Consider the following 72,089-nt stretch of genomic DNA (forward strand, 5'->3'; position numbering starts at 1 on the left):
GCCCCAAAATACTGTCCTAGGCTGTCCCAAACACACTGCCCCAAAATACAGTCCTAAACTGTCCCAAACACAATGCCCCAAAATACTGTGCTAAACTGTCCCAAACACACTGCCCCAAAATACTGTCCTAAGCTGTCCCAAGCACACTGCCCCAAAATACTGTCCTAGGCTGTCCCAAACACACTGCCCCAAAATACAGTCCTAAACTGTCCCAAGCACAATGCCCCAAAATACTGTGCTAAACTGTCCCAAACACACTGCCCCAAAATACTGTCCTAAGCTGTCCCAAGCACACTGACCCAAAATACTGTCCCAAACACACTGCCCCAAAATACTGTCCTAGGCTGTCCCAAACACACTGTCCCAAAATGCTGTCCTAAGTACACTGCCCCAAAATACTGTCCTAAACTGTCCCAAGCACACTGCCCCAAAACACTGTCCCAAGTACACTGCCCCCAAATACTGTCCTAAGCTGTCCCAAGCACACTGCCCCAAAATACTGTCCTATGCTGTCCCAAACACACTGCCCCAAAATACTGTCCTAAGCACACTGTCCATAATACTGTCCTAAATTGTCCCAAGCATACTTCCCCAAAATACTGTCCTAGGCTGTCCCAAACACACTGTCCCAAAATGCTGTCCTAAGTACACTGCCCCAAAATACTGTCCTAAACTGTCCCAAGCACACTGCCCCAAAACACTGTCCCAAGTACACTGCCCCCAAATACTGTCCTAAGCTGTCCCAAGCACACTGCCCCAAAATACTGTCCTATGCTGTCCCAAACACACTGCCCCAAAATACTGTCCTAAGCACACTGTCCATAATACTGTCCTAAATTGTCCCAAGCATACTTCCCCAAAATACTGTCCTAAGCTGCCCCAAGTACACAGCCCCAAAATATTGTCCTAAACTGTCCCAAGCACACTGCCCCAAAATACTGTCCTAAGCACACTGCCCAAAATACTGTCCTAAACTGTCCCAAGCACACTGCCCCAAAAAACTGTCCCAAACACACTGCCCCAAAATACTGTCCTAAACTGTCCCAAGCACACTGCCCCAAAATACTGTCCTAAGATGGCCCAAGCACACTGCCCCAAAATACTGTCCTAAGCTGTCCCAAGCACGCGGCCCCAAAATCCTGTGCTAAACTGTCCCAAACACACTGCCCCAAAATACTGTCCTAAGCACACTACCCCAAAATACTGTCCTAAGATGGCCCAAGCACACTGCCCCAAAATACTGTCCTAAGCTGTCCCAAGCACACTGCCCCAAAATACTGTCCTAAGCACACAACCCCAAAATACTGTCCTACGATGGCCCAAGCACACTGCCCCAAAATACTGTCCTAAGCTGTCCCAAGCACACGGCCCCAAAATCCTGTGCTAAACTGTCCCAAACACACTGCCCCAAAATACTGTCCTAAGCACACTACCCCAAAATACTGTCCTAAGATGGCCCAAGCACACTGCCCCAAAATACTGTCCTAAACTGTCCCAAGCACACTGCCCCAAAATACTGTCCTAAGCACACTGCCCCAAAATACTGTCCTAAGCACACTGCCCCAAAATACTGTCCTAAGCACACTGCCCCAAAATACTGTCCTAAGATGTCCCAAGCACACTGCCCCAAAATACTGTCCTAAGCTGTCCCAAGCACATTGCCCCAAAATACTGTCCTAGGCACACTGCCCATAATACTGTCCTAAGCACACTGTCCCAAAAATACTGTCCTAAGCACATTGCCCCAAAATACTGTCCTAAACTGTCCCAAGCACACTGCCCCAAAATACTGTCCTAAGCTGTCCCAAGCACACTGCCCCAAAATACTGTCCTAAACTGTCCCAAGCACACTGCCCCAAAATACTGTCCTAAGCACACTGCCCCAAAATACTGTCCTAAGCACACTGCCCCAAGCACACTGCCCCATAATACTGTCCCAAGCACACTGCCCCAAAATACTGTCCCAAGCACACTGCCCCAAAATACTGTCCTAAACTGTCCCAAGCACACTGCCCCAAAATACTGTCCCAAGCACACTGCCCCAAAATACTGTCCCAAGCACACTGCCCTAAAATACTGTCCCAAGCACACTTCCCCAAAATACTGTCCTAAGCTGTCCCAAGCACACTGACTCAAAATACTGTCCTAGTCTGTCCCAAGCACACTGCCCCAAAATACTGTCCTAAGCTGTCCCAAGCACACTGCCCCAAAATACTTTCCCAAGCACATTGCCCCAAAATACTGCCCTAAGCTGTCCCAAGCACACTGCCCCAAAATACTGTCCTAAGCTGTCCCAAGCACACTGCCCCAAAATACTGTCCTAAGCTGTCCCAAGCACACTGCCCCAAAATACTGTCCTAAGCTGTCCCAAGCACATTGCCCCAAAATACTGTCCTAGGCTGTCCCAAGCACACTGCTCCAAAATACTGTCCTAAGCACACTGCCCCAAAATACTGTCATAAGCTGTCCCAAGCACTCTGCCCCAAAATACTGTCCTAAGCTGTCACAAGCACACTGTCCCAAACACACTGCCCCAAAATACTGTCCTAAGCAAACTGCCTCAAAATACTGTCCTAAGCTGTCCCAAGCACACTGCCCCAAAATATTGTCCTAAGCTGTCCCAAGCACACTGCTCCAAAATACTGTCCTAAGCTGTCCCAAGCACACTGCCCCAAAATATTGTCCTAAGCTGTCCCAAGCACACTGCCCCAAAATACTGTCCTAAGCTGTTCCAAGCACACTGCCCCAAAATACTGTCCTAAACTGTCCTGTAATTGTGAAGCGCTTGGAATCTCTACTCTTCAAAACACACTACCCTAGAGACAATGCCCAAAACATACTTCACTAAGCATACTGTACTACCCTAAACATACTTCACTAAGCATACTGGACTGCCCTAAACATACTTCACTAAGCATACTGTACTGCCCTAAACATACTTCACTAAGCATACTGTACTACCCTAAACATACTTCACTAAGCATACTGTACTGCCCTAAAGATACTTCAGTAAGAATACTGTACTGCCCTAAACACACAGCTCTACGAATACTGCACTGCCCTAAACACACCGCTGTAAGCATACTGTACTGCCCTAAACACACAGCTCTACACATACTGTACTGCCCTAAACACACAGCTGTAAGCATACTGTACTGCCCTAAACACACAGCTCTACGAATACTGTACTGCTCTAAACACACCGCTGTAAGCATACTGTACTGCCCTAAACACACAGCTCTACACATACTGTACTGCCCTAAACACACAGCTGTAAGCATAGTGTACTGCCCTAAACACACAGCTCTAAGCATACTGTACTGCCCTAGACACACAGCTCTAAACATACTGTACTGCCCTAAACACACAGCTCTAAGCATACTGTACTGCCCTAAACACACAGCTGTAAGCATACTGTACTGCCCTAAACACACAGCTGTAAGCATACTGTACTGCCCTAGACACACAGCTCTAAACATACTGTACTGCCCTAAACACACAGCTCTAAGCATACTGTACTGTCCTAAACACACAACCCTACGCATACTGTACTGCCCTAAACACACAGCTCTACGCATACTGTACTGCCCTAAACACACAGCTCTAAGCATACTGTACTGTCTTAAACACACAACCCTACGCATACTGTACTGCCCTAAACACACAGCGCTACGCATACAGTACTGCCCTAAACACACAGCTCTAAGCATACTGTACTGCCCTAAACACACAACCCTACGCATACTGTACTGCCCTAAACACGCAGCTCTACGCATACTGTACTGCCCTAAACACACAGCTCTACGCATACTGTACTGCCCTAAACACACAGCTCTACGCATACAGTACTGCCCTAAACACACAGCTCTAAGCATACTGTACTGCCCTAAACACACAGCTCTAAGCATACTGTACTGCCCTAAACACACAGCTCTAAACATACTGTACTGCCCTAAACACACAGCTCTACGCATACTGTACTGCCCTAAACACACAGCGCTACGCATACTGTACTGCCCTAAACACGCAGCTCTACGCATACAGTACTGCCCTAAACACACAGCGCTACGCATACAGTACTGCCCTAAACACGCAGCTCTAAGCATACTGTACTGCCCTAAACACACAGCTCTACGCATACTGTACTGCCCTAAACACACAGCTCTAAGCATACTGTACTGCCCTAAACACACAGCTCTAAGCATACTGTACTGCCCTAAACACACAGCTCTACGCATACAGTACTGCCCTAAACACACAGCTCTAAGCATACTGTACCGTCCTAAACACACAGCTCTACGCATACTGTACCGCCCTAAACACACAGCTCTACGCATACTGTACTGCCCTAAACACACAGCTCTACGCATACTGTACTGCCCTAAACACACAGCTCTAAGCATACTGTACTGCCCTAAACACACAGCTCTAAGCATACTGTACCGTCCTAAACACACAGCTCTACGCATACTGTACTGCCCTAAACACACAGCTCTAAGCATACTGTACTGCCCTAAACACACAGCTCTAAGCATACTGTACTGCCCATAACACACAGCTCTAAGCATACTGTACCGCCCTAAACACACAGCTCTAAGCATACTGTACCGTCCTAAACACACAGCGCTAAGAATACTGTACCGTCCTAAACACACAGCTCTAAGCATACTGTACTGTCCTAAACACACAGCGCTAAGCATACTGTACCGCCCTAAACACACAGCTCTAAGCATACTGTACTGCCCTAAACACACAGCTCTAACCATACTGTACCGTCCAAAACACACAGCGCTAAGCATACTGTACTTCCCTAAACACACAGCGCTTAGCATACTGTACTGCCCTAAACACACAGCTCTAAGCATACTGTACCGTCCTAAACACACAGCTCTAACCAAACTGTACCGTCCAAAACACACAGCGCTAAGCATACTGTACTTCCCTAAACACACAGCGCTTAGCATACTGTACTGCCCTAAACACACAGCTCTAAGCATACTGTATCGTCCTAAACACACAGCTCTAACCATACTGTACCGTCCAAAACACACAGCGCTAAGCATACTGGACTTCCCTAAACACACAGCTCTAAGCATACTGTACTGCCCTAAACACGCAGCTCTAAGCATACTGTACTGCCCTAAACACACAACTCTACGCATACTGTACTGCCCTAAACACACAGCATACTGTACTGCTTTAAACATACTGTACTGCCCTAAACACACAGCTCTAAACATACTGTACTGCCCTAAACACACAGCTCTACGCATACTGTACTGCCCTAAACACACAACTCTACGCATACTGTACTGCCCTAAACACACAGCTCTAAACATACTGTACTGCCCTAAACACACAGCTCTACGCATACTGTACTGCCCTAAACACACAACTCTACGCATACTGTACTGCCCAAAACACACAGATCTAAGCATACTGTACTGCCCTAAACACACAACCCTACGCATACTGTACTGCCCAAAACACACAGCTCTAAACATACTGCCCTAAACACTGCCTAATGTACTGCCCTAAACACACAGCTGTAAGCATACTGTACTGCCCTAGACACACAGCTCTAAACATACTGTACTGCCCTAAACACGCAGCTCTAAGCATAATGTACTTCCCTAAACACACAGCTCTAAGCATACTGTACTGCCCTAAACACACAGCTGTAAGCATACTGTACTGCCCTAAACACACAGCTCTAAACATACTGTACTGCCCTAAACACGCAGCTCTAAGCATAATGTACTTCCCTAAACACACCGCTGTAAGCATACTGTACTGCCCTAAACACACAGCTCTAAACACACTGTACTGCCCTAAACACACAGCTCTAAACATACTGTACTGCCCTAAACACACAGCTCTAAGCATACTGTACTGTCCTAAACACACAACCCTACGCATACTGTACTGCCCTAAACACACAGCTCTACGCATACAGTACTGCCCTAAACACACAGCTCTAAGCATACTGTACTGCCCTAAACACGCAGCTCTAAGCATACTCTACTGCCCTAAACACACAGCTCTAAGCATACTGTACTGCCCTAGACACACAGCTCTAAACATACTGTACTGCCCTAAACACACAGCTCTAAGCATACTGTACTGCCCTAAACACACAACCCTACGCATACTGTACTGCCCTAAACACACAGATCTAAGCATACTGTACTGCCCTAAACACGCAGCTCTACGCATACTGTACTGCCCTAAACACACAGCTCTACGCATACTGTACTGCCCTAAACACACAGATCTAAGCATACTGTACTGCCCTAAACACACAGCTCTACGCATACTGTACTGCCCTAAACACACAACCCTACGCATACTGTACTGCCCTAAACACACAGATCTAAGCATACTGTACTGCCCTAAACACACAGCTCTAAGCATACTGTACTGTCTTAAACACACAGCTCTACGCATACTGTACTGCCCTAAACACACAGCTCTACGCATACTGTACTGCCCTAAACACACAGCTCTATGCATACTGTACTGCCCTAAACACACAGCTCTAAGCATACTGTACTGCCCTAAACACACAGCTCTACGCATACAGTACTGCCCTAAACACACAGCTCTAAGCATACTGTACTGCCCTAAACACACAGATCTAAGCATACTGTACTTCCCTATACACACAGCTCTAAACATACTGTACTGCCCTAAACACACAGATCTAAGCATACTGTACTGCCCTAAACACACAACCCTACGCATACTGTACTGCCCTAAACACGCAGCTCTAAGCATACTGTACTGCCCTAAACACGCAGCTCTAAACATACTGTACTGCCCTAAACACACAGCGCTAAGCATACTGTACTTCCCTAAACACACAGCGCTAAGCATACTGTACTGCCCTAAACACACAGCTCTAAGCATACTGTACTGCCCTAAACACACAGCTCTAAGCATACTGTACTGCCCTAAACACACAGCTCTAAGCATACTGTACTGCCCTAAACACACAGATCTAAGCATACTGTACTGCCCAAAACACACAGCTCTAAGCATACTGTACCGTCCTAAACACACAGCTCTACGCATACTGTACTGCCCTAAACACACAGCTCTAAGCATACTGTACTGCCCTAAACACGCAGCTCTAAGCATACTCTACTGCCCTAAACACACAGCTCTAAGCATACTGTACTGCCCTAGACACACAGCTCTAAACATACTGTACTGCCCTAAACACACAGCTCTAAGCATACTGTACTGCCCTAAACACACAACCCTACGCATACTGTACTGCCCTAAACACACAGATCTAAGCATACTGTACTGCCCTAAACACGCAGCTCTACGCATACTGTACTGCCCTAAACACACAGCTCTACGCATACTGTACTGCCCTAAACACACAGATCTAAGCATACTGTACTGCCCTAAACACACAGCTCTACGCATACTGTACTGCCCTAAACACACAACCCTACGCATACTGTACTGCCCTAAACACACAGATCTAAGCATACTGTACTGCCCTAAACACACAGCTCTAAGCATACTGTACTGCCCTAAACACACAGCTCTACGCATACTGTACTGCCCTAAACACACAGCTCTACGCATACTGTACTGCCCTAAACACACAGCTCTATGCATACTGTACTGCCCTAAACACACAGCTCTAAGCATACTGTACTGCCCTAAACACACAGCTCTACGCATACAGTACTGCCCTAAACACACAGCTCTAAGCATACTGTACTGCCCTAAACACACAGATCTAAGCATACTGTACTTCCCTATACACACAGCTCTAAACATACTGTACTGCCCTAAACACACAGATCTAAGCATACTGTACTGCCCTAAACACACAACCCTACGCATACTGTACTGCCCTAAACACGCAGCTCTAAGCATACTGTACTGCCCTAAACACGCAGCTCTAAACATACTGTACTGCCCTAAACACACAGCGCTAAGCATACTGTACTTCCCTAAACACACAGCGCTAAGCATACTGTACTGCCCTAAACACACAGCTCTAAGCATACTGTACTGCCCTAAACACACAGCTCTAAGCATACTGTACTGCCCTAAACACACAGCTCTAAGCATACTGTACTGCCCTAAACACACAGATCTAAGCATACTGTACTGCCCAAAACACACAGCTCTAAGCATACTGTACCGTCCTAAACACACAGCTCTACGCATACTGTACTGCCCTAAACACACAGCGCTAAGTATACTGTACTGCCCTAAACACACAGCTCTACGCATACTGTACTGCCCTAAACATACTTCACTAAGCATACTGTACTGCCCTAAAGATACTTCAGTAAGAATACTGTACTGCCCTAAACACACCGCTGTAAGCATACTGTACTGCCCTAAACACACAGCTCTACGCATACTGTACTGCCCTAAACACACAGATCTAAGCATACTGTACTGCCCAAAACACACAGATCTAAGCATACTGTACTTCCCTAAACACACAGCTCTAAACATACTGTACCGTCCTAAACACACAGATCTAAGCATACTGTACTGCCCAAAACACACAGATCTAAGCATACTGTACTGCCCTAGACACACAGCTCTAAACATACGGTACTGCCCTAAACACACAGATCTAAGCATACTGTACTGCCCTAAACACACAGATCTAAGCATACTGTACTTCCCTAAACACACAGCTCTACGCATACTGTACTGCCCTAAACACACAGCTCTACGCATACTTGTGACGATGGGGAGGATTTGGCCCGGGGTTAAAGGGGTTACAACCCCATTTGGCCACCCTCTACTCTCATCAGGGAAGCAAGGGGTTAACTGGACTGAGGTCCAGTAATGTGTTTTTACCTCGCTTCAATATCCAAATGCTTATTCCCCTGTGTAACTGTATTGTGTTATCCTGGTGTTGGCACGCACACATACACTAAGGGTTGATGCGGGAGGGAAGGGGTTAATGTTATTTAGTGATTATAGCCCTTTTTTCCCTTTTCCCGCCTTTTCAGGCTCCATTTTTCAGCCGTCTAACTGGTTATTCCCCTGTAAAAATGTTTCTGGGCCAGTGTCTGCACCACACACACTGGGGCTTAAGGGGTTAATGAGCTACAGTTTAGGAAAATACATTAGGATGCGTGGTATCTTTTCAGAAATATCTGGGCTTCAAAGGGCTTGATTGAAGTTGGGTGTGAAAAAGTACAGATGGGGGTTTTGGTGCACAGTATGTTAATACCTAATTTGCAGGCCAAGGGAATATTGCTGGGAGACAGCTTGGCCAGGAGGTCTGTGGCATTGGGTGTGAAACATAGCACCAGTGACCAAAAGGTAACTGCCCTAATTGTTTATGTTGGAGGCAGGACCCAAGAAACTGAATGTTTTTTAAGTGTGATACTTCACACTTAAATGGAAGCCAAAATCTGCTTCAAAGAGATTTATTGATGGGGGCCAGGGGTGCGGTTACCCAAGGAGAGATCAGAATGAGTGACCTTATTAAATATAAGAATATTATGAGATGTCCCCGGCTGAACATGCTAAAAGTTACATATGTGTAACCGGGGGACTGAGACGCAAATAATGAATACAGACACATGACGTTTAGCCAGTACTAAGAGCCAGATATTAATATCTCTCTTAATTTTAGTATTACACAGTAATATTTAGTCTCATTGGGAGCGTCATGCATGCCGGAATGTATTAATATGTCTCGCGTGCCAGTAAGTAATACTGAACTGAAGTTATGAAGTTATTTAGATAGGAAAAGCAGTTTGTAAACGTCCTTGGGTGGGAGGAGTTTTACTCTGAGGAAAACTGTCAACTTCACCACTGATTTATGAGAGGGGCTGGGTTTAGGTTGTGTTCAATGGGAAATAATGGTATAAGAACCAGGTCAACCTATGGCTATTGTCTTTCATGTCTTTCGTGTCTTGATGATTATGAAGATTGCTGTATGAACTGCCAGTCCAGATATGACTGCTTCATCATTTCCATCTTAAGTAAGTGTCCATATTTTGCCTGTTATTTGTATATCTTGTGTGTTCACCTTTATCAAGGAATAAATTATATTTTATCATATCTAAGTCTCGTCCCAGTTCAACCCAGTTATATATATATTTTTGGTGTGTATTATTAATAGCCTGTCACAAAGCTCCCGTCACAATACTGCCCCACTCGTACTGCTCTAAATATACTGCCCCAATCACACTGCTCTAAATATACTGCCCCAATCACACTGCTCTAAATATCCTGCCCCAATCACACTGCTCTAAATATACTGCCCCAATCACACTGCTCTAAATATACTGCCCCACTCGTACTGCTCTAAATATACTGCCCCAATCACACTGCTCTAAATATACTGCCCCAATCACACTGCTCTAAATATACTGCCCCAATCGCACTGCTCTAAATATACTACCCCAATCACACTGCTCTAAATATACTGCCCCAATCGCACTGCTCTAAATATACTGCCCCAATCGCACTGCTCTAAATATACTGCCCCAATCACACTGCTCTAAATATACTGCTCCAATCGCACTGCTCTAAATATACTACCCCACTCGTACTGCTCTAAATATACTGCCCCTATCACACTGCTCTAAATATACTGCCCCAATCGCACTGTTCTACATATACTGCCCCAATCGTACTGCTCTAAATATACTTCCCCAATCACACTGCTCTAAATATACTGCCCCAATCGCACTGCTCTAAATATACTGCCCCAATCGCACTGCTCTAAATATACTGCCTAAACATACCATGACAGCTGGTTTTCTCTATAATAACGTTACCGGAATTACTCTGTTCTTCATTATTTCGGATGGGTTTCCGGGACACCGGGACGTCATTACCGTGACTTGGGGTCTGCTTATTCCTTGGGCTGCTGAGAAATTAACAGAGAGAGAGAGAGATGTGACTATGGAGTCTTTGTAAAAGGGATGTAGCCTTGAAAGCACAGAAAGCTGTCATTGAGGACCGTTCTACCATCACACCATGTGCATTCTACAGTCACACCATGACCGTTCTACCATCACACCATGTCCATTCTACAGTCCTGCAAAGGTATGTGGGTATGTAGCACACCAAAACAGTGCAAATTAATGCAAAAAACGCGATACTTGCGCACAATGCCGGACGGAGCTCCTGGTTCAAGGATGGCCTATCTGCAGCAATCCAAGTATACATCACACCACATCCATTCTTCAGTCACACCATGACCGTTCTACCATCACACCATGACCCTTCTACCATCACACCATGTCCATTCTACAGTCACACCATGACCGTTCTACCATCACACCATGTCCATTCTACAGTCACACCATGACCCTTCTACCATCACACCATGACCCTTCTACCATCACACCATGTCCATTCTACAGTCACACCATGACCGTTCTACCATCACACCATGTCCATTCTACAGTCACACCATGACCGTGCAACCATCACACCATGTCCATTCTTCACCAACTGGAGACATATGAGAATAGGGTTACCAGCTTTCAAACAAGGGAGAGGGGGAGGTAGGGTCTCTTTGCTTCTACAATCATCATTTTAAAACCTCTTTATGGGGATCCAACAGTGACCCAAGGCAGGGCAAGTATTTTGTAAGCACTGATTTTAAACCCTTTCTGTTCCGGCAGCGAAGTGGTTAATAGTGCCCTCTGTCCTTATGGCTGCTAACGCCAAATGCCTGCATCTCTTTAATCCCACTTCACAAATGCAAGAACAGACACGGATACACAGGCACGCTCATACATTAACACACCCTATGCACACAGGCACACAAAGGCATTGAAACTGTAGCTACAGTAGGTACAATGATATACACAGATTTGCAAATACACATGTACAAATATACACACAGACCCACATATACGCATATACTGTCCTTTTATTTTTTTATTATATGAGTGCTTTGTCCTTCCTCTCTGTCTGTCTCCCTTTCTCTGTCCTACATCTGTTCATCTCCAGTCCACACCAGACGTTCACTAAAACTGAGGCAAATACCCAGAAAGATAAGCAGCCTTCACACTGGGGACCTTCCCAACTTGTTGGGGAAGGTCCCCAGTGTGAAGGCTGTCCTTCTATATTATGGCCAGCTTGAAGCTCTACTTAAAAACAAAGTACATCTACTATCTAGGGCAGAATAGCACTTTAGCTTTTTGCAGAAAGATCAGCCAAAAATACCGTCTCACTGGGGGGTCCCGGTACTCCAAGGTAGATCCAGGCGGAGACAATTCATTGCAGATTTCTTTTCCCAATGCAAGCAACCTTCGATCAAGTTGAGGCATTTTGGGAGTAAATGAGTCAAAGGGACACAAGGGTCATATATCACCTCCCCACGTTTTGGGAAGCATTATGACATCACCTCTCCCCAATAATACTTGAAAACTCATCTCTTGGGTCTCTAAGTTGGGGATATGTGCAGTGCCGGGCTAACTTGCCAGGCATCCCCTCTCATAGTAGCTAGATAGCTGAGGTCAGAGATGATGTCATATTGGTAGATCTGAAGGGTAGGGCCTAGTCTCACTGAGAGCTCCCAGTGAATATGTAACTCTATCCACCTCACACAAGAGAGCATAGAGAGCAAAGTCTCCATCTTTGCAGGTGACACTAAATTGTGTAAGTTAATAGAATCAGAGCAAGATGTAATTTCTCTCCAGAAGAACTTGGAGAAATGGAAACATGGGCAGGTATTTGGCAGATGAGGTTTAATACAGATAAATGTAAGGTTATGCATTTGGGAAGCAAGAATAAACAGACGACTTACAAATTAAATGTGGATAAATTGGGGGAATCCTTGATGGACAAGGATTTAGGAGTGCTTGTAGACAGCAGGCTTAGCAATAGTGCCCAACGTCAAGCAGTAGCTGCAAAGGCAAACAACATCTTATCTTGCATTAAACGGGCAATGGATGGAAGGGAAATAAACATAATTATGCCCCTTTACAAAGCATTAGTAAGACCACACCTTGAATATGGAGTACAATTTTGGGCACCACTCCTTAGAAAAGACATTATGGAACTAGAGAGAGTGCAGAGAAGAGCCACCAAATTAATAAAGGGGATGGACAATCTAATTTATGAGGAGAAGCTAGCTAAATTAGATTTGTTTACATTAGAAAAGAGGCGTCTAAGAGGGGATATGATAACTATATGCAAATATATTCGGGGACAGTACAAGGCGCTTTCAAAAGAACTATTCATCCCAAGGGCAGTACAAAGGACTCGGGGTCATCCCTTAAGGTTGGAGGAAAGGAGCTTTCACCAGAAACAATGGAAAGGTTTCTTTACAGTAAGGGCCGTTACAATGTGGAATTCATTACCCATGGAGACTGTGATGGCAGATACAATAGATTTGTTCAAAAACAGGTTGGACATCTTTTTAGAAAGGAAAGGTATACAGGGATATACCAAATAAGTAAACATTGGATGATATGTCACTGGAGTTTGTGTTTGCCTTCCTCTGGATCAATATACTGTAAGTTGCGGATATAGGATAAAGTATCTGTTGTCTAAATGTAGCATCAGTTGAACTTGATTGGACGCGTCTTTTTTCATCCTCATCTACTATGTAACACAACATCCTATGCATCTCTTCGCATGTATCTCTGGCCTGAGTTACTGAAACAAGTCAACCTCACTGATTTCTGATTAAATCTCCCTGGTTATTAACATCAGCAGTCTTATAGACGTCAGTAGATGTCAGCTAGTAGCATTTTTGGCCAAGAAGAGGGGTAGCCAACTCCAGTCCTCAAGGGCCACCACCGGGTCTGTTTTTCAGGATATCCCTGCTGCAGCACAGGTGGCTGTCATTGCTGAGCCACTGACTAAGCCACCTGTGCGGAAGCAGGAATATCCTTAACCTGACCTGTTGGTGGCCCTTGAGGACTGGAGTTTGCCGCCCTTGGCCTAGAACAACCACATCTCACTGATTCCAGTTCTTGGAGGTTGACTAAGTTTTTTTTCTCAAACTTTCAATAAAAACACAAACGCTTTGTGATTTAGACCCTCCAACTTTAGGTAAATTAACATAGATACATGTTAGCTCCTCTGTCAATTTGAGATACAGAAGTTTACTATCAAATTAGCAGCTCCATAACACGTGCAATATATTAAATATCAAAATCATTTTACCAATAAAGCAATTGTCTTTGTATATACTAATAGATACATAAAATAGAAGTGGTATTAACATCCCTATAACACGCTGATCATTTAGACAACCAGTTATGGATCTTCAACTGCTGTTATTAGCTGGAGGTTCTCGGCTTCAGGAGAGAGTGTCAGTGGGGGGCTGCATGGCTCTCTCACATCTGGTTTGTCCTGGTACAGAAGTGGTCTTTGTAGAAAAGTATCAAAAGGATTTGTTGATGGCAGATCGACGTTTCACTCGGCTCTTGCGGGCTTTCCTCAAGCGGATCTACCATCAATAAATCTTTCTGATACTTTTCTACAAAGACCATTTGAGTGACAACTTTATTCTCTTGGACGGTCGGTGGGATCAACTTTGCGGGAACACGTTTGCTGACCACCGGTGGCAATTATCATGTTTACGTGAGTGCACCACGCTACTGAATTGTCCTGGTACAGGCCATGAATAAGTGGACCTGCTAAACAGGTAGCGTTGGACGGTGGGCCATAGATATTTTCTCATGTGGTGAAGGCAGGATACGCCATTTTCGAAAATGTTGCCCCAAAATGTGTAATACTGTATATGGAAACTGTACACAATAATATATCCGTATTTTCTCATTAAGGGTTGAGGCGCACCCGTCTTCGATTTGTGACGTAAGGCACAAGTGCATTGAGGTGTATTAATAATCACACTGATCAACAATATCCCTGCATATTTACCACAAAGTCTTAGCACGAGAAAAGAGATTAGGTGAAGATGGTAAAAACACACCCAACGCTTTTGGTTACCACGGAGACAATACGCGTTTAAAAATATCATTTACAAATTCTCATCTTACAAATTGGAGTACGGAAATCTTGTTTGAAATTGCGCTGGTGGTTAAATGAAATACCAACCTGCCCTTTCTCCACCTGCGCCAAAAAAATAGTTTGCAATTTTTTTTTTTTACACACAGGTGTGACTGGCATTTACTATTAGACACTTCGATTGTAAGCTCTACGGGTCAGCAACGCTTTTTCCTAGTGTTACTTTCATATCCGAAGCGCTTATTCCCACAGTGATATATTATTATGTCCCGTGTGTTACTGTGAAGCGTAGAGTTGCCAGGTGTCCAGGATTGAACCGGACTGTATTTGGACATTGTCAAGTAACAAATTAGAGGTAATACTGAACATGTATGTGTATACTGTCCGGTATTACCTCTCTGGACATGTATGTGTAATACCGGTGTTATGTCTCTGGGCCTGTATGTGTTTACCGGTATTGCCTCTCTGGGCGTGCATGCGTATACAGATATTACCTCTCTGGGCGTATATGTGTATACCGGTATTACCTCTCTGGACATGTACATGTATACCGACCGATATTACCTCTCTGGGCGTGTATGTGTATACCGACCGATATTACCTCTCTGGGCGTGTATGTGTATACCGGTATTACCTCTCTGGGCGTGTATGTGTATACCGGTATTACCTCTCTGGGCATGTATGTGTATACCGGTATTACCTCTCTGGGGGTGTATGTGTATACCGGTATTACCTCTCTGGGCGTGTATGTGTATACCGGTATTACCTCTCTGGACGTGTATGTGTATACCGGTATTACCTCTCTGGGCGTGTATGTGTATACCGGTGTTACCTCTCTGGGCGTGTATGTGTATACCGGTGTTACCTCTCTGGGCGTGTATGTGTATACCGGTGTTACCTCTCTGGGCGTGTATGTGTATAACGGTGTTACCTCTCTGGGCGTGTATGTGTATACCGGTATTACCTCTCTGGGCGTGTATGTGTATAGTGGTATTACCTCTCTGGGCGTGTATGTGTATACCGGTGTTACCTCCCTGGGCGTGTATGTGTATACCGGTATTACCTCTTTGGGCGTGTATGTGTATACCGGTATTACCTCTCTGGGCGTGTATGTGTATATCGGTATTACCACTCTGGGCGTGTGTGTGTGTATACTGGTATTACCTCTTTGGGCGTGTATGTGTATTACCGGTATTACCTCTCTGGGCGTGTATGTGTATACCGGTATTACCTCTCTGGGTGTGTATGTGTATACCGATATTACCCCTCTGGGCGTGTATGTGTATACCGGTATTACCTCTCTGGGCGTGTATGTGTATAGCGGTATTACCTCTCTGGGCGTGTATGTGTATACTGATATTACCTCTCTGGGTTTGTATTGTATACCGGTATTACCTCTCTGGGCGTGTATGTGTATACCGGTATTACCTCTCTGGGCGTGTATGTGTATATCGGTATTACCACTCTGGGTGTGTATGTGTATACCGATATTACCTCTCTGGGCGTGTATGTGTATACCGGTATTACCTCTCTGGGCGTGTATGTGTATACCGGTATTACCTCTCTGGGCGGGTATGTGTATACCGGTATTACCTCTCTGGGCGTGTATGTGTATACCGGTGTTACCTCTCTGGGCGTGTATGTGTATACCGGTGTTACCTCTCTGGGCGTGTATGTGTATAGCGGTATTACCTCTCTGGGCGTGTATGTGTATACCGGTATTACCTCTCTGGACGTGTATGTGTATACCGGTATTACCTCTCTGGGCGTGTATGCGTATACCGGTATTACCTCTCTGGACATAGTGACCTGACCGGCTTGGGTGGCCACAGGATTTCCCCGAGCAGGGCTGTTGCTAGGGAGCTGTGCAGCTTCCTCCATCCTGATTGGAGACTGCTGGGTAATGCATCCAATGTGGGGCCAAAGAGAGGAGGAAACAGCACGGAGCGAGAGCATGCATGCTCCTTGAACTCGTCGCTCCTTTCACCATTTGTGTCCGGTATCTTTGGAGAAGCCACCCGGAGACCCTAGTGAAGCGCTATGTGCCTTGATGACGCTATATAACGGAAGATGTACATACACACACTGCTTTGTCTCTAACTGCGCAAAGTAAACACCCCACGCAGGATGAGCGGCATTTAGTAGTTCTTGGCCATAAAAAAAATGACGTAAATCGACTTTTTTTTTTTGCGACTTCAAAGTGTTAAACTCCATTGAATTGTATGGGGGAATTTCTATGGGAACGCATGAAACCCAATTCCTCTCAGTACGAGTGAGAGGGCTGTGCAGGCGGCACTGTGTGAAGCGGTGCTGCTGTTATTTCATGTCATTAGTTACTGAATGAAGGTTCAATAGGAATCACACTGGACTCCAACGCCCGCCCTGCCAGGGAGGGTTTGTAATGTTCGTGTTTATCAATAAAGCTTTGAAGAAGCGCGCACACAAGAACTACATCTCCCTGCATGCCTTGCGACAGAGCGCGCTGCACTTCCGAGCTCTGTGCTTGCGCCTCAGCGGCTGCCAACAGCAACGGGCTCTCCCGGGACTACACTTCCCGTCCTGCCTTTCGCGTGACGTCACTGAAGCGAGGCATCCTTCCAACATGGCGGCGCTTATGGAGGAGCATGATGATGATGTCGCAGTGGAGGAGCATGGGGATGATGCTGCAGTGGAGGAGCATGGTGGTGATGATGCTGCAGTAGTGGAGGAGGACGAGGTGAAGAAAACCTTCCGTGACCTGGTGAGGATCGGTAACGGGTGAGGGGAGGATCGGGGCCGTGGGACCGGCTTGCAGAGGTAGGCCCTGCAGGTGGAGCAGCAGTGTAGTTACTCTCCGTGTAACCAGCTCGTGTGCTGTACACAGTGTGCTGTACACTCTGCTCATCACCTAGTTATCCATTGTGTATTTGTCAAGTGCGGCCTCTAGTATTGGTCACTGGTAATACACCCTCGTTTTTGCCCCACAGTGTTTTTGCTTCATACATATACACACTATTTTGTACGTGTATGGCCAGGTGCCCATCTCGCTGTCTGCGTCATGTGCACCACTAGGTGCCCATCTCGCTGTCTGCACGCCACACGCGTGCGCTACTATGACCATCTCGCTGTCTGTGCACCACACGCCACTAGGTGCACATCTCGCTGTCTGCGCGTCACAAGCGTGCCCCACTAGATGCCCATCTCACTGTCTGCGCACCACACGCGGACGCCACTAGGTGCACATCTCGCTGTCTGCACGTCACAAGCGTGCCCCACTAGATGCCCATCTCGCTGTCGGCATCACGGGGCCACCCCTTGGGGTACATCACACGGGCACGTCATGGTGACTGCGTTACATGTGTGCCGGCACCCCTAGGGGTACATCATGCCACCTGCATCACGTGGGTACCACTAGGGGTACATTGCTCTGTTTGTTATGCCAGGGACCGTTATGATGCACCAGGTACGTGCTGAAAACGTAATCATTCCTTAGGGTCAGATCGGTCCGACTGTTTCAATTCCATTTCTGCCGCCACAATCGTGATCACTCCTGGGTGAATTCCTCTACAGGAAGTGACAGCAGTTTAAGAGTTGGAGGATTTTTTGCAAAGCGGATGGAGCAGCTTATTTGCTTGACCTCAGGAAGAGAGAACTCTTGAAAGCTCGTCTTATAATATTGATGGTTGGTCAAAAAAAAAAAGGTTTCACCTAATGCTGACTCATTAACTCTGCTTTTTACACATTCTCTCTGGCTGAAACATCCCCAGATCTTGTGCTCCTCAGTCAGTGACATTACAAAGTAGTTCTACGATGCCTAAATAAGGCAGCAGAGCCATTTCGAGATCTTTATTCTGACGCTCACCTTGGGACCAGTAAAACCCTTTGTTTTTGTATATCCCCAGTGTAGATCCCAAATTATAATGTATGTATGTTACCGCCTCATGGTGCCACAGTGTTGCCTGTTTTTAATTAATAATTGTTCTTGTATAGAACTGCTAGTTTTACTTTGCGCTTTATAGAGACATTTTTGCAGACACAGTCCCTGCCCCATAGAGCTTACAATCTGTTTTTGTTGCCTGAGGCACAGGGAGATAAAGTGACTTCCCCAAGGAGCTGACCCTGCTTCAGACTCAGTGCCAGTCAGTGTCTTTACTCACTGAGGCGCTCCTTCTCTGTACCACTATTGAGCAATAAATATATCCTATAGCTAACCATGCCGCATTCTATGCCTGCCTTCACCAGGTTTGGTGATGACAATTGCGAATACTGTACGGGATATATGTGCTTTGATGTTACGGTTGGGGTCAGAGGAGTCAGACAGCTAGCGGTGGGTACTCGTAATAAATGCTGTATAACCACTAAAATGTCTATGGGTAGTATAGATAAATGTGGGTAGTCTGCCTTAGTGAGTCCCATAATGCATGTCTTATAAGTGGTGGACCCTTGTGTGTGTGACTGGCACAGCAAGCTGTGTATTGTGAGAATCGTGCTGGAGTGTACGCTGCCATGTTAGACTTATAAGAGAAGATATAAGTAAGAACGTGTGTTATACACAGGGAGGTAACTGCCATATGCCCAGCCGGTATATGATGGGAGTATAGCAGTACTAAGCGTTACCAACAAGTCTGTGCAAGTATTATTCGAAAAGTAGAGTCCTGTGCCAGGATGTAACAGTAATGTTACTTACTACCAGTATGTCCATTGAGATTTGTTTTTTTAATTATATATATAATTAGTTATTCAAGTGTATCCATGACCTGTTTACAGGATGGTAGAGAGGGGTCTATTTTTATTTTAAAGGGAAATGCTTCTTTAAAAGTAGATGTAAGAAGCTGTCCAAATTAGATGTGTAATCGGCTTCCTACTTTAAAGCAACAATCCTGCCTTTCTTTCTTTCTTTTTACATAGGCATGAAGCAGGGGGTCTCCATAACTGAACCGCAGTCATTTCAGCTCCGGGGATGCCCTGCTTCCCGAGATACTGACCTCCGGAGGGTGTGCCGGTAACCGCTTCGGCCACGCTGTGTGTGGGCAACATACCGGCTTAAATGCCCCATGTCACACGGGCCAATAGGAAGCCGTGACGTCACCCCCTGCGACTTCCTATGGGACCGTGTGACCAGGACCCTTTAAACCAGCGGATCTGCTACCGGCACCCCCTATGGAGGTCTGTATCTCGGGGGAACGGACCCCCCCCCCCCCCCCGGGCTGAAATGAACGAGGCTCAGCCCCCCCTCCCCCCCCGGGCTGAAATGAACGAGGGTCCGTTCCCCGAGATACAGACCTCCATAGGGGGTGCCGGTAGCAGATCCGCTGGTTTAAAGGGTCCTGGTCACACGGTCCCATAGGAAGTCGCAGGGGATGACGTCACGGCTTCCTATTGGCCCGTGTGACATGGGGCATTTAAGCCGGTATGTTGCCCACACACAGCGTGGCCGAAGCGGTTACCGGCACACCCTCCGGAGGTCAGTATCTCGGGAAGCAGGGCATCCCCGGAGCTGAAATGACCGCGGTTCAGTTATGGAGACCCCCTGCTTCATGCCTATGTAAAAAGAAAGAAAGGCAGGATTGCTGCTTTAAAGTAGGAAGCCGATTACACAGCTAATTTGGACAGCTTCTTACATCTACTTTTAAAGAAGCATTTCCCTTTAAAATAAAAATAGACCCCTCTCTACCATCCTGTAAACACCTGTTTCCCCCTTCTTCCCACCTATTAAACCAACATGTTCTGCTCCTTTTAATCATCCGTAAAGGAACTGTCTCACTTATTTGTATGTTGTGAAATGAATTTGAGCAGGTCCACCGCTTCAGTTTATCGGTCTGACACTGATGGTGGTACCGGAACGACTTTGCACACAGTGAAGGCTTGCTGTGCTTGGCAAACCGTTCTCACCAAAAGCATTAGATAAAGTTTGAGGGTGTTTACAAACTTTATTTACTAGCAGAGTTAACACTACACAGCACTTGTAGTTGTACAATGAAATATTTATTTATTTTAAATTAATCTGCTTAATTTAACCACTGAACCACCTTAATCCTTTGCATGTCGCAGTCCTGTGTTTGGGTTGTTACTGGTGATGTGATGTGAAGACTCATTCCATGTAAATCGCGCTGAGCATGTTCTCCCATAGCAAACAGGCAAGATTCCTGTAACGTAGCTAGTGCATCATTGGGTCCCTGACGTGCCAGACCTCATGACTTGGAAGCTACATCATGGCACACCCAAAGGGTTAAACCTGTCACTGTCCTTGGTTCACTTCCGTCCTTGGCAGAACTTCCCCTTTAATGGGACATCATAATTTTAAAGGACCAGCGTGGGTGGCAAGCAGGGGGTCTCCGGAGCTGAACCGTGTTAATTTCAGCTACCCAGGAACCCTTGGTTCACGAGCTACTTACCAGTGAAAGTGTCACTGATAGCTCCCCCTTCGAGGGAAACAAAATGGCTTCTAAATATCCGGCGTTACGGAGGCCAATAGGAAGCTGCCGTGGCTTCCTATTGGTCCATGTGATGTAGAGGATTTAAATACCAGGAAGTAACCGGCGGCAGCTTCCCCTGTAAGTATCTCAGAGCCAGGAGGTCCCCGGTGATATTTAATTTATGGGGTTCAGCTCTGGAGACCCCCTGCTTCCCACCTATGTAAAAAAAGGGGGAGCGGGCAAGGTGAATTGCTTTAACCACCACTATCGCCTCATGTCTGATCTGTATACTCCTCTTAGGCGGTGACAGATGTATTGTGCGAGGCCTGTGAGCAGCTAGGATGGAAATATCCAACCAAGATCCAGATTGAGGCCATCCCAATGGCCCTACAAGGTGAGACCCTCTGCTGCTGCGATATCATACCCAAAGTCATGCTTCCTGTTTGATAGTGAAGCCCGGTGGGTAAGCCAACTCGAGAAGGGGCTACGTGCCATTAGTCGGGATACAACCCGTTAAGAAAAACGTTAATCTTTGTTCTCATTTCAGGTAATAACCTTGTGTGTTTCATGTAGTCTATTAAAGGTCTGAATATGAACGCAATAATGAAGTTAAAGCCGTACTACAGGTTGCATTTCTTTATTTTTTGTTATGTTCTAGCATTGAAGCAGGGGGTCTCCGGAGCTGAATCCCATTCATTTCAGCCCCGGGGCCCGGTGATACTTGCCCTCCGTAGGGCATGCCAGTATCTTGGTGGAGTTTAAAGCCCCAGATCACGCGGGCCAATAGGAAGCCACAAGTGATGTCACAGCTTCCTATTGACCTGCAAGACGCGGGACATTTAAAGCCGCCATTTCGTTAGGCCCGCAGTTCCTTGGCTGCAGAGAGATAACGACACCGGTATCTCAGGAAGCAGGGGGTCCCTAGAGCTGCAATGAACACGCTACGGAGACCCCCTACTATAATCCGATAACAAAACAAACAAAGCAGGCAATGCAACCTGTAGTGCTGCTTTGTCACCTCATGTGACGGGCGTCGGGGTTTCCGCTCTGTGTGCCGCCATGTTCAGTGTCCTGCGTGTCTCTGCCATCCAACGGTCACCTCCTGTGTGGTCATTTCTGGCTCTGCCTGTGACAGGGACCCTCTGGTGACAGGGACCCTCTGGTGACAGGGACCCTCTGGTGACAGGGACCCTCTGGTGACAGGGACCCTCTGGTGACAGCAGGGGCGTTTGAAAGAGTAAGATTTGAATATGAAGTTCTCACAGAGTTTCTTGAGCAGTGCCGTGTCCCCAGTGTCTGCTGCTAGATAATGTAGTAACATTGTATATTTCGGTCTATACTTCGTTAAAAAAAATAATTTAACAAGAAAAGTGCTTAAAGGCGCTTTTCATGCTAAATTGTATTCTCTCTCCCTCGCCCCAGCAGGGGGTTTCCGGAGTTGAACCGCGTTAATCTGATCTCCGGGGACCCTTCTCTACGGGGTACTTGCTTCTGAAGGTGCTGCTGGTACTTCCTGGCTCTTAAATCCCCCGGATGACGTTGCGTCTTCCTATTGGTTCCCATGCTGCGGGAGAGTGAAGTCTCCGTATCGTTTATCCCGCCAGGAATGTTAACGGGGGGGCACCTACAGAGGCGCCCCATCTCGAGGTGTGGGTCTCCGGAGCTGAAATTACCAGGGTTCAGCTCCCGAGACCCCCTGCTTTATTCCCAGAAGGGTGGGAGAGCACCTAGTCCTAACCCGCCCTTATAGATTTTTCAGGTTGGGCTAAAGTCGTGAGTGGAGTACCTCAGGGATCGGTACTGGGACCCCTGCTTTTTAACTTCTTTATTAATGACATTGAGGTTGGCATCGAGAGCAAAGAATCCATCTTTGCTGATGATACTAAATTGTGTAAGGTAGTAGAATCAGAGCAGGATGTAATTTCTCTTCAGAAGGACTTGGAGAGACTGGAAACGTGGCCAGGTAAATGGCAGATGAGGTTTAATACAGATAAATTAAGGTTATGCATTTGGGAAACAAGAATAAAAAGGCAATTTACAAATTAAATGGGGATAAATTGGGGGACTCCTTGATGGAGAAGGATTTAGGAGTGCTTGTAGACAGCAGGCTTAGCAATAGTGCCCAGTGTCAAGCAGTAGCTGCAAAGGCAAACAAGATCTTATCTTGCATTAAATGGGCAATGGAGGGAAGGGGAGTAAACATAATTATGCCCCTTTAAAAAGCATTTGTAAGACCACACCTTGAATATGGAGTACAGTTTTGGGCACAACTCCTTAGAAAAGACATTATTGAACTAGAGAGAGTGCAGAGAAGAGCCACAAAATTAATAAAGGGGATGGACAATCTAATTTGAGGAGAAGCTAGTGAAATTAGTTTTATTTACATTAGAAAAGAGGCGTCTAAGAAGGGATATGATAACTATATACAAATATATTCAGGGACAGTACAAGGAGCTTTCAAAAGAACTATTCATCCCAAGGGCAGTACAAAGGACTCTGGGGCCATCCCTTAAGGTTGGAGGAAAGGAAATTTCACCAGCAACAAAGGAAAGGGTTCTTTACAGTAAGGGCAGTTAAAATGTGGAATTCATTACCCATGGAGACTGTGATGGCAGATACAATAGATTTGTTCAAAAACAGGTTGTACATCTTTTTAGAAAGGAAAGGTATACAGGGATATACCAAATAAGTATACATGGGAAGGATGTTGATCTAGGGATTAATCCGATTGCCAATTCTTGGAGTCAGGAAGGAATTATTTTTCCCCTTATGAGATATCATTGGATGATATGACTCTGGGGGTTTGTGTTTGCCTTCCTCTGGATTAATAAAGTAAGTATAGATAAAGGATAAAGTATCTGTTGTCTAAATTCAGCATAGGTTGAACTTGATGGACGTACGTCTTTTTTCAACCTCCTCTACTAAGTAACTATGTAACTATGTAACTAAGTAACTATGTAAGCTTTGACCAACCGCCCCAAAACCGATTGTGCCATGTTTACTAAGCAGTGCTAAGTCATGTCAAGCCTGTTCATGTCTTCTATCTTGTATGTGAATATGCGAGTGTGTGGGTTCTATCCATTGCTGTGCCACCTGCACTCATAAATCGCTCCATTCATTCCCCGTTCATCCTTTAAAGGGAAATGTACCCGTCCTAGAAAGTTCTCTTTATAAAAGAAAGATCTAATACTTGAAAGAGCAGAATAACATTCCTGTGTATCACTGCAACAGATCCACAGGTATATGAAGCGTAGACATTCATATATCTATTTGTTTTACTATGATATATTTTGTGTTGAAGGTTGCGCAGTTACTTTACATTAGAGTTCTTTTTAATTCAGTTTTGAGAATCACTGTATTTTACAAATGTGTGTGTGTGTAATCTACCCCAAAACCTGCTCTATTCTCCCCCCTCCCTCCCCAACCTGCTTTGTACTCTCCACCCCCTTGAATGGGCCCTAAGGTGCCTTATGGCTTAGTACCACTTAATAAATCTAGACCTGTGTGTGCTGTACCCCAAGACCTGTGTGTGCTGTACCCCAAGACCTGTGTGTGCTGTACCCCAAGACCTGTGTGTGCTGTACCCCAAGACCTGTGTGTGCTGTACCCCAAGACCTGTGTGTGCTGTACCCCAAGACCTGTGTGTGCTGTACCCCAAGACCTGTGTGTGCTGTACCCCAAGACCTGTGTGTGCTGTACCCCAAGACCTGTGCGTGCTGTACCCCAAGACCTGTGCGTGCTGTACCCCAAGACCTGTGCGTGCTGTACCCCAAGACCTGTGCGTGCAGTGCCTTCACATCTCCTCTTTCCACCCTTGAAGGTCGAGACATCATCGGTTTGGCCGAGACTGGCTCGGGGAAGACGGCTGCCTTCGCTCTGCCGATCCTGCAGACGCTGCTGGAAAACCCCCAGCGGCTTTACGCTCTGGTCCTCACCCCGACCCGAGAACTGGCCTTCCAAATCGCTGAGCAGTTCGAGGCTCTTGGCTCTTCCATCGGAGTCAAGAGCGGTGAGTTTGGGGAATTTGCGGTCGAGGTCACTGCAGCCAATTTCACAATGCAGAATGGGTGGCCACGGTCAAACCGCACCCAAAGAGGTCTCCTCGTTCTGGAGTTCAGTGTGCAAGCTGCACCAAGCAAAAGCTGTATGGAGACATCCCCACCTAATGGTGCAATCCCATGTAGCTAGCCATAATCCGGTTTACATTTTTTTTAATTTTTTGTAAAAAATTTAAATCTAACAAATCTAACCGTGCTAATAGCAAAGATTTAGATACTCTTATTTGGGGGGGAATTATTTTTTTTTTTAGAGCCTCTGATTATGGGAGTGTTTGTCAATTAAGTGTTTCCATTACCTTTATCCCACCCCAATCCTTATCAGAGAGCCAGTAAGGGGGGGGGGGGGGGGGGCTGGGGGCTCTGCCTGTGCAAACTCTTGTAGAACGCACAGTGACGTCTGACAGAAGGGAGCAGCCGGAGATCAAACCCCCTCCCAAGTCTCATCTCCCCGTGTTTACATAATAGTTACATATGTGTAGGTGTCAGATTTGGTATAAAAAGGCATCGCTCCCTTTAAACATGTCACTGTCATTAGTGCACTTTGGCACTGGGAGGGGTTGTCTTGTTAAGATGGATAGGAATTTACAAGGGGAGACTTTCTGTGCGCTCTCAATGTCATTACCCAGAATCCTTGTCTGCAGTTTAGCCATGATGTCATGTGACAACAGTGCGTATACAGCAGGTTTGGGGTCCCTTGTAGATGCAGATTTGTGTAATAAGGTTTCAAAACCTGAATATTCAAGGATTTGGGGTAGAAAAAGAACTGATATCTGCTACATCATCAAACCTTAACCTGATGATGTAAATAACATGTAGTATACGCAGTGCTGTACATGGCATTCTGCACAGGGAGTCCCTGCCCCGTAGAGCTGAGACACCATGAGATAGGGACTTGCGCGGGGTCACAGACAGCTAACACTGGGATTGCAACCCAGGCTCATCCACTCCTGGGGGTTAAATCCCGAGCGTGGCCACTCGCACTCCTGGGGGTTAAATCCCGAGCGTGGCCACTCGCACTCCTGGGAGTTAAATCCCGAGCGTGGCCACTCACACTACTTCCATACCTTGATGTTTGCATCACTAACCATTTCTGGCCCCTATTCAACCAGTCCCAGTTTCTTCCGCTGTTCTGAAGGTTTGAATCCCATTCGTTTGAATGGAGCTAATCTCTTCTCCAGCTCCGGGAAGCCACCTCGCAGCATATTGAGTAAGGGCCTCTCTGTAGGTTGTAATGTGAAGAGCTCCGTGTCCTCAGCATGAATACTAATGGTGCATCCTCTCATGTCCCCTCTTGTCGCTCAGCTGTGATCGTGGGTGGCATAGACATGATGTCACAGGCCTTGGCGCTGGCAAAGAAGCCCCACGTGGTGATTGGTAAGGACGCCAATGGAGATCATGTTCTGAACAACGCGCTTCTGTATATTGTATCGCTAGGCGCTCCCATTCCTCTGCATCAGGGGCGGCCAGCTCCAGTCTTCAAGGGTCACCAGGAGCTCAGGTTTTAAGGATATCCCCGCTTCAGCACAGGTGGCTGTCGAATGATTGAGCCACCTGTGCTGAAGCAGGGATAGCCTTAAACCCTGACCTGTTGGTGGCCCTTGACGACAGGAGTTGGCCGCCCCTGCATATTGTGAGCGGAGTATCCTGGGCTTTGTTCAGTGTAATTGAATCTTTATTCCGGGTAACTCGGCATATGCTTAACTAGCATGTTCTGACGGTCCAATCCCACATAGCTGGCCAACAAATTACCTTTTGTAAAGACAGACACTATAATTGGCCTCCATAAATCTTCGAGTGCCAAAGGGGTACTCCGATCGCCTCCCTCCCGTCCGCCATCTGTTCAGCTTGCGTCCTGCGCACCAGATGAGCATCTTTTTGGGAGGGGGGTGGGAGGGCGCGTATCTACTACGTCATGTGGGCACCCATTGTGCCAGAACATTGGCAAATTTCACACCTCCATTGCATGCTGATCAGCCAACGTTTATACCGGGATGGGTCTTCTGTGGGGGCCTTCGCTTTGACCCTGAGGAAGACTCGCACAGGTCAGCACATTGGCTCATTTTCATACAATAAACATGTGAACTTTGCTGCAACTCTAATTCTGCCGCCTCCCGTAGGATTGTTCTACTCCTTGTAGCACGGAGCGTAACCCTTTGTCTCCCGCTAGCCACGCCCGGGCGCCTTATTGACCACCTGGAGAACACCAAAGGCTTCAACCTGCGAGCGCTGAAGTACCTGGTGATGGACGAAGCTGATCGCATCCTCAACATGGACTTTGAGACGGAGGTAAGTAAGGTGGTTGGGAGGAGAGATGATATTGGGTGTCCCTGGCTGCAGTCTGCCTCATACAAAGGATATACATCGCAGATTGTGGCTGAATAAATCCAATCCCAATGGGCCATGTGTCCTGTAACAATGCTGGTCTTGCCATGGAATGGGGCTGTGATGGGCATTAACTGGAAGGTTGCATGTCGCCTGTAAATCCCTCCGATCCAAGCATCTGTAAGTAGTCCTGCCCGGGGGATTAGGCTAGACATCTGATTCCAGGAGTTCCTCCTGATCCAGATATCCAGCCTACCTGATTTGGATTGTCGGGGCTCATTTAAACACAGGTGAGCTCAATGCTGCCAGGTAGGACACAGAACTATATACAGTGTGTGTGTGTGTGTGTTCAGATCAGGACCCTGTGCCTTGCTGGGGGAGAGAGCTGCGCGCTGGTGTTAATTCTCCCTACCTGTGCATGGAACGTCTCGCTACACCGCTCTCCTGCCGAGAGAACCGTACTGCCGGCAGCTATACCCGCTGGCCGGCCCGGAACCTAGAACCTGCTGGCAGATGAGAACCGTATGTCCATGATGTGGAAGCCAAACCGATGTGGTCCTTGGCTTTCATATTTAGGATACCCTTATTTCTGTCCAAGGCACTTTGCAAGTCTCTTACTGTCATCATCCTTAATTTTTTTTTTTTAAAGTAAATACACGCCTCTGCTTAAAGCAATTTGATATAGACTGTGGGATGCTTAAAAGAACCCTAAACAGACAAAATATCACTTAATGATTTAAGAGCATGGTACTTTTTAATTATAGGCTAAAGCTGTAAAATTCCAGGCATTATTGAAATCCCTGCTCTCTGATTGGTTAAAATTCTGGGCATTATTCTTTCAGTAATGGCCGAAATTTTTGGCAGCTTGCCAAGTTTTTATTTCTAGCCAATCGGCTTTTCCTTTGTCAGAACAGCTCTGAGACAGGACAGGGGATTGGTCAGGAGGCAGCAGCCAGGCAGTGACTCCTCCGCCCTCCCTCCCTGATCAGAGCTCCATGGTGAGAGGAGGGAGAGAGTGTTTGTAGCTGTAAAGTAAGTGTCTGTCTGCAGAGTTTGCAGCAGCAGTGTGTCAGCAGCAGCAGTGTTTGTGGGTGTAGCTGCAAAGTTTGTGTGTGTGTGTTTAGAGCTGCAGTATCTGTGGTGCTGTTGTATGTGTGTGTAACAGCAGTGTGTGTGTGTGTGTGTGTGTGTGTGTGTGTGTGTGTGTACACACAGAGGGGGCGGCAGTGTGTGGATATAGATAGCTGCAGTGTAAGTGTATATAGAGGTGCTACAAACAAACAGACAGAGCCCAGTGCTACATTCAATGGCAAAAATAGACAGTGAAATACCTATATATCTCTTGAATAAAGGGTCATTTAGTTTAACACTTTGACCAAAGCATTGTAAGCCTGTGAGCCCCTTCAAGGCATGACCATAATTCACAGGTCCTAACACGGATTACAATTCTTAATAACCTGTACATACTAGGAAGAATGGTCATAATTGATCTGTCATAATCGGCTGCATGGTTCTAAATCTGATTGAAATTCTTCAATCCCAGGACAATAGCAGGAAGAATACTCTGTATTAGACCTGTCGCTATCAGCTGCACGCAGACCTGTGCATATGAAAGTGGGATGGGACGAGCTTTAAACCTGGGAGGGGCCAACCTCCAAATCAGCTGTGACCAGCTGGACAAAGTTAACAAACACACAGATACCCTGTAGCACTGGGCTCTGTGTTTGTTTATAGTTCATATTGCCCTGCCCAGGAGCACTCCTTTTTGACATGTATGTATGTAACTTTTGGGTCTTAAATGAGCTTACTGGGTATCTGTGAGTTTGTATATAGAGATGGTTTAATGTGATTACCATTTTATTTAAATAAAAAAAATCTATATAAATATACAAAAGTGTCTTATTTATGAAAAAAGCCTACATTTAGCCTATAATGGTAATAATCCCCTCAGAACAGGCCATTACTGGCCAGTAACTCTCACCTGCAAAAGTGGAGACTTAAACATAATCCTGTGTCCAGAAAATAAATGGTGTGTGTAAATGAAAGGGTTAAAACCCTTATATAAGCTGATTGAAGAAAATCGATTGTGTGTTCACTAAATGGCTCTCAGTGCAGCAGAAGAGGACCGAAGATGCAAAGTTCTTTGGGGAAGATCATGTGACCAGGCAGTCACTAGATACAATTGGTGCACTGCTAGAGAGGGCGGGGCTCAAAAAGGGGTGTGCCAGAGCCTGTTTCAGAAAAGGATGGGGATGTGACTTTGTAAATGCTTGTTACATTATAATACATTAAAAATGTCATTCATAATTGTTTAAAAAAAAACAAAAAAACAACTACATTAAAAGTATTTTCTCGTAGTACAGAACTGATTCATTAAAAAAAACACATGTAGGATATTGCTTGGTCTGCAGCGTTAAAGGGGCAGTGCAATACTTAACAGTCCGTTGGAGAACTACAATTCAAATACAGTTATCTTTGTTACACAAGAGGCAGACAGGAAAAGTTATACAGTAGTAATGAATCGTTGCATTAAACACAGGTTACACATTCAGTTTACAGATAATTAATGGTGAATGTAAATACTCTCTAATACCGATAATTCATGGACAGTTAGAGATATGATTATGGGCATAAGTAACATTTACAGGGAAGATTAAAATTGTGTTAGGGGAGGTAGGATAGGCCTGCAATGTGCTGTTAGGAGAGGTAGGATAGGCCTGCAATGTGCTGTTAGGGGATGTAGGATAGGCCTGCAATGTGCTTTTAGGAGAGGTAGGATAGGCCTGCAATGTGTTAGGGGAGGTGGGATAGGCCTGCAATGTGTTAGGGGAGGTGGGATAGGCCTGCAATGTTTTAGGGGAGGTGGGAAAGGCCTGCAATGTGTTAGGGGAGGTGGGATAGGCCAGCAATGTGTTAGGGGAGGTTGGATAGGCCTGCAATGTGTTAGGGGAGGTGGGATAGGCCAGCAATGTGTTAGGGGAGGTTGGATAGGCCTGCAATGTGTTAGGGGAGGTGGGATAGGCCTGCAATGTGTTAGGGGAGGTGGGATAGGCCAGCAATGTGTTAGGGGAGGTTGGATAGGCCTGCAATGTGTTAGGGGAGGTGGGATAGGCCAGCAATGTGTTAGAAGAGGTCCTGCCACAAGAAGCTTACAATCTATAGGCAGGGTAAGTTGACATTGGAAATGGGATGAGGGTTGGTGAGTATCTGAAGCAATAGTGCAGCTGTAACATTACCAAACATCAGCGAACAGCTCTACCACCTCAGCTGGGAGGCCATTCCACAAATCCACCACTCTTTCTGTTAAATAGTACTTCCTTACACTTCCCCTGACCCTCTCACCCTGTAGCTCGTCTTTTCCCCCAAGCTTTCTTCCCCTCTGCACCTTGGTGAAACCCTTTCTGTATTTGGATGGTCGATCCTACCCCACCTCTCCTGCAAGTTGTACACATGGAGGAACTGCCGTCTCCCAGGCGGTTACAGACTGCTGTATATAGTGACCTGGCGGTTACAGACTGCTGTATATAGTGATAAAGGATAGAGAGAAAAAACCCAATGTTGCACTCAAGTTCACCCTTTGGTGATTAGTGAATGAATTAAAACATAAACTTTATTAAGAGCAATTGTTAAAATAATGGGTATTAAAACGACGTACTGTAGGTAGGTGGATCAGTAATACTGACAGCCGTATAGGCTCAGGATCAAAAATGGTGGTGTGTGTTTAGGATATCCAGATCACACACACCTGACGAAACAAACACAGAAATCCTAATATGGACCTGTGTAAAAGGAATACTATAGGGTGTGTTCAGGTAGTTACTTGAACTCCTAGTCACCTATGGCAGGGTCTGCATAAACCAAGGTAGAGATGGGTAATATGACTAGTAGTGACCAATATATATATAAAAAAACAAATAAACTCTATATACCAGTAAAGTATGTGATCAGCTGAAACTCCTTGAATAAATGATAGTGTACCTAGCACGGTGTCAAAGTGACCTAAGGTAACCTATTCTGCAAGAGTGTTGAGTCCTCTATACACACATATAGCGCCAGTCAGAGGATGGTAAATCAGATACTTAATTGCAGAAATGGTAAGTAAGCCTTATGCAGAGGATACTGACACCTAGGAACATATAGGCGTGGTATACTTCAGAGGAGTTAATATTGCTGTGTTGTGCACAGAGAAAGTGTAACCGTGGGGCTGCTGTTCAAAACAGTTTATACACGAGTGCAGCCCCCAGGAACTGTGCTGAATACTACTACTCGTTCAGAGCACTATCCCCATAGAGATCCTAAACACACACCACCATTTTTGATCCTGAGCCTATACGGCTGTCAGTATTACTGATCCACCTACCTGCAGTACGTCGTTTTAATACCCATTATTTTAACAATTGCTCTTAATAAAGTTTGTTTTAATTCATTCACTAATCACCAAAGGGTGAACTTGAGTGCAACATTGGTCTCTCTCTCTATCCTTTATTACTGTATATACACCCAGTGCACCGTTCACAGCCTTAATTCATTGTGGCCGCAGCAGGGGCTCCCCTATTGTCCCTGCTGTATATAGTGACCAGGCGGTTACAGACTGCTGTATATAGTGACCAGGCGGTTACAGACTGCTGTATATAGTGACCAGGCGGTTACAGACTGCTGTATATAGTGACCAGGCGGTTACAGACTGCTGTATATAGTGACCTGGCGGTTACAGACTGCTGTATATAGTGACCTTGCGGATACAGACTGCTGTATATAGTGACCTGGCGGATACAGACTGCTGTATATAGTGACCTGGCGGATACAGACTGCTGTATATAGTGACCTGCCTGTTACAGACTGCTGTATATAGTGACCTGGCGGTTACAGACTGCTGTATATAGTGACCTTGCGGATACAGACTGCTGTATATAGTGACCTGGCGGTTACAGACTGCTGTATATAGTCACCTGGCGGTTACAGACTGCTGTATGTAGTAACCTGCCTGTTAGAGACTGCTGTATATAGTGACCTGGCGGTTACAGACTGCTGTATATAGTCACCTGGCGGTTACAGACTGCTGTATATAGTGACCTGGCGGTTACAGACTGCTGTATATAGTGACCTGGCGGATACAGACTGCTGTATATAGTGACCTGGCGGATACAGACTGCTGTATATAGTGACCTGGCGGATACAGACTGCTGTATATAGTGACCTGCCTGTTACAGACTGCTGTATATAGTGACCTGGTGGTTACAGACTGCTGTATATAGTGACCTGGCGGATACAGACTGCTGTATATAGTGTGCTGTATATAGTGACCTGCCTGTTACAGACTGCTGTATATAGTGACCTGCCTGTTACAGACTGCTGTATATAGTGACCTGGCGGATACAGACTGCTGTATATAGTGACCAGGCGGATTCAGACTGCTGTATATAGTGACCTGGCGGATACAGACTGCTGTATATAGTGACCTGGCGGATACAGACTGCTGTATATAGTGACCTGCCTGTTACAGACTGCTGTATATAGTGACCTGGCGGATACAGACTGCTGTATATAGTGACCTGGCGGATACAGACTGCTGTATATAGTGACCAGGCGGATACAGACTGCTGTATATAGTGACCTGGCGGTTACAGACTGCTGTATATAGTGACCTGGCGGTTACAGACTGCTGTATATAGTGACCTGGCGGTTACAGACTGCTGTATATAGTGACCTGGCAGTTACAGACTGCTGTATATAGTGACCTGCCTGTTACAGACTGCTGTATATAGTGACCTGGCGGTTACAGACTGCTGTATATAGTGACCTGGCGGATTCAGACTGCTGTATATAGTGACCTGCCTGTTACAGACTGCTGTATATAGTGACCTGGCGGATACAGACTGCTGTATATAGTGACCAGGCGGATACAGACTGCTGTATATAGTGACCTGGCGGATACAGACTGCTGTATATAGTGACCTGGCGGATACAGACTGCTGTATATAGTGACCTGGCGGTCGGGGTCCTCCACTGTCCCTTATGTGTGTTCCGTTTGCTCTTGTGCTCCGGTAAAGGCAATAAACCCCTTTTGGTTCTTCCGTTCAGTCCTGGTGCCCAGCCTCTCCCTTCCCCGGTATCATGGCAGGCGTCGGGGTCTGTGGCTCCGTATCGGGGTATCGGTGTATCGGGGTATCCGTGCATGGCCACCGGTTGCCATCCAGCTTTTTGTGAAGTGGTTTTATAGAACGGTATCTGCGATTGGGGCAGTTACTTGGGGGAAAAAATGATAATGGAACTATTCAAAATGCGTCGCCACCATCAGCCTGTCCGGCTAACAAACCGTCTGGATATCTCCGGGAACCCGATGAACATGTTTCTCACATTTGCCAAGGCAGCTGCGAGGAAATCCCATATACAAATGATGGGAAGCTAAAAGTTACTCACCTATTAGGTGCTCATTTGCATCTCACTTCCCAGAATCCTTGGCTGCAGCGTAACCACTGTGACGTGGTGATGGGGCGGTTCGGTGACTAGTGGAACGCTACACATGGGTTTTCTGTTTTTGGTGCACTTTGTAAGGTGGAGACGTTTAATCCCGTGTTTTACCCACCGTAGCCTAATTGTGTCTGGTTTACATTGGCCAGAAAGCCCCTTATTCTGTAGGGTGCGATGCCCCCGATCCGGTGTCACTGTAAGGGAAGCCCCATTGACTTCATTAGAGGGCTTAAGGCCGCACTTAACGCCGGCTCTGTCAGCGATGTGTAATACAATCTGCCTGCTCTGTGATGGAAGATCGCTTCATGGCTTTCTGTCTCCATAGGTGGACAAGATTCTGAAGGTGATCCCTCGTGACCGCAAGACGTTTCTGTTCTCCGCCACCATGACTAAGAAGGTAAGAGGACACAGTGGCAGAGGGAACATCTTTTACACGGACAGTGCCACAAGTACCATTTTATTTGTTTTACACCATTTCCATGGTAAATGCTCTGGAAGGTTTTACCATCTTTATGGTGAGGCCGTTTGCTCGTCATCAACATTGTTAGGTCGGCTTTGTTGTTTTTATTATGGTGGGGGAAATCCCAGTTCACATTGCCTCCCTTATAACCCCGCGATCTCCAGGGCAGGAAAAAGGAGCGCTGTCAGGTTACAGAAATATATAGTATACGCCTAAATAAAAAATACCCACACTTACAATTCATATACAGTATATACACATACCAACCATCGCCTGATTACAGGCGTGGTGCCCGTCTCGCTGTGCCCGTCTCGCTGTGCTCGGCTCGCTGTGCCCGGCTCGCTGTGCCCGGCTCGCTGTGCCCGGCTCGCTGTGCCCGCGTTATATTATATAAATTGTAAGTGTGGCGATCTCTCTTTTTAGCAATAAAATATCATATATTTTCTAACTGGACTGGGCCCCCTTTCTGCTATTTTTGCGTGTATGAAAGTATGTTTATCTTATATTTACGCCATCCGTGCACACGATGCGTCGCCGCAGTAATACACACAACACAAAGGGAATAAGCGCTTCATATTTAAAGTAGACATTGGGAAAAGGAGCCCCTGACCTGAAGAGCTTGCAATCTAAGTGGTAAGTGAGGAGAACTTAAGACAGTAGGAGGGGGTTCTGGTAAGTGCGTCTGCAAGGGGCCAAGGTCGATGTATGAGGTGTATAGTATCAGTCACGGAGCTGATCATATGCTGCATTACAGAGGTGGATTTTAAGATGAGTCTTAAAGGTGGATAGAGAGGGGAACATTCCAGAGGTGTGGGGCAGTCAGTGAGAGGTTTAAGGCGGGAGAGGGCTTTAGATACAAAAGGGGTAGAGAGAAGTAATCCTTGAGCAGAACGCAAGTCAGTCGGGAATATAGTGAGATATTAGGGTGAGATGTAAGGAGGGCAGAGGAGTGTATAGTGAGATATTAGGGTGAGATGTAAGGAGGGGCAGAGGAGGGTATAGTGAGATATTAGGGTGAGATGTAAGGAGGGGCAGAGGAGGGTATAGTGAGATATTAGGGTGAGATGTAAGGAGGGGCAGAGGAGTGTATAGTGAGATATTAGGGAGAGATGTAAGGAGGGGCAGAGGAGGGTATAGTGAGAGATTAGGTTTAAGATGTGAGGAGGGTATAGCGAGAGATTAGGGTGGGATGTAAGGAGGGGCAGAAGAGTGTAAAGCTTTAAAAGTGGGGAGGAGAATTGAGTGTGAGATGCGGGATTTGATCGGAAGCCAGGAGAGGGATTTCATGAGGGGAGACGCTGAGACAGATTTAGGAAAGAGTAGAGTGATTCTGGCAGCAGCGTTTAGGATAGATTGTAGGTGAGAGGCGGAAAGGCCGGACAGCAGGAGGTTACAATAGTTGATACAGGAGAGAATGAGGGCCTGGGTTGGTTTTAGCAGTAGAGCGACAGAGGAAGGTAATTATAAAGCCGTTATTAATGTAACCGATGAACATACACTGACGTGCTTGAATCCAGTGGTGTTCTGCCTTTTAAAGGGTATTACCCGGGGCATGGCCCAGTTTCTGCCCCTTCGGCAGTGATTGCAACGCGTATATTACGTGTTATTTCATTATTGGTCTCTGACCCCTTTATTATTTTTCTCCCCAGGTTCAAAAGCTGCAGCGTGCGGCTCTGAAAGACCCAGTAAAATGCTCCGTCTCGTCCAAGTACCAGACAGTAGAAAAACTTCAGCAGTTTTACATCTTCATCCCGTCCAAATTCAAGGTACTCAGCACTTTAGCACCGGTTGCAGACATTCGCATCACCAATAATTAATTCATGTTCCCAGCCTCCGCTTATTCTGTCCCACCTATATAAAACACAATATTCCTGGTCCCACCTATATAAAACACAATATTTCCCGGTCCCACCTATATAAAACACAATATTCCCGGTCCCACCTATATAAAACACAATATTTCCCGGTCCCACCTATATAAAACACAATATTCCTGGTCCCACCTATATAAAACACAATATTTCCCGGTCCCACCTATATAAAACACAATATTTCCCGGTCCCACCTATATAAAACACAACATTCCCTGTCCCACCTATATAAAACACAATATTCCCGGTCCCACCTATATAAAACACAATATTTCCCGGTCCCACCTATATAAAACACAATATTTCCCGGTCCCACCTATATAAAACACAACATTCCCTGTCCCACCTATATAAAACACAATATTTCCCGGTCCCACCTATATAAAACACAATATTTCCCGGTCCCACCTATATAAAACACAACATTCCCTGTCCCACCTATATAAAACACAATATTCCTGGTCCCACCTATATAAAACACAATATTTCCCGGTCCCACCTATATAAAACACAATATTCCCGGTCCCACCTATATAAAACACAATATTTCCCGGTCCCACCTATATAAAACACAATATTTCCCGGTCCCACCTATATAAAACACAATATTTCCCGGTCCCACCTATATAAAACACAACATTCCCTGTCCCACCTATATAAAACACAATATTCCCGGTCCCACCTATATAAAACACAATATTCCCGGTCCCACCTATCTAAAACACAATATTTCCCGGTCCCACCTATATAAAACACAATATTTCCCGGTCCCACCTATATAAAACACAATATTTCCCGGTCCCACCTATATAAAACACAACATTCCCTGTCCCACCTATATAAAACACAACATTCCCTGTCCCACCTATATAAAACACAATATTCCCGGTCCCACCTATATAAAACACAATATTCCCGGTCCCACCTATATAAAGCACAACATTCCCTGTCCCACCTATATAAAGCACAAACTTCCCTGTCCCACCTATATAAAACACAATATTCCCGGTCCCACCTATTTAAAGCACAAACTTCCCTGTCCCACCTATATAAAGCACAATATTCCCTGTCCCACCTATATAAAGCACAAACTTCCCTGTCCCACCTATATAAAGCACAATATTCCCTGTCCCACCTATATAAAGCACAATATTCCCGGTCCCACCTATATAAAGCACAAACTTCCCTGCCCCACCTATATAAAGCACAACATTCCCGGTCCCACCTATATAAAAGCACAACATTCCCTGTCCCACCTATATAAAAGCACAACATTCCCTGTCCCACCTATATAAAAGCACAATATTCCCTGTCCCACCTATATAAAAGCACAACATTCCCTGTCCCACCTATATAAAAGCACAACATTCCCTGTCCCACCTATATAAAGCACAATATTCCCGGTCCCACCTATATAAAAGCACAACATTCCCTGTCCCACCTATATAAAAGCTCAATATTCCCTGTCCCACCTATATAAAGCACAAACTTCCCTGTCCCACCTATATAAAGCACAAACTTCCCTGTCCCACCTATATAAAGCACAATATTCCCGGTCCCACCTATATAAAAGCACAACATTCCCTGTCCCACCTATATAAAACACAACATTCCCGGTCCCACCTATATAAAAGCTCAATATTCCCTGTCCCACCTATATAAAGCACAAACTTCCCTGTCCCACCTATATAAAGCACAAACTTCCCTGTCCCACCTATATAAAGCACAATATTCCCTGTCCCACCTATATAAAGCACAATATTCCCGGTCCCACCTATATAAAAGCACAACATTCCCTGTCCCACCTATATAAAGCACAATATTCCCGGTCCCACCTATATAAAAGCACAACATTCCCTGTCCCACCTATATAAAGCACAAACTTCCCTGTCCCACCTATATAAAGCACAATATTCCCTGTCCCACCTATATAAAAGCACAATCTTCCCTGTCCCACCTATATAAAGCACAATATTCCCTGTCCCACCTATATAAAGCACAATATTCCCGGTCCCACCTATATAAAAGCACAATATTCCCTGTCCCACCTATATAAAAGCACAACATTCCCTGTCCCACCTATATAAAAGCACAACATTCCCTGTCCCACCTATATAAAAGCACAATATTCCCTGTCCCACCTATATAAAAGCACAACATTCCCTGTCCCACCTATATAAAAGCTCAATATTCCCTGTCCCACCTATATAAAGCACAATATTCCCTGTCCCACCTATATAAAAGCACAACATTCCCTGTCCCACCTATATAAAGCACAAACTTCCCTGTCCCACCTATATAAAGCACAATATTCCCTGTCCCACCTATATAAAGCACAAACTTCCCTGTCCCACCTATATAAAGCACAATATTCCCTGTCCCACCTATATAAAAGCACAACATTCCCTGTCCCACCTATATAAAAGCACAACATTCCCTGTCCCACCTATATAAAAGCTCAATATTCCCTGTCCCACCTATATAAAACACAATATTCCCTGTCCCACCTATATAAAACACAATATTCCCTGTCCCACCTATATAAAAGCACAATATTCCCTGTCCCACCTATATAAAAGCACAATATTCCCTGTCCCACCTATATAAAAGCACAATATTCCCTGTCCCACCTATATAAAAGCACAATATTCCCTGTCCCACCTATATAAAAGCACAACATTCCCTTTCCCACCTATATAAAAGCACAATATTCCTTGTCCCACCTATATAAAAGCACAACATTCCCTGTCCCACCTATATAAAAGCACAATATTCCCTGTCCCACCTATATAAAAGCACAACATTCCCGGTCCCACCTATATAAAAACACAATATTCCCGGTCCCACCTATATAAAAACACAATATTCCCGGTCCCACCTATATAAAAACACAATATTCCCGGTCCCACCTATATAAAAACACAATATTCCCGGTCCCACCTATATAAAAACACAATATTCCCGGTCCCACCTATATAAAAACACAATATTCCCGGTCCCACCTATATAAAAGCTCAACATTCCCGGTCCCACCTATATAAAAGCACAACATTCCCAGTCCCACCTATATAAAAGCACAATATTCCCGGTCCCACCTATATAAAAACACAATATTCCCGGTCCCACCTATATAAAAACACAATATTCCCGGTCCCACCTATATAAAAGCACAACATTCCCGGTCCCACCTATATAAAAGCACAACATTCCCGGTCCCACCTATATAAAGCACAATATTCCCGGTCCCACCTATATAAATCACAATATTCCCGGTCCCACCTATATAAAAACACAATATTCCCGGTCCCACCTATATAAAAACACAATATTCCCGGTCCCACCTATATAAAGCACAATATTCCCGGTCCCACCTATATAAAGCACAATATTCCCGGTCCCACCTATATAAAAACACAATATTCCCGGTCCCACCTATATAAAAACACAATATTCCCGGTCCCACCTATATAAAAGCACAACATTCCTTGTCCCACCTATATAAAGCACAATATTCCCGGTCCCACCTATATAAAACACAACATTCCCGGTCCCACCTATATAAAGCACAATATTCCCGGTCCCACCTATATAAAGCACAATATTCCCGGTCCCACCTATATAAAAACACAATATTCCCGGTCCCACCTATATAAAAGCACAATATTCCCTGTCCCACCTATATAAAAGCACAATATTCCCGGTCCCACCTATATAAAAACACAATATTCCCGGTCCCACCTATATAAAGCACAACATTCCCGGTCCCACCTATATAAAGCACAACATTCCCGGTCCCACCTATATAAAAGCACAACATTCCCGGTCCCACCTATATAAAGCACAATATTCCCGGTCCCACCTATATAAAAGCACAACATTCCCGGTCCCACCAATGTTACAGGGGTCTCCCGGTACCTAACGAGACACAGACCCAATGCGACCAATGATATAGTTAAATACTTAGCAGTTTTCCTTCTCTCCGTATCTATGTAGCTGTTTTATATTTGCATCCACTATTCCCTTAGTTGGTTTAATGATGGTAGTTTAGCGTGAATATCGTGTTTCCTGTCATCATTCCCTCTGTCCTCCGAATTCACTCAGCAACAAGAGATCTAGAAATGTCCAGTGTTGCCACGTGTGCGCCAAAGGCTCCGAACAGCCACTCTGAGTGTCGTATAGAGCCGAGGTGGCCAGCTCCAGTCCTCAAGGGCCACCAGCCCAGTCACGTTTTGAGACTATCCCTGCTTAACACAGGTGACTGTTGAAGACTGAGCCTCTGAGCAACCTGTGCTGAAGCTGGGATGTTCTGAAAACGTGACTTAGAGGGACTTTTGAAGACTGGAGTTGGCCACCCCTAGTATAGATTAAAGTCCTTGGATGGGAAAGAGATGAACACTTGGTGGCATTGAGGGTTAATGGATACTTCAAAGATAGAATACCCAGGAGTGTATCTACATGTCTTGTACAGGTCCCCAAACCGGCTTAATTCACCTCAATGCCTACAGATGTTAAGCTGCAAAGGAGGCTTCTGGGTAATGATGTGCAAATGGACCATTGGTTTGCTATCCACTTTGAGTGGATTCCCTCGAGCTTTAGCCAGCTGCCTTACACCAATTATACAGCTACGCCTGGGGCCTGGAAGGGCAGACTCGGAAACCGAGCTGCTGCGTCCTTCTGGACTCATGAGTTGGAGCTTGGTCACTTGTCCTGCATTGTAAACTTGCTAGTGGTTTCAAACCAGTCCGGCTTAATCCGATTCCGGCTGGTGAAAAGTGACAGACCCTCCAGCATGCAAAGTATTTTTACCAATAATTCAAGTTGGAAATGATTCATAATCTCCATTATTGGTGGGAATACGACCCAGTGTTCATGTTTTTAAATCATTTTAAGGCACTGATGTGTTAGACAAAGATCACACATCCGATTCCATTGATGTACATGGCAATGAATCCAGAAGCACAGGATTGAACAATTTCTAACATGGGAAGATTAGGTTGAACTAATTGGGTGAGATACTCCCCTATATTTATACTTTTTGTGGATCCAGAAGAAGATAACCACCAAACTCCAGTCGTCAAGGGCAACCAACAGGTCAGGTTTTAAAGAGAACCCAACTTCAGCACAGCTGGCTCAGTTGTTAACTGCGAAGAAGTGCAGATAAAGAATGAGGCACACGGTCTTAATCACAAACGAAAAAAGGTTTAATGTGCCAAGGAATCCAACGTTTTGGCAGTAATACTGCCTTTCTCAAGGTGTAGGCTACCAAATACAAGTGAACAGCAGATATTTATACACACGTGTACAACCCCCTCTGATACTCGCCCCTCCCTGCTCAGTAGCACGACGTCGACGCCCACGTGGTGACGTCAGCCTTCGTGACACGTATCCCTGGTAGCACAACATGGAGCTGCATAGGGGGGAAAAAACACTGCCACACCACACACCAGTAAGCCACGCCCCCTATAGTGATGTCAGGGCGACGCCCCATTATGACATCACACGTTGGGGGGGGGGGTGGAGTTGGATAGGGGGGGCAGCTCTTCATCAGTGCAGTACTCACATGTGCTGTGGATGTAATCTGTAACCAGCGTACGTTCTGAGGTCTTAGTGCATCACCCTGTGAGTGCTGAAAGATATCCATAAGTAAAACAGATCAGGTATATGTGACATGTAAAAATACATGATATACCTATGTAGTAAATATGTAATAAAACCAATGGATTATAAGCTGCATAAGACTGTATAAATTTATACTACACAGCCCCAAGTATAATAAATATACCTATATAATTCATATGAGTAGTACATCATAATATTGCAAAGTGTATAATGCATATGTCCAGGGGAGAGGGGTGGTGGGGGAAGGAGCTCCCCGGAACCAGCGCACCGGCAGTTAAGTACCCCACCATCACCTATATGTTTGAGTGCGTGCACTACCTCCTTTCCAGTTCAGTTGTTAACTGCACCACCTGTGCTGAAGCAGGGATATCCTTAAAACCTGACCAGTTGGTGGCCCTTGAAGGCTAAAGTTGCCCACCCCTGCCCCCAATGAGATATTCCCAAATTCATGCCTTTTTTAGGCTACACTGATGGTGCCGGCGACGTCAGGCTGCGGTTATAGTGCCGGCGACGTCAGGCTGCGGTTATAGTGCCGGCGACGTCAGGCTGCGGTTATAGTGCCGGCGACGTCAGGCTGCGGTTATAGTGCCGGCGACGTCAGGCTGCGGTTATAGTGCCGGCGACGTCAGGCTGCGGTTATAGTGCCGGCGACGTCAGGCTGCGGTTATAGTGCCGGCGACGTCAGGCTGCGGTTATAGTGCCGGCGACGTCAGGCTGCAGTCGCTGGAAAAATCAAATTGAGATGACTTCCAGTGATCGCCGCGTCGCGCAGACTATAAGCGCACGCGACGGCGGCAATGCATTTGTTTTGACGCGACGTTGCTGCCGCCGGCACTATAAGCGCAGCCTTAAGGGGGAAAATGCCTTCCTGGCTCCAGTGATGGATCAACAGCCTTCCTATATTTACCTTATTCGGCACCCTCCGGTATGAGACGTGTAGCATTTTCTGAACAATATATACAGTATCTGCCGCCACACATGGTTGGTAAATTCCACGTTGTCACCGCGCTTATTATACAGCACTCTTACCTTTGCTGCTGGTGATATCTCCTATCCTCTAAACCTTCTCCAAATTACCTCTGCATCACCACCAATGTCTCTTATCACTCCATGTTGGGAAGCCGTCCTGTTTCCAGCACCCCTTCACTGTATAACATGCTGGGTTATGTTCTTGCAGGGTGATGTTATTAGAGGGAGTTGGGAAGAGTTGGCTATGGATCTTTTCCCCCCCGGCCCCTGCAATGCTGCAGTCCCACTGCTCACTTTCTCACCTGTTTACGCTTTCTCTCAATTCCAGGACAGTTACCTCGTCTACATCCTGAACGAGCTGGCCGGCAATTCCTTCATGATCTTCTGCAGCACGTGCAACAACACACAGCGAGTGGCCCTGATGCTGCGTAACCTGGGTTTCACCGCCATCCCCCTGCATGGGCAAATGAGCCAGGTATGGGGATCTGTTACTGTGTGATGTGGCTGTGCGTGACACGCTGTGTGCCGGTGGTGTGAAACGCGGTGTGCGACACTGTGTCGTGATGCGGAGGAGGGATATATGTGATCTGAAGGTGCGTTATTCTGTTGGCTGGGGCTGATTCTATATGTGCCAATGTGGCCGGTTGGGGAATTTCGTCTGTAAACGACCCAATTGGCCACTTCTCCACATATAGAACCACCTCAGGCCAGGTTCCGTTCTTATCCCGGCTGGGGCACCTCGACCCAGGCTCCGTTCTTATCCCGGCTGGGACACAGCTCGGGCCAGGCCCCGTTCTTATCCCGGCTCGGGCCAGGCTCCGTTCTTATCCCGGCTGGGGCACCTCGGGCCAGGCTCCGTTCTTATCCCGGCTGGGGCACCTCGGGCCAGGCTCCGTTCTTATCCCGGCTGGGGCACACCTCAGGCCAGGCTCCGTTCTTATCCCGGCTCGGACACAGCTCGGGCCAGGCTCCGTTCTTATCCCGGCTGGGGCACAGCTCGGGCCAGGCTCCGTTCTTATCCCGGCTCGGACACACAGCTCGGGCCAGGCTCCGTTCTTATCCCGGCTGGGGCACCTCGGGCCAGGCTCTGTTCTTATCCCGGCTGGGGCACCTCGGGCCAGGCTCCGTTCTTATCCCGGCTGAGGCACCTCGGGCCAGGCTCTGTTCTTATCCCGGCTGGGGCACCTCGGGCCAGGCTCCGTTCTTATCCCAGCTCGGGCCAGGCTCCGTTCTTATCCCGGCTGGGGCACACCTCAGGCCAGGCTCCGTTCTTATCCCGGCTCGGACACAGCTCGGGCCAGGCTCCGTTCTTATCCCGGCTGGGGCACAGCTCGGGCCAGGCTCCGTTCTTATCCCGGCTCGGACACACAGCTCGGGCCAGGCTCCGTTCTTATCCCGGCTGGGGCACCTCGGGCCAGGCTCTGTTCTTATCCCGGCTGGGGCACCTCGGGCCAGGCTCCGTTCTTATCCCGGCTGAGGCACCTCGGGCCAGGCTCTGTTCTTATCCCGGCTGGGGCACCTCGGGCCAGGCTCCGTTCTTATCCCAGCTCGGGCCAGGCTCCGTTCTTATCCCGGCTGGGGCACCTCGGGCCAGGCTCCGTTCTTATCCCGGCTGGGGCACCTCGGGCCAGGCTCCGTTCTTATCCCGGCTGGGACACAGCTCGGGCCAGGCTCCGTTCTTATCCCGGCTGGGGCACCTCGGGCCAGGCTCCGTTCTTATCCCGGCTGGGGCACCTCGGGCCAGGCTCCGTTCTTATCCCGGCTGGGGCACCTCGGGCCAGGCTCCGTTCTTATCCCGGCTGAGGCACCTCGGGCCAGGCTCCGTTCTTATCCCGGCTGGGACACAGCTCGGGCCAGGCTCCGTTCTTATCCCGGCTCGGACACAGCTCGGGCCAGGCTCCGTTCTTATCCCGGCTGGGGCACCTCGGGCCAGGCTCCGTTCTTATCCCGGCTGGGGCACCTCGGGCCAGGCTCCGTTCTTATCCCGGCTGGGACACAGCTCGGGCCAGGCTCCGTTCTTATCCCGGCTCGGACACAGCTCGGGCCAGGCTCCGTTCTTATCCCGGCTCGGGCACACCTCAGGCCAGGCTCCGTTCTTATCCCGGCTCGGACACAGCTCAGGCCAGGCTCCGTTCTTATCCCGGCTGGGGCACAGCTCAGGCCAGCTCCATTCTTATCCCGGCTCGGACACAGCTCGGGCCAGGCTCCGTTCTTATCCCGGCTCGGACACAGCTCGGGCCAGGCTCCGTTCTTATCCCGGCTGAGGCACCTCGGGCCAGGCTCCGTTCTTATCCCGGCTGAGGCACCTCGGGCCAGGCTCCGTTCTTATCCCGGCTGAGGCACCTCGGGCCAGGCTCCGTTCTTATCCCGGCTGAGGCACCTCGGGCCAGGCTCCGTTCTTATCCCGGCTGGGACACAGCTCGGCCAGGCTCCGTTCTTATCCCGGCTCGGACACAGCTCGGCCAGGCTCCGTTCTTATCCCGGCTGGGGCACAGCTCAGGCCGTAGACGATCCTGTATTTAGGATTTCGCCTTCTGTCTCGAGCATTTCTTACGGTTTGTAGCTTCTCACCTTTTACTGGAGGATATTTTAAGAATCCACAACCCTCTATGTAAAGAAGTCCGTCTTTTCCCCCCCGCCTTCCGCCCCCAGCTGCAGAGAACGACCTCTTGTTCTAACACTTCTTTCTCGGAGATGTGCTTCCCTCCTGTACTTTGGTGATACCCCAGATATATTTGCGTTTGCCATATGTCTCTCCTGTCCGGAAGCTGTATGTATTGATGTCCTTTTGTCTTTCCTAATAAATCTAATGCTGCAGACCACAGGTGCTCAACTAAAGTCCTCAAGACCCCTCCCAACAAGTCAGGTCTTAAGGATATTCCAGCTTCAGCACAGGTGGCTCAGTCAAAAACTGAGCCACTGATTGAGCCACCTGTGCTGAAGCAGGGATATCCTTAAAACCTGACCTCTTGAGAGGTCTTGAGGACTGGAGTTGAGCCCCCCTGCTTTAGACCATGTACCATTTTAGTAGCCCATCTTTGCACACTGAAATGTGTCCAGGGGTATGGTCTCTAGGGGAGGAAAGTGGCCTGTTTCTGTGCGCGTCTCTCTGCTTGTGTGTCTGAGCGTTACACTCTCTGCATGTCTCCAGCCCCCTGTAGGTTACGAAGACGCTACCTCTCTGCTAATGACCTTTCTTTTCTCTGCAGAACAAGCGGCTGGGCTCTCTGAACAAGTTCAAGGCCAAATCTCGCTCCATCCTCCTGGCCACAGACGTTGCGAGCCGCGGTCTTGATATCCCACATGTGGATGTTGTGATGAACTTCGACATTCCTACCCACTCTAAGGTGAGCAGATCTATATTATGCCCCTCTCCCTCTTCTCCTCATCCTACATCATCCCTTGTTGAACACGAGGCCTTCTGGATACTGAGGTTGCATCGTCTCTTCCCCACCTCACTCCAACAAATGTTCTGATTTCATCCTCCTCTTACTTTTGGTCATCGCCTTGGTCTTTTATTTCTTCTTTGAATCCAGTTTAGTTCCATCTTTGTCTAACAATGGTCATTTCTTCTTGCGATATGTCTGGCCCACCGCCATTTTCATTTCTTCACCCTTGTGATGTCACAGGTTTTTGTTTGGTTTTGAACCCATTCATTCTTTCTCCCCCCCCTCTACCTTTGGGTAATACCCAGCATGCATTGCATTTGTGCGTGCTCGTCTGTAGTCCGCTTTTGACGCATTCGCGTGCGGTTACAAAGACTTTAAATAGCGAGCAGCATCCCGTGGCATTTTCTCAAACTCAGCAACAAAAGTCAAATAGACATTTTTCAAGTATTTTTAACGATGCAGACTTATTGTACAACGTTTTGGGGAATACCCTTCATGCTGTTCCCTATTTGAAGTCTACGGAGATATTTCTGCTGCAATTCTCACTTCCCAGCCACCATTTTGAAAGGAGTGGAGTGCGCCCCCGCCATCTTTGGATTTTTTGAGGGTTACAAGGAAACACTGAGCAAATGTACAGGCGTAATCCATGTGTAACAAAACACCAATTAAGAAACAACTCCAATCGCAGGGAATGTCAGTAAATCTACAAAATGTGGACACAAAACGGGTAAATCCAAGTAGATCATACAAACCGTGCATTTATTATCAGAAAAAGAGAAATCGTGAAGAAAAAGTTTAAAATCCAAGTAAAAACAATCTCTATCCAGGACGAGACCTGAAAATCGTGATGCAAGAACCGGTACTTGAATGTCAGTCCAGCTCAAATGTAGGTTGCAAACAAAGTTTCCCACCATTACCAGAATCCGTACCGGGTCCACAATCTATCTAAACCATGAATAGTTAGAGGAAGCGGAGCAATATAGAACTAAGCACCTCATCTTTCAATAGGTAGAACAATAATAGTAAGGTTCAAAATACACGGAAAAACTCGCTCATAAATCACTGAAACTGGAGATAGGGCTCAGCCAGAGCGCGGATAAAGGAGAGAGGTGCATCGATATAGGGACCTGGACATCCAACCCCGAGGCAAAAAGTATAACCAGTTACGTAACTCGTATGTGTAAGTTCAGATGCCAGATCTTAGAACCGCTTATCGTAACCTCTACACGTCAGCTGCGTAGATGCTAGGACAGGGAGCCTCGCCGCCGGAAGTGACGCCCGACGTGCGTTTCGCACCTCTATTTGAAATCTTGTTCGCCTAGTAGGACGCTGCTGTCATTTTACATTTGGAGGCGCAAGCTGGCTTGCCATTATTGGCACGACATATGTTGCTAAACATCCTTATTTGAACGTTGTAAATAGAAATGGTTCATGACATTGGATTGCAGGCTCTGCTGCATGTCGGGTAGAATTAGGAGAGATACAATGGTTATTATATTTGGATTATGCAGCATTATGTGGGTCTAAAAAATAGATGGTATTTTTGCATATTGGGTCACACAAAGGATCACGTTTGATATCACCATTTGAACTTCTGGAACTGAATTCTCACGGAGTGTTTTTTGGAATTAAATCTTTAGTGTTGCAATTTAAGGGAAATTAATGTTCGCCCCCCTCGTCCCCCTGTTATACAGAGAATATTGCATTTAGGTTTGCAGTAGTACTACACCATGCATTTTAATGACCGTTAAAGACCATTTTGACAAATTGAGAACATTTCAAAGTATTGCAACTGAAGTTGTGAAACTTGTTTTTACTTCATTTAAAGCCTCTGCGTCGCGTGGGCCAATAGGAAGCCGCCACAGATAATAATTATAATAACTTTATATAGCGCTTTTTTCCCTATGTGACTCTGATCACTTCAGTTACAAAAAGGAAAAGGGAAGAAAACCTCAATGTTTTATAAACAAGACCAAACACAAGGAAAGATACAACACAGGATGGGACGGAGCTGCTGGTATTAAACGCCGGACGGTTGTGGCTCATTAATTAAATGCCTGGGTAAGCAGGTAGTTCCTGAGCCTGTAATAGATTCCCAGAGAGAGGCCTCTGGAACTGTACGAGGCAGAATGTTCCAGAGCGTGGGAGCAGCGCGGCTAAGAGCTCGGGCGCCAGAGGAAGTCACAGAGATTCCGGGAACTGTTAGGAGTCCCTCACCCGCAGGGGGAAGCGAGCGAATGGGGGTGTGGGGAACTAGAAGCTCTCAGATAGCTGGGAATGTCGGGCTTTGTATGTCAACAGGCCAATCTGGAAATAAATTCTACAGGTGACGTTGCTGCTTCCTATTGGCCCACGTAACTTGTGAGATTTAAACTGCCATTTTGTTGTCCCAGAAGGGATTGAAACGCACTTTTACCAGGAAGTATCTTGAGAACCAGGATGTCACTGGAGCTGAAATGAACACGGCGGCCCCACTGACCCTCTGATTCCCACCTTGGTAAAAAAAAAAAAGAAACGGGAGGAACTGATCCATTACATGTTTCTGACCCACTAAACTTCCTGTATTCTCAAATCCTATAAAATGTACTATACAGGTGTGGGGGAAACAACAACAATCTAGTTAATGCTAAGCAAAGTATTCTATATAATAACCTTGTTATTACTGGGAAATGTTCAAAATGGCAGATGGAAAATTTGAGCTCTTGTTTGTAAAGACAAAATCTGTTGACCGTTTTATTTGTTGCAATAAAATAGTTTAGTATAAATGAGCCCCGCAGCGTGAATCTGTAGTCTTAACGCCGAGTATCTCTCCGGCAGGATTACATTCACCGGGTCGGCCGGACCGCTCGAGCTGGGAGGTCGGGGAGATCCATCACGTTTGTAACACAGTAAGTTTTATTTATACAAATGTTTTACCTGGCAGTAATACTCTGAGAGTTTCCTCTCGTTTTCACGTATGTCCTGGGAACAGTGTTATAGCAATACATGGTTATATCAATGTGCAGAGGTTATACAGTCAATACACAGACATTTCATTCACAGATAGAGTTGGAGAATTGGGTACAGGGGATAAAGGGCTGGTGAGTTTCAGATTGAAATAGAGAAGCTTTAACATCAGCAAACGGTTCGCATCCTTTGGTTGTGCCAAAGGCTGTCCGCCTTTGGGCTGACGCAGATGTACACTGAAGGAGTTCAGGTTGAATGCAGCTGCGAATACAAAGTTCTTTGTGTCCTCTTGGCTCAGTTACCTTCCAGTGGGTGGGGCTGACGTTCCACAAAGTAAGTTGATTTTACATCAGGGTCGTGGTTAGATGGCGTCTCTGCCAGTGCCCTGCAACAGGTCGTGCGTAGAACTCTTGCCACTGAGGTCGGAAATCCGTGGTGCGACCTCTTGGCTGCCTTGTAGACTTGGCTTCTCCGTCATGGGGTCTGCACTCCAGGGACCCAATGATGCAGTCGCCACGTCGTTTTTCGAGGGGAGATAGAAGCGCAGAACGCTCGGAGGAAGTGGAACCGAAGGAGGACGGAGTGCGTGCTGGAGGGGCCGTGGCAGTCTAGTGCAGCGGCTCATCTGCCACTCAAAGGTGCAATCCCTTCTATTCGTTTATATATATATATATTCAAGAGCACCCAATTACATTCATAGACAACAGGCCTAAACTTCCTTGTACCTTTCTAAATTGAAGAAATGTCCCCTTAAATTCCTTCCTGTCTGGGATAGAACGGCATGGCAGACAGGGACGGATGACGCTTTCATTCAAATCTATGTTGCTGCCCTCACTTGGAGGGAGAGCCAATAAACAGTGAGGATAAGAGCAGCAGAGGATTCTGGGAGAGGGAATGGCCTGATACCGGACACATTGCCAAACCATACAACTAAAGTAATTCATAAATCGCTAGCTCAGCAGGGGCCAGCTCCAGTCCTCAAGGGCCACCAGCAGGTCAGCTTTTCAGGATATCCCTGCTTCAGTTGACTGAGCCACCTGTGCTGAAGCAGGGGTATCCTTAACACCTGACCTGTTGATGGCCCTGGAGGACCGGAGTGGGGAGAGGAATTGGAACAAGATCTACAAAGTATTTTTAACTTGAGCAAATCGTAAAGTCCTATCTTTCTGTATAAGGCCCGTCAGTACTGGGGTGAGCTCTCCCACTTCATAGAACAGCACCTAAGGAGGTGCCGTTCCAAAAGTACCATTTTATCCTTCAATTATCCCTTTCTTTTCATATTTTTTTTGTGTGAAAATATTTCCGCTATGAGGAATATTTACGTAAAATGTAAATGATTAAAACGGCCTAAATGGCGTTTATTTTCTAGTATAATGTGAGGGACGGCCTCTTCGTCCTAATTGTACAGTGGAGCTGTAACCGCGGCCTCTCATGTCCTGTGCGCAGGTACGACGTGGAGCTGTTTCAGCGAATCGAACACCTGATCGGTAAGAAGCTCCCGGCATTCCCTACACAGGAGGAGGAAGTGATGATGCTGAACGAGAGGGTTTCCGAGGCCCAGAGATTCGCTCGGATTGTACGTGCCACGTGCTGCTTCAATAGTGTCTCTTACCTCACCACGACTCCCCCCTGTCCGTATGGACTTGTCCATCTGTCTGCCTGCTTTACTGTTCCAAATCTGAAGCTCTGCATTATCGCCGGGACCGGGTCCTCGATTATAAAAAAAAAACGGGTACCCGGCCAAAATTAAAGGTTCTACCCGGTCTTTTACCCGCTTTGACACTTACCTGCAGGGTGGCGGCGACATCTAGGACCAGCCGCAGCCGTCCTGTGGCGGTGGCAGCTTCGGAGGTGTCTTCAGCCGGCGGGGGAGCTGCAGGAATCCCACAGCACCGGAGCAGGTAAACAGTGTGTGTGTGTGTGAGCCGCCGGGGAACCACATGACCGGAGACGGAGCGTTCCTATTGGACAGCCGGCTGTCCAATAGGAACGCTCTGTCTCCTGCTCCAGTCACGTGGTTACACACACACACACACACACCTACTTACCTTACCTGCTCCGGTACGGTGGAAGTGATTCCTGCAGCTCCCCCGCCGGCTGAAGACACCTCAGATACTGCCACCGACACAGGACCGCTGCTGCTGGTCCTAGATGTCTTCGTAAAGGTAAGTATTAAGATTATTTTCAGCTATTCTGACATTACCTGACGCCGAGCCCACTTCTCAGTTGCCGGGTCCGGGTAATGTCCGGGTAGCTGGAAATGTGCCGGGTAATTCCGGGTCCTCGGTACACCACTAGCCAGGATGCAAGGATTTAGATTAGGGGTGGCCAGTTCTCAAGGGTCACTGAGCCACCTGTGCGGAAACTGGGATGCACACACCTTCTCCCCCCGCCTCTGCCTGCCGCCTTCTCTCCCGCCTCTGCCTGCCGCCTTCTCTCCCGCCTCTGCCTGCCGCCTTCTCCCCTGCCTCTGCCTGCCGCCTTCTCTCCCGCCTCTGCCTGCCGCCTTCTCTCCCGCCTCTGCCTGGCCTCCCATAATTTCTTATGATCAGCTGGTGGAGAAACTCTCTAAGGTCACTGCTTTTGAAGCAGGTGACGTTTGGACCCTTAACCCCCAAAAAGTGGGTGGGGAACTCAATAGACAGGCAATAGGATCACTTAATAAGGCACGGCACCACTACTTTTGAATGGCACACCTGTGGTAGTTGAGCGAAGCTGATGAGTAACACACAAATGAACCTGAAGAGTGTGTGTAACAGTGGTGTAGATGAACCTGAAGGAGGAGTGTGTGTAACGGTGGTGTAAATGAACCTGAAGGAGGTGTGTGTGTGTAACAGTGGTGTAAATGAACCTGAAGGAGGTGTGTGTGTGACAGTGGTGTAAATGAACCTGAAGGAGGTGTGTGTGTGACAGTGGTGTAGATGAACCTGAAGGAGGAGTGTGTGTAACAGTGGTGTAGATGAACCTGACACTAATCCCTCGCTGGTATTACGTAAATTTGTGTATCTCCCTGTGGCCCAGACACCAAAATTAGATTGTAAGCCCTGTAGGGCACGAACGTGTGCATGCAAAAGTCTATGTACAGCTCCACGCATCATTGCTACAGAAGAACCTTAATTTTGTTCTTCGTCTCTAGCACTCTACTCTTTGGTCTGTATTTTCCCTAATCTGTCATCCCATCTTTCCAGGAATTAAGAGAACATGGAGATAAGAGAAAGCGTCCACGGGAGCAGCCAGCAGAGGACACGGAGGGCTCTTCACACATGAGAAAAAAAGTGAAGGGGGGCAAATTCAAAAAGAAGATGATCCATTAAACATACATTTAAAGGACTCTGAAACGGAGAACTTGGCCTCCTGAAGTTTCCAAGAGAACAGAAGTTATTGAGACGTCTATGGAAGCCTCGTCAAAAAGGAAAACTCTATACTCGACATACATCTATAGGCTTTATTCGTGAATCTCCAGGACACGAGCGGGACCTCACCGTACATCTAAATAATGGTTTAGAACCTGGCTGGAGCCTCCCCAGAAACCCTTATAATGTACACACTGAACAGGTTGGCCTGGAACCTGCACCCAACCATGGATGATTCAACTTGGATGGCTCAACTTTCTTCTCAACTAAGGACATTGAAACTTCCTACTATTGTTCTATTCAATTTTATAATGTGCAGTGCCATCGTCCTAATGTTTAGGCACTTAGACATACGGGTTTCCATATTTTTCAACAGGGTCTCTGGCCACCAACATATTTCCTACAATAAATAAAATGAACTCTTTCTTAGCTCTCTGTCGCAGACATGTTTGGCGTCCGCTTCAGCTAGTTTAGAAGCTACATGCTCGTATGGGTAGCTTCCTAAAAATCCAGTGTGTCTGCTCCTTATTGTTACAATAGCTGGTGATATGGTACTTTTCAGTGGATCAGCACAAGTTCTTAATAGATTAATTGTTTTAACTACTTTAGAAACCTCACAGGTTGTTTATAGTTGAAGACACGGGAGACTTGACACCGTACGTTTTGATTCCATCACGGAGCTCTATGGTGTTGGTTCCCTCAGAGGTTTCACAACCTGCACTCCTACAGACTTGGTACAGGGGATCCATACCCACTGCATAAATCAAGATATAGAAGTGTTGCGTACCCGTGGCATCCTGCTTTAGGCTTTGGTCCCGCTGCGTCCGGCAGCGCGCGCCACCAGCCTCTTAGGCCTGGGGCATAGTAAGTTTAAGCGTCGCTGAGGTGGGCTGAGCCGCGCTGAGCAGATGCACAAAGCCCCTGCATCTGTCATCAGCGCGGCTATAGTTTCCCCCTCCGCATGCGCGCTGATGCGTGCGGAGGCTGAGAAACTTGGAATAGGCAGGTTTGAAATTTGCCGCTCGGGGAAGCGGAGGAGTGGTCACGTGACCGCTCCCATCCAATGGGAGCCGCTCCCATCCAATGGGAGCCGCTCCCATCCAATGGGAGCCGCTCCCATCCAATGGGAGCCGCTCCCATCCAATGGGAGCCGCTCCCATCCAATGGGAGCCGCTCCCATCCAATGGGAGCCGCTCCCATCCAATGGGAGCCGCTCCCATCCAATGGGAGCCGCTCCCATCCAATGGGAGCGGGGGACTAGCCACGCCTCCACCCCGCCCCCTGAGCGCGCTCACTGCCTCCCCTGCAAGGACAGAAAAAAAGCCCCATTTTCTGCAGGCGAGGCAGAGCAGGAGCGCGCCTCAGCGAGCTTCAATGTACTATGTCCCAGGCCTTACCTGCAATCTGTTGGTCCCCGCTGCCTCCTCCCTCTGTGGCTCACTACGTGCTGTGATGCGTCAGCCGGCAACTGCTATCAGAAGGTGGTGTTCTGAAGCGTTGACGCGTCATGTGGTGCGCGTGTGAGCCAATGAGGAGGGAGGGAAGGAGGGAGGCGGCCTGTTGAGCTGTGTGTGTCATGGCTTGTTTTTTTTTTTTTTTTACTTTTGGCCGGCTCCGTTTCATGAGGGAGTGAGGAGTGAATGCTGAGCGCTGAGCGCTGAATGCTGAACTCCATGTGTTGTGTTTTTTATTTTGATCCGGCCAATCAGAGGGGCACTTCACTGAGCAGGAACTAGTCTGCGTGCGTGTGTTGCTTCACTCTCCCCTCTGCAGACTCACTGCCTTTGCAAACACCCTGTGTTAATGCCTGAATTGTTTGGGAAGGAAAGTGTTTGTGCAAAGATTTCTGGTATGAGGCTCAGGGGGGGAAACAAACATATACTAGTTTGTCCGGTGTCTGTCGTGGCCCCGCTCCCTCATAATGGCTGCGCCCCCTCGGCCCGTTTTGGCCACGCCCCCCGCACGCAAAAATGCTCCCTGTGGACCGGAGATAGCATGAAGTGCCTCTCAAAGTGCCGCCTGTATGCAGTGCGGGCGCGCTGTCTGAGGCAGTGGGGCCTTAGCCTTAGGCCTGGGACATAGTGGTGTGAGCAAGGCTGAGCCGTGCTGAGCTGCGCTCACACTCGGCACTGAGCCCCTGCAGCCGCAATGAGAGCGGCTTTAGCAGGGGCTCGCACACGCGTCCGCACGCTTGGGGAAGCGTGTGTCTCACCAAGTTTTCAAATTTGGCGCTCGCCGGAGCGCAGGGCCGGTCACGTGAGCTGTTCGCCCAATGAGGTCGAACCAGCTCCGTGACGTCACTGGCCCGCCCCCGACACACCCATGGACGGCGCGCTGTGTAAGGCCAGGGAAAGCACCGCTTTCCCTGAGCCTCAGCGCGCCTCCGCACTGATTAAATCACTATATCCCAGGCCTTAGAGTCAATGTTCAAGCTGGATATTTGCCCAACTTCTCACTGTATTGACAAGGAACACACCGTAAGAATGTAGCTTCTGTAATTTCAGTGAATTGCCTTATTACGGCTCAATAAGGGGCTTGTGTCTTTGTCTTTAGATGGTTAACATTTGCAGTGCATTTCGAGAATAAATTTGGGCACACCTCCAAAATGCGATCTTCCCAAGTATGACTTCATGCCTTTCTAAAAATAAATGTGACCTGACATGAGTGATGTTTACACACAGAAACGGGTGCTCCCACGTTATTTCCGTTCAATCTAAAGTTCGTCACAACATACCGGAGTCTCATTCTCGAGCACATTCCATGAACGCAATACAGACCAATGGTTGACATTTCCTTTAGAAGTGAGCAGGAGGTTGTTTGATTTGTATAATCATTAAATCACAATCTGTTCATTGCCTTTCTGAAACTCACTGATTCCTATTGTGTACTTATTGTTTTATCTATTTATAGAATGTGTTGCCATTAACATTGCGTTACCTCTCGTTTTCACACATGTCCTGGTTCTGATGACAAATACATGATTTCATTAAGGGAACAGGATTATTTATACATTATGTATAAAGACATTGCATGCACAGTTGAACATATTTTATACACCATACACCCTGTAATATGTAAATAGTATTGGCCGGCCGCTTATCTAACAGTAGCTGAGTTGGTTAATGGCACTAAACTAGGAACATCTATAAAGTATGAGAGCACACACAATATGTATGTGATGATGTCGTGCCCTTTGTCTTAGTCGTTACACAAACTGTTAAAAGGACTTTCCCGCCTAATACCAAAGTGTACTAATGGCAGTGACCTATTTTTAAAGCTGCAATACGGGTTAACTTTTAAAAATATGTATTTTCTATTACAGGTTTGAAGCAGGGGGTCTCCGGAGCTGTGTTAATTTCAGCACCGGGGACCCCCTGCTTCCATAGATACTTACCTATAGGGGGTGCAGGTATCTGCAGAGTTTAAAAGGTCCAGGTCACATGAGCCAATAGGAAGCCGCACTGGATGACATCCCGGCTTCCTATTGGCCTGCGTGACTAGTGGCGGTTTTATCATTTTGCGCCCATAGGCTTTTGGGTTATTGCAGCCCCTTGGGTACTTACCGCCCGGGCGATTCCCTGAGTGTCTCTCCTGCAGCAGCGTCATGTCGCAGCGGCATAATTTGATGGGTCGCCATTACAACGTAATGCTGCAGGAGGATGGACGCTCCCGACAAGGGAAGTCCCACAAGCCTATTCAGCCTTGAGAGAAAAAAAGGTTGGACATCTCTTTAGAAAGGAAAGGTATACAGGGATATACCAAATAAGTAAACATGGGAAGGATGTTGATCCAGGGATTAATCCGATTGCTAATTCTTGGAGTCAGGAAGGAATTAATTTTTCCCCTTATGAGATATCATTGGATGATATGACACTGGGGTTTTTTGTTTGCGTTCCTCTGGATCAATACGCAAGTATAGATATAGAATAATGTATCTATTGTCTACATTTAGCATAGGTTGAACTTGATGGACCTACGTCTTTTTTCAACCCCATCTACTATGTAACTATGTAATATCCGCCTCTGCGTGTGATGCGGGACATTTAAACCGCCATTATGTTAGGCACACCGTTTCTCTTCCTGCAGCAATACTAACCTCCCTCGTTGGTGCCAGTATCTCTGGAAGCAGGGGGTCACCAGAGCTGAAATTAACGAGGTTCTGCTTCGGAGCCCCCTCTCCCCCCCCCCCTCAGCCCCCTTTCCCCTCCAAACCCCACCCCGCCTTCAGTCCTGTAAGACAAAAATAAAATGTAAAAAAGAAAGTTGAGCCGTATTGCTACTTTATGGTGTCACGTTTTGGTGATTGCATTGTTTAAAAATACTTGTCAGACTTTGGTCATTTTGTTTTAGTTTGTAAACATGGGGAGCTGAGATTTGGGAGGGGGTTTGATTTCCGGCTTCTGTCTGACGTCACTGTACGTTCTACAAGAGTTTGCACAGGCAGAGCCCCCACTCTCCCCCTCCCCTTATCTTTATTACACCTCTGAGGATTGGGTGGGATAAGGGGAAAAATAAATCTTGGTTGACCACTCCATTCAAAGGCCCCTTAGAAATGCAACGAATGAATTTCCAGGGGAAGGAAAGAAGCCGAATGCCCGCCTTTACCACCTGAAATGTTACAGGAATTGAAGTTGATTGTGAATGGTTTTAGAGGTGGCTTTTTTTGGCCAGCGATGTGGGATTTACCAGTTAAACGCAGATAAACTTTACCCTCATTGCATGAATCTAACTATGCACGTAACTGGTCCCTTTATACACATACAATCTTCCACATCGCGACCGTGAGATCCCCCCCCCCCCCCAACGACCTAAGGGGAGGCGGTGGCCAACGGACGCCATGGCGACTGGAGTGTGGGTGGGGGGAGGTGCTACGTGTAAGTGATTTTGTATGTACAGAACCCCAACCCAATAACTAGTTCCTGCCCTCCTGGGCGGACCGCATTGATTATAGCGTTAGTAACTATAGCAGTGGCAGGCAACATGATTTACATGCGAACTCACACACACTCTCACACTCACACACACACTCTCACACACACACTCACACACACACTCACACACACACTCTCACACATACTCTCACACACACTCTCACACTCTCACAGTCACACATACTCTCACACTCTCACACACACTCTCACACACTCACACACACACACACACACACACACACTGTACCCCGTGTAACTATAGCAGTGGCAGGCAACATGATTTACATGCGATCATTGAGCCATCAGAAGGGCCGCACTACACACACACACTCACACTCACACACTCTCTCACTCACACACACACTCAAACACTCTCTGTACCCGGTGTAACATACGCCAATCTAGCAGATCTTCAAGGTTATTAATTAAATATTCACGCTTTTATTTTTTAACTTAGATTTTTTTTTCAATCAAAGATTTCTCTGAAGACACAATTGTCCATTTCTGGGACTCTCCCGACAACACGAAGTGAACCAAACGATCCGACTTGCTAGAGCCACATATAACATCCCAGGGCTAGAAACCGGCTTCGGTAACTGTAGGTAACGGCATATTTAATCGTTTGGCCCTGTGACTGCTTGTCATGGAAAAGCCAATGGCCTGGGAAACTGTGTCTGCAACTAAACAGTAAATGTGTGTGCGCCGGAATGAGTGGGATTCTGGGAATAAGGAGCGGGGCTGAGTTTGCTGCACCGATCACTTTTGCTTTGATTGTGTGTTTGTATTCGAGTAACAACAAGTTGTGTAACCATTACAGAGCCCTCTCAATGGGGCCTGGTTTGTAAGCATCAGAACGGCTCCTACTATAACTCAGTTACATAATGACATACTTACATAATTACACAGTTACATAGTAGATGAGGTTGAAAAAGACGTCCAGTTCAACCTGTGCTAAATATAGACAGGAGGTTTTCTGGTCGGAAAAAGACTGTGTAAGATTTCTTCCGGGAACACAAGTTAATCAGCAGCAGCATCACTCACAATAGTATCCACACTTTGCTGTGGCGTGCACGATGAGGAGAATATAATAGTATTCAGTATTATTAAGTATTACAAGTATATAGCCAATTGTCGCGCCCCACAGTTTGCGCAGTTATGCTCTATGAGTCAAGATGTCAGTCTTCGCTGAATAGTTTGTGTCTTACAAATGAGCGTTGCCTTCTGTATGAGGAGTGTTGTTACTGTTGTAGAATGTGGCGCATTGAAATGACGAGACATTTCTTAATCCAGAGACCCGGGCTCAAGAGGCAAATGTAACGCCATAAATCAGCCAACTAGTCGCAGACACGCGAGAGAAGATGAACCCTTTGTGTGCCACAGGGGCACGCCACACCAAAGTGCCACACGACCCCTCCGGCACTCGTGATCGCGCCGTCGGTGATGGCGCCGTCCTCTTCTTCCTGCCGGATCGTCGTGAGCGCGATTCTCCCCAACAGAACCAAGCGCGTCAATTATGACGTAGCTATAGCGTCTTGACGCCCATAGAGGGGCCAGACCCTGGTGATGTAGTGGCTAAGTCCTTGGGCACCCAAAGGGTTAGTATGTAGATGATGGGGCAGGGATGTTGCAGCGCACGTTGAGACAAAGGGAAAGGGCAGTGGGAACAGCGCTAAAGCTAGAAATGCAAAAATTAGTGTATAATAACAACTAATAATATATAAACTCCTAAAATATTAGGTAAAGGCTGCCAGGCACAATAGGTGACACAAACCAAACAATGACAATAGATAAAGATAAACCGGCGCCAAAAAGAAGGAAAATCTGACCAAATATAGTCCAATTCAAAGGGTTGGGATGAGTTCCATGGAAGTGTCCTCAATGCAATCTTTAAGGTGGGTCTTAAAGGTGGATAGAGAGGGTGCTGGTCGGGTATTGAGGGGAAGGACATTCCAGAGGTGTGGGGCAGTCAGTGAAAAAGGTGGGAGAGAGCTTTAGATACCAAAGGGGTAGAGAGAAGACATCCTTGAGAAGAACGCAAGAGTTGGGCAGGTGTACAGCGAGAAATTAGGGTGAGATGTAAGGAGGGGCAGGGGGGTGTATAGTGAGAAATTAGGGTGAGATGTAAGGAGGGGCAGAGGGGTGTATAGCGAGAAATTAGGGTGAAATGTAAGGAGGGGCAGAGGGGTTTATAGTGAGATATTAGGGTGAGATGTAAGGAGGTGCAGAGGAGGGTATAGTGAGATATTAGGGTGAGATGTAAGGAGGAGCAGAGGAGGGTATAGTGAGATATTAGGGTGAGATGTAAGGAGGAGCAGAGGAGGGTATAGTGAGATATTAGGGTGAGATGTAAGGAGGGGCAGAGGAGTGTATAGTGAGATATTAGGGTGAGATGTAAGGAGAGGCAGAGGAGTGTATAGTGAGATATTAGGGTGAGATGTAAGGAGGGGCAGAGGAGGGTATAGTGAGATATTAGGGTGAGATGTAAGGAGGGGCAGAGGAGTGTATAGTGAGATATTAGGGTGAGATGTAAGGAGGGGCAGAGGAGGGTATAGGGAGATATTAGGGTGAGATGTAAGGAGGGGCAGACGATGGAATAGTGAGATATTAGGGCTGAGATGTAAGGAGGGGCAGAGGAGGGTATAGTGAGATATTAGGGTGAGATGTAAGGAGGGGCAGAGGAGGGTATAGTGAGATTAGGGTGAGATGTAAGGAGGGACAGAGGAGTGTATAGTGATATATTAGGGTGAGATGTAAGGAGGGGCACAGGAGGGTATAGTGAGATATTAGGGTGAGATGTAAGCAGAGGCAGAGGAGTGTATAGTGCGATATTAGGGTGAGATGTAAGGAGGGGCAGAGGAGGGTATAGTGAGATATTAGGGTGAGATGTAAGGAGGGGCAGAGGAGGGTATAGGGAGATATTAGGGTGAGATGTAAGGAGGGGCAGAGGATGGTATAGTGAGATATTAGGGCTGAGATGTAAGGAGGGGCAGAGGAGGGTATAGTGAGATATTAGGGTGAGATGTAAGGAGGAGCAGAGGAGTGTATAGTGAGATATTAGGGTGAGATGTAAGGAGGGGCAGAAGAGGGTATAGTGAGATATTAGGGTGAGATGTAAGGATGTGCAGAGGAGGGTATAGTGAGATATTAGGGTGAGATGTAAGGGGGGGTACAGGAGGGTATAGTGAGATATTAGGGTGAGATGTAAGGAGGGGCAGAGGAGTGTATAGTGAGATATTAGGGTGAGATGTAAGGAGGGGCAGAGGAGTGTATAGTGAGAGATTAGGGTGAGATGTAAGGAGGTGCAGAGGAGGGTATAGTGAGATATTAGGGTGAGATGTAAGGAGGTGCAGAGGAGTGTATAGCGAGAAATTAAGGTGAGATGTAAGGAGGGGCAGAGGAGGGAATAGTGAGATATTAGGGTGAGATGTAAGGAGGAGCAGAGGAGGGTATAGTGAGATATTAGGGTGAGATGTAAGGAGGGGCAGAGGAGGATATAGTGAGATATTAGGGTGAGATGTAAGGAGGGACAGAGGAGGGTATAGTGAGAGATTAGGGTGAGATGTAAGGAGGGACAGAGGAGGGTATAGTGAGAGATTAGGGTGAGATGTAAGGAGGTGCCGAGGAGTGTATAGTGAGATATTAGGGTGAGATGTAAGGAGGGTCAGAGGAGGGTATAGTGAGATATTAGGGGGAGATGTAAGGAGAGGCAGAGGGGTGTATAGTGAGATATTAGGGTGAGATGTAAGGAGAGGCAGAGGAGTGTATAGTGAGATATTAGGGTGAGATGTAAGGAGGTGCAGAGGAGGGTATAGTGAGATATTAGGGGGAGATGTAAGGAGGGGCAGAGGAGGGTATAGTGAGATATTAGGGGGAGATGTAAGGAGAGGCAGAGGAGTGTATAGTGAGATATTAGGGTGAGATGTAAGGAGGTGCAGAGGAGGGTATAGTGAGATATTAGGGGGAGATGTAAGGAGGGGCAGAAGAGGGTATAGTGAGATATTAGGGTGAGATGTAAGGAGGGGCAGAGGAGGGTATAGTGAGGTATTGACGCTAAAATGTAAGGAGGGGCAGTAAATACAGGTGCAACTGCCGGTTGTCGACCGCATCACGGGGCAAAACCCCAATCACCAAAACCTCGGCGCCGTGGAGAAGGTTTACATAAGACGGACCTTCTCTTTACTTCTCTCCCTAAACAACCTCTCAGGTGATTAATTACTCAAAAATTTCTTTTTAAATAACTGACTCTGATGTCATGAGGTTACACCCCGGGGTTTTTCTGTCGCTCCCCGTCACATATTTAACAAGTGTTCATGAATTGGATTTTGATTGTTCTTTTGTACACTCATTTCCGGGACGGAACGGGTCCAGGTGACTCAAGCCGGTTCAGCCAGTCCCGATTTCTACACCCGGACAGCGAGTCTTAACGTGTGTTCCATGGAAATGTAAAAGAAAAGAGAAAATGGTTAATATCGGGGGGGAAAATTCTGTTTCTTTGTAATTGACAAAACTCTGGTTATTACAATATGTTTATATTGAGATGTTCTAAACAATCAGTAATACACGGATCGTTTAATAAATGAACTATATGCGGACGCAGCATTACCGCAGTTATATTGAGCGAGGTATAGTAGCGCTAAACTGGAGTCAGAAATAGGTTTTAAAGGAGCAATCCAAGCATCGAAGCAGGGGGTCTCTGAAACTGAACCCCACTAATCTCAGCTCTGGGGACCCCCTGCTTCCCGAGATACAGATCTCCGGAGGGGGTGCCGGCATCTCCTGCAAGTTTATCGTTCCCGCGTCACGCGGGCCAATAGGAAGCCGTGTTGTCATCCGATGCGGTTTCCAATAGGAAATAGGCTTCCTATTGGCCGGCAGGACGCGGACGCCGTGAAACTCCGCCATTACTAGCCAAGCTGGAGCGGTTACCGGCACCGCCTGCGGAGGTCAGTATCTCCGGAAGCAGGGGGTCCCCGGGGCTGAAATTAATGGGGTTCCGCTCCGGAGACCCCCTGCTTCAACCCCATGTAAAATAATGAGAAAAGACCCGTCCAGCTAGGATTGCAGCTTTAAAGGGTTCAGAAATGATTTAAAGTCTGGAAATGGCCGCAGTTATTATGCATATTGTTATACTACACCCCATTAAAAAAACCTAAAGATGAATTATAGATATTTTTCTTAGAAACAGGACTTGACAGCGGACCAGAGAAACTTGGGCCCCCCAGTCCGAGTATTTTCCTCTTTGCTGTAAAAGCTCAGCCTGTTTGATCCCTTTCTTCCATACTGAGGGTAGCCTTGTGCATATACCACCACTGCTGGGAGGCCATGCCACGAATCCACCGCCCTTTCTGGGAACAAGCTCTTCCTCACATTCCCCCTGAGCCGGCCCACCCTCCAGCTTCTTATCGTTAAGGTCCTTTGGGGGTGGGTATGGAAACCAATGGCAGCAATTTGACATCCCTGTTTTTCAGGGTTCGGTATCTCAGGCCATGGAAATGGTCCAAACAAATCAGTTGTTAAAATCTTATTAGAGTCAGGGAAGGATTCATGGCATAATACTGGACTATAACTTCTCCTGCCCTTATCTACAAAAGCACAGCCAATTATGAAATGAATGCAATTTGTAATAATATTGCATAGTGAGTGACAAGTGCTGTGAGTGACACCGTCAAGCATTAATGTGCTAGCCATGATGGCCACTAGATGGCAGTGTAATTGGAAGAATGTTTTTACACGGACGCGTTTTCTCCCTCTGTACAGCAGCAATTTATCCTTTTACAGAATTCCTCCTCGTTTACTTTAAATAAATTGTCCATAATACAATAAATATATTTTCATTGACATAACAAATGTTTTAATGTATCCCAGTGTCGGCGCCCCTCGTGACCTTGGGCAATTCGCTGTCTCTCCCTGTGCCTCAGGCACACAAATTAGAGCGTCAGTTCTTTGGGGAAGGGATTTGCTGGGCCTGCAAAATGGTACACAAAGCGCTGTATAACAAGAAAATGTGTTGTTATTATCAGGGCGCAATATTCTGATTATCGCTGAGGTTCAAATCTAAGGCCGCGCTTATAGTGACGTCACATTTAGGGGTTTTGCAATCTTTATCTCACATCTTTTGATGAGAAAAGCAAAACAGCGTACTTTTTTCCACGATACAAATACGTGGAACAGTTTGAGGGTGACTGAACTTTTAAAGGAAGTTAATTAAACTAATTAACTGGTCGGACTAGTCCTTTATTTAATACAGTTGATTTACTCTATCATTTAACCCTTTGTGTGACCAAGGGGCCCCACAGATCGCCATCATGGGATCACGGTGTCACTGATGACGATGCCCCTTCCATTCCCCTGCCGACCAGATCGCGTTCCGCGTTCTACAAGAGCTCAGAACAAGATCTCGCCCCAAGAAAACCATCTGGCAGACCATGGTGTAGCCACTAGGTCATTGGACCCCCGTGGTGGCTGCATGGGCCACTCAACCCGCTAAGAGCTTGGTGTAGCGATCACAGTGGTCCAGTAGGTGATCAGAAAGTTGGTGGTATGCCCCTTCCGTTCCGGTCGCGATCCAGAGGGCGATCTCCATCTCCCCCTAACATTTCCCATACCCCGTACATCATAAAGCAACGCCATTATAAACGGAGGGGAACGTCATGGGGCACTCGAAGGGTTAAAAGGCGCGTTGTTATTGTTATCATTGCCCAATTACAGTTGGGTAAACAGAAGCGAGGGAACACAACGTGACTTGTTCAAGATCAATAGTAGCGTTGGCAGCCAAGGGAGAACGAGAATAGGAGCTTGTGTTATAAGTCAGTCGTATGGTTGGCACATACGTCTTCTGGAATAAAGGGTTCCCGGGATTCTTGGAAGGTTATTTACTGAAGTCTCCAATACTGGCGATCAAAACCAGCGGCAAAGTGCGGCACCGGATTTATCAGAGGACATTTTCCCTGTTGGGTTATAGACTTCATTTTCTACAATAAATATTATATAACGCTGTTTTTTGCCCCAGTTTTGTAGCCTGGAGCAAGTCCGCGGGCAGGGGGGGGGGGTTCAACTGTCCCGGTGGTTCCGGCAAGGGCCCGGCCAGCCTATTCAGGAAGTTGGACTCGGCCCAATCAGCTGCTTGTTTACAGTAGGATCTTCTCCACTTCTACTACATGGAGTTCAGTTACAGAATAGTTCCCACTAACTTACAGGCATCCCATAAGATAGGCACCCTCTACCTTTTACATTTAGACATACAAAGTCTTAGCAAGCTCAAAACCCAAACCCACAATATTTTTGTGTGTGTGTATATATCTACTATATATTTCTCAAAGTGTCCTATGTGTCGTTGCCTGTCTGTCTGTATGTATGTGTCTCCCTGTGTCCCTCCCTGTGTCCCTAGCGGCAATCAGATTGGACCTTGGGCCAGGCCAATGAGATTGCTCCCTTGGCCCGCCCGCCCCGCACACCTCTCATTGGCCTGAGGCGGAGTGACGACACACACACACACACACACCCCCACCCGCGCGCACCTCCTCCTCTCCCCGGGTCTCGCGCTTTCCCGCGCTTTTTCCTCCCCCCCCCGGCGCCGCTACAGTCGGCGGGGGAGCGGAGCGAGCGCCCGGGACACAGCGGGGGACTCTCACCTCCCCACGACTCTCACCACCCATAGGCCACTCCCTCACCCGGTGCTCACCCCCCCCCCCCCCGCTCACCCCCCCTCCGCTCGCCCCCCCCCCCACACACACAGAGCACGCAGCTCTCCCCTCACACAGGCCTCTCCTCCGGCTGTCTCCGCCGCTCCTCCGGCTGTCTCTGCCGCTCCTCCGGCTGTCTCCGCCTCTCGGTGACCCGAGGTGGAGGAGGGGCCCCCCGCCCCTCCCTGCCCTTTGGCCCCGCCCCTCCCTGCCCTTTGGCCCCCCCGCCCCTCCCTGCCCTTTGCCCCCCTGCCCTTTGCCCTCCCCACCCTTCCACGCCCCTTGGCCCCCCCGCCCTTCCACTCCATGCCCCCTGCCCTTCCACGCCTGGGCAACGCCGGGTATATCAGCTAGTATATATATATATATATATATATATATATATATATATATATATATATATATATATAAAAAGCAAAATAGTAGCGCCAGTTGATTCTATATAGAAAATCTACATAAATATTAAAGATTAAAGATAATAAAATCTTTTGAGAAAGTCGCTTAGCAGTGACGAAACGCGTTAGGACCCTCCCACAATATAATGACGTTTTGACGCCATCCCGCAGGAGCGCGGTGTAGCTGAAGCGCGCTCGGAGCAGATTGTGAAAGCCGTGAGTTGGAGTCCTTCTGTGAGCAGCACCTGGAGCAGTATTTGGAGTTCCCTGAGTATGGCTCGAGTGTTCTTTCTATCATCAACATTCATTTGTCCCACTACTGTTGATATTAATTGTTACTACGACTATAAGCTAATTTTTAATCATCATTTAAGCATTTCTGTGAACGCACAACGTGAGGAATTTGTTTCTGATATACACAACAAAAGATAAGTGCCTCGCTGCTACTGATGCAGTGTCCGTTATTCGAACACATCTCGGCGCCGATTTTGAGTTCTCTGCTGTTCCCCACGCAGCATGAACGCGGCCAATCGCCCCAGGCACCCGCGCTTATCGCGGATATTTTGTTTGAATTTCATGGATTCTGTTTCTTCGTTTTCAATAAAATTGATGAATTGTAATGTGTACAGTACTGTGCTACTGTGTCACTGTGCTACTGTGTACTGTGTCAATTTCATGTTTTTAAAAGCCAGAACACTAAAATTCGTTTTTCTGCACTCGCCGCGCTCGCATCTTAGTGCGGGGAGGCTGGAATTCATCCCGCGGTTTCAAATCGGGATTCCGATGTACATGACGCGGGAAGTGTTAGAATAACGGCCGCTGCATCAGTACATCCATTTATACCTCATTATTCGGTACATTACTATGTCTTTTATCTATATTCTTTCATCATAAGTATGGGTCATTTAGTTCAATCCTTTGGTGAAAATATTAATACCTTATATCCCCTTACACAAAGAACTCTAACCTTATCCCCTTACCCTAAAAACTCTAACCTTATCCCCTAACCATAACCCATTAACCTAAAACCCCTAACCTTATCCCCTAACCATAACCCCTTACCCTAAAAACTCTAACCTTATCCCCTAACCATAACCCCTTACCCTAAAAACTCTAACCTTATCCCCTAACCATAACCCATTAACCTAAAACCCTTAACCTTATCCCCTAACCATAACCCATTAACCTAAAACCCTTAACCTTATCCCCTAACCATAACCCCTTACCCTAAAAACTCTAACCTTATCCCCTAACCATAACCCCTTACCCTAAAAACTCTAACCTTATCCCCTAACCATAACCCCTTACCCTAAAAACTCTAACCTTATCCCCTAACCATAACCCCTTACCCTAAAAACTCTAAACTTATCCCCTAACCATAACCCCTTCACTAGCTGAAGAAATAACATGGAAGAACAATAATTAATATACAATTTGCATTATGTGCACCTGCAAGACATACTGTAACAGCACTGCTAATTGAATTTCAAAGTGCAAAGTGAAATCAGACAGAGAGAGAGAGAGAGAGAGAGAGAGAGAGAGAGAGAGAGAGAGAGAGAGAGAGAGAGAGAGAGAGAGAGAGAGAGAGAGAGAGAGAGAGAGAGAGAGAGAGAGAGAGAGAGAGAGGAAGAGGAAGAGGAAGAGGAAGAGGAAGAGGAAGAGGAGAAGAGGAAAAGGGAGGGGGATGGAGAGATGGATAATATACGAAACTATGAGTCGAACATACCAAAACCCCACCTACGCTCTTCCTTTTGATCCTATTAGATCATATTGGTGGCTCTAGGATTAAGCGTGTGGATTTGTATAGCTGGACAAACAATCAAAGATTTGAAGTATCTTAATAACTAAAAAATTAGCAATGAGAACATTGGCCCCTTTCAGGGTGAGAAGGGCAGGCAAATTATTGGAGATAAGTACAAGGCGGAGGTATTAAATTAAATTCTCTGTATTTACAGAGGAGTCAATTGCTAAGTTATTGCAACAGCATGAAACCACAACCTTTATATTAACAACCAATTGTTTAACTGACAAAGAAGTTCATAGGCGGCTTGATAAAAATAAAGTAAATAAGGCACCTGGCCCCAATGGCATACATCCAAGAGCTAAATTCAGTAATAGCCAATCCATTATATTTAATATTCAAGGACTCCATTTCCACAGGCTCTGTACCACAAGATTGGCATAAAGCAGACATGGTACCTATATTTAAAAAGGGAGCTCGATCACAACCAGGGAATTACAGACCTGTAAGCCTGACTTTAATAGTGTGGAAGCTACTTGAAGGTTCAATACGGTATAATATTCAGGAATAACTAATGGAAAACAAAATTATTAGTAATAGTCAGCATGGATTTATGAAGGATAGATCATGCTAAACTAACCTTATTTGTTTCTTTGATGAGGTGAGTAGGAATTTAGACCAGGGTAATGCTGTTGATGTGGTCTACTTAGATTTTGCAAAGGCTCTTGATACGGTTCCACACAAAAAGGTTGGTGTACAAAATAAAGAAAATATATGTACCTGGATTGAAAACTGGTTAAAGGACAGACACCAGAGGGTTGTCATAAATGGAACTTTTTCAGGTTGGGCTAAAGTCGTGAGTGGAGTACCTCAGGGATCGGTACTGGGACAGAAAGAAAACCGTCAAAAAGCTCACAGGACAGCTGGAGTTCCGCAGCAAAGAGCCATAAAGCAGTAAGGTGTTTAAGTGTGGAGCAAATCGGAGATACGCTCAGTAAGGAGAGTTGAAGAGGAAGAGGACAGAGTGCAGACCCGCATTAATATGCCAACAACAGGACTACTAGCTCAACTGTAATGGCGCGGCTGCATAAGTACACTGTCCAATATATTTGGTACGGAGTAATCCTCTACTCACGATTATTACCATCCCTTGGTATCTCCTGGCTTAGCGTTGCACCCAAGTGGGTGATCAGCGTCCCTCCATGGCGTCTGTCTGACCGTGAAGTCACAGGGTAAAGAATAAGATCAGGAAACCGCTGCTGCTCATGCAAAACTGAGACTCATCAGCAAAAATGACTACAAAATTGTTTTGTTAAACTACATAAAATGGATACTGGATCCACAGACGAAAAACAACCTCCTCCCACACGTTTCAAAAGGCGCTGTTTTTTGTCTGTGGATCCAGTATCCGTTTTATGTAGTTTAATAAAACATTTTTTTAGTAATTTTTGCTGGTGAGTCTCAGTTTTGCATGAGGAGCGGCTGTTTCCTGATCTTATTCTTTACCCATCGGTACTGGGACCCCTGCTTTTTAATTTGTTTATTAATGACCTTGAGGTTGGCATAGAGAGCAAAGTCTCTATCCTTGGTGATGACACTGAAATGTGTGCAAAAAAAGACAGAAAAGCCCAATGCTACATCCAATTAGACAAAATATATGGTAATCAGTATATAGTTAAATACTTCAATGATAATATTCTCATAAACAAGGGTCCTTTGGTTAAACCCTTTGGCCAACGTGTTATAAGCCTGCAGCCAACGTCAAGGCATGACCAACCTTTGCAGGTCCTAACACTAACCTGTTGAAGCTCTATTGTACCTGTGGGGAGGGAGAGCGATCACAGTGAGTCTGTTCATACAGCGTAATGTAAGAACCTTCATTGGTTTAAAAGTGGGGAGGGGTGATCTTAAACCCTGGGAGGAAGGATGGGGCCACCAACCACCAACCTCCAACCAAATGATACCTGTTGAAAATTGACAAACGCACAACCCCAGCAAGCTCTAATCCGAAAACCCACCACAATATATATATATATATATATATATATATATATATATATATGTGTGTGTGTGTGTGTACATATATATATAAACCATACAATACCGTTTGAAGCACGAGATCAGGAGACATACGGTATCGTATGGTTTATTATTGCTTTATGGGACAAGCACCCAATTTTTTCTACTTGCAAGTGGAGTGCCGGCTGCTTCTGTGGAATATATACATATATATATATATATATATATATATATATACATATACATATACATACATATACAGTATATACATATATAGCAAATAAAAAGATAATTTGTGAGCACATTCAGGTGTCTTAGGCAGGTCTGCAACCCTATATATATATATATATATATATATATATATATATATATATATATATATATATATTTATATTTATGTCAAAAAAGGAGTGCCAATGCTACATCCAATTTGACAAAATATATAGTAAGACACTAAATTGTGTAAGGTAGAATCAGAGCAGGATGTAATTTCTCTCCAGAAGGACTTGGAGAGACTGGAAACGTGGGCAGGTAAATGGCAGATGAGGTTTAATACAGATAAATGTAAGGTTATGCATTTGGGAAACAAGAATAAACAGGCAACATACAAATTAAATGGGGATAAATTAGGTCAATCCTTAATGGAGAAGGATTTAGGAGTGCTTGTAGACAGCAGGCTTAGCAATAGTGCCCAATATCAGGCAGTAACTGCTAAGGCAAATATTATCTTGCATAAAACGGTATGGACGGAAGGTAAGAGTAATGTTACCACTGTATAAAGCATTAGTAAGACCACACCTTGAATATGGAGTACTGTTTTGGGCACGACTACATAAAAAAATAGATTATTGAAATAGAAATAGTACAGAGAAGAGCCACCAAATTAATAAAGGGGATGAATAATCTAACACGAGGAGAAGCTAGCTAAATTAGATTTATTTACATTAGAAAAGAGGCGTCTAAGAGGGGATATGATAACTATATACAAATATATTCAGGGACAGTACAGGGAGCTTTCAAAAGAACTATTCATCCCATGGGAAGTACTAAGGACTCAGGGCCATCCCTTAAGGTTGGAGGAAAGGAGATTTCACCAGAAACAAAGGAAAGGGTTCTTTACAGTAAGGGCAGTTACAGTGTGGGATTCATTACCCATGGAAATTTTGATGGCAGATACAGTAGATATGTTAAAAAAAAAAGTTGGATTGTTTTTATTAGAAAGGAAAGGTATACAGGGATATACTATATAAGTTAACATAGGAAATATGTTGATCCAGGGAGTAATCTGGAATCAGGAAGGAATTTATTTTCCCCCTTATGAGATATCATTGGATAATGTTTCACTTAGGTTTTTTGTTTGCCTTCATCTGGATCAATATATTGTAAAATGTTCATTGTGTATGTATGTATGTATGTATGTATGTATGTATGTATGTATGTATGTAGCAAATGGAAATATTACTGTATGCTCATTTGCATGTCCTAGACAGGTCTGCAACCCCGCCTTTCATCATTATCACCCAGCACACAGCCCTTCCACTGCAGCAAGGGATTCTGGGAAATGACATGCAAATGAGCACACAGTGCCAGCTTTTGCTTCAAAACCATTTTAACATGGTTCTCTATAGGCTTAAGCATATGTATGTGTATATATATATATATATATATATATATATATATATATATATATATATATATAACAACAAGACAAACTGCCTGCAACAGACTAAGCAAATAATGAGTACTTAAATTAGTAATATAATAATCACTAACGGTGCTAGGGACGAGAAGTAATATAACAATGAAAAGAAAAAGAAAAACGTCCCAACTCAGCACTCAAGTATACTCAGAACAAATATCAAAGAAAATTATGATTTATTTAACAGCACAAATAATCAAACATAAAATACAAACAATATTAAAACAAACCCTGACATCCTCCTGTGATAGAATATGTATCAGACAGGGGAAATCCCCTATGAAGATACTGATGGACGCCTAATACCCAAGGCAAGGGTAAAAAGCCTGTAAGCACAAAATATATGTAGAACAATATCTTCCTCACTGTTCCCCAGATCTCGCGAGATTTGCGAGGTTTGACGTCAGCGTGATGTTGCGTCAGTAAATGGGGTATAGTGAGGGAATAGTGTCCAGCAAAGTTCATAAGGCAATGTTATCAAATAATTATTGCTGATATTCCGTAGAGTAAAATGAGGACTAAATGATGATATTAGAACCTCCACTCTACGCGTTTCGTCTTATCTAAAGACTTCATGAGGGGTATATATATACCCACTACATTCTGGTGTTGGGAGTAGGGTCGTTTGTGTAGAAGATGCTTGCTTCTATTTACTTAGATACTTCCAGCCTAACTCCTGTTTATACCTGCTGCGGTTGTCACCCTTGGCTGGTACCCCAGAAACCACACCCAACACCTAAGGGTGGAAATGGCATCCATCCAAGATCCTGCTAACCCTGTCAGTCCAGCTCTGGTCCTTGTCAATTCTTCCTTGCGCACCGCA

General features: G+C 46.4%; 1 protein-coding gene across 3 annotated transcripts; it reads left to right on the top strand.

The window, feature by feature from the left end:
- Positions 1 to 17,503: 17,503 nt before the first annotated feature.
- DDX47 (DEAD-box helicase 47) lies at positions 17,504 to 53,228 on the top strand. 3 transcript variants are annotated; one of them, XM_075573862.1, is made up of 13 exons: positions 17,513 to 17,572; positions 17,603 to 17,686; positions 21,642 to 21,735; positions 25,162 to 25,350; positions 26,702 to 26,773; positions 27,567 to 27,685; positions 34,518 to 34,589; positions 36,302 to 36,418; positions 43,440 to 43,586; positions 46,321 to 46,458; positions 49,318 to 49,388; positions 50,893 to 51,022; positions 52,635 to 53,228. In XM_075573862.1, exons 1-13 carry the CDS (start codon positions 17,549 to 17,551, stop codon positions 52,758 to 52,760), a joined length of 1,383 nt encoding a protein of 460 aa, XP_075429977.1. In that variant the 5' UTR covers positions 17,513 to 17,548; the 3' UTR covers positions 52,761 to 53,228. The 3 variants fall into 3 exon arrangements, with proteins under 3 accessions (XP_075429976.1, XP_075429977.1, XP_075429978.1); XM_075573861.1 differs by having other exon boundaries at positions 17,504 to 17,686; XM_075573863.1 differs by lacking the exon at positions 17,513 to 17,572 and having other exon boundaries at positions 17,605 to 17,742.
- The last annotated feature ends 18,861 nt before the right edge of the window (positions 53,229 to 72,089 follow it).

Source organism: Ascaphus truei, chromosome 17, assembly GCF_040206685.1.
Source record: "Ascaphus truei isolate aAscTru1 chromosome 17, aAscTru1.hap1, whole genome shotgun sequence".
NCBI classification, from domain to species: Eukaryota; Metazoa; Chordata; class Amphibia; order Anura; family Ascaphidae; genus Ascaphus; species Ascaphus truei.

Bases quoted from the DNA above. Each gene is read 5' to 3' on its own strand.
- DDX47 (XM_075573861.1), top strand. From the start codon at position 17,549: ATGGCGGCGCTTATGGAGGAGCATGATGATGATGTCGCAGTGGAGGAG. The intron at 17,687-21,641 runs GTGAGGATCGGT...TACTCCTCTTAG, and splicing joins AGAAAACCTTCCGTGACCTG to GCGGTGACAGATGTATTGTG. The intron at 27,686-34,517 runs GTAAGTAAGGTG...CTGTCTCCATAG, and splicing joins ACATGGACTTTGAGACGGAG to GTGGACAAGATTCTGAAGGT.